The 72,089-nt window shown below is 36.6% G+C and overlaps 2 protein-coding genes across 2 annotated transcripts; one reads left to right on the forward strand and one right to left on the reverse strand.

Annotated features, from left to right (window-relative positions):
- Positions 1-11,037: 11,037 nt before the first annotated feature.
- On the forward strand, positions 11,038-29,481 carry LOC149166951 (toll/interleukin-1 receptor-like protein). The gene is made up of 2 exons (XM_089430308.1): positions 11,038-11,519; positions 29,397-29,481. Exons 1-2 carry the CDS (start codon positions 11,038-11,040, stop codon positions 29,479-29,481), a joined length of 567 nt encoding a protein of 188 aa, XP_089286434.1.
- Positions 29,482-30,922: 1,441 nt separating this feature from the next.
- On the reverse strand, positions 30,923-31,306 carry LOC149166952 (wall-associated receptor kinase-like 20). The gene has a single exon (XM_089430309.1). The coding sequence runs from the start codon at positions 31,304-31,306 to the stop codon at positions 30,923-30,925; it is 384 nt and encodes a 127-aa protein (XP_089286435.1).
- Between the last annotated feature and the right edge of the window lie 40,783 nt (positions 31,307-72,089).

Raw genomic sequence — 72,089 nt, forward strand, 5'->3', positions numbered from 1 at the left:
GCAGCTGTGCAACCATTTTACCCACCCCAAAGTGACCTGATATTAGAGAAGTGTGTGCTTCTCGAATTATCTTTACTCTTTCCATTTGTTGAATGCATAGCTTCCCACAATGATACAAGAGTCGGTCCTTAACATGGTAATCCTATTCTTCTACTCGTTTGCCTTGACTTCAAGTTGCATATACATCTTTGAAATCTATATCTTGAGCATATTGTTCAATGTAGCTCCCATGCAATACTGAATTATGCTTAAGTATAGTGGATGCATTTATAATAAGTCTAGATAACATATCTACAACTTTATTGTGTATGCCCTTTGTATATCTGATGACTAAATGAAACTGTTGTAGAAAACCCATCCATCTATAGTGTCTTGATTGCTGCAACCTAGTTTGGGAGTGTAGATATTGAAGTGGTTGATGATCAGTATGTATAAATGTCTCTTTGCCCATTAAGTAATGTTTCCACTTTTTCACGCTTTGTACTAATGCATACAATTCTTTATCATATGTGGGATAGTTAACTACTGCATAATTAAATGTCTCAGAATGATAACATATGGGTTTACCATGCTGTATCAACACTTCTCCCATGGCATAGTCACTGGCATATGTTTGGATCTCAAATGGTCTTTGAAGATCAGGTAGTGCTAGTACTACTGTTGTACTAATCTTTTCTTTCAAGGTGTCAAAGGCTTTCTGCTGTTTGCCTGCCCACTGAAACACCTTGTTCAATCCTGTCAAATCATGTAAGGGAGCTGCAATTAAGGAAAAGTTAGAAATGAACTTTCTCCAATATTGTGCTACTCCTAAGAAGATTCTCACTTCTGTAGAAAATTTGGGTTTAGGCCAATTTACAATGACTACCACCTTAGAGGGAACTATCTTAAATTCACCACCCCCTACTATATGTCCCAAATAATTCAAAGATATTTTGCCAAATTCAAATTTTGAGAGTTTAACATGAATTTTTTCTCTTTTCAAAACATCTAGGTTTGCTTAACATGCTTTAAATGTTCTTTCGATGTTTTGCTAAATGTAAGAATGTCATCCAAATATACAATAACAAAGTCATCAAGAAAAGGTCTGAGTACATCATTCATTATTCTCATGAAAGTAGTTGGAGCATTAGTTAAGCCAAAAGGCATAACTAGCCACTCATATAATCCCTGCTTTGTTTTGAAAGTAGTCTTCCATGAATCTTGCTTTGCAACTCTAACCTGATAATACCCACTATGCAAGTCTAACTTCGAAAAATAAATGGCTTCTTTCAATTCATCTAATAGATCATCTATGCGAGGAAGGGAATAATGATTTTTGATCGTTATCTTATTCAATGCTCGATAATCAATGCAGATTCTCCACGAGCCATATTTCTTTCTCACCAAAACGATTGGAGACCCACATGGTGATGTGCTAGGTCTGATGAACACATTCTCGAGCAACTCCTGCACCTTCTTCTTGATTTATGCATTCTCTAAAGAGGACAACTTGTACATTCCGATGTTAGGCAATGGAGCATCTTGCTGCAAATTAATATCATGCACTATTTCCTTTTTGGGTGGCAGACCTTTAGGTTCTTGAAACAAGATATCATATTCTGAAACAACTTTTTCTAAATCAACTTGTTGTTTAGCATCACAGCCCTCAAATACATTGGTTTTATTCGGTTTCCTTTCCTTTACAACCATCAGCAAAATTTGTTTGCATGAATTTACAATTCGTTTCATCTGCCCTGAGTTTATGAGAGTATAATTATTCTTCAGCTTATGAGCCCTTACAAAGTATTTGATTCCATCTTTAACGAGTAGTTACTTGTTTTCAGCTCTATAGAAAATAGCCTTTCTATCATACAAGTAAGGACTTCATAAAACAATTCCACATATATCCAAAGGAACTATTTCTAACTCAACCTCATCTACAAATGCTGACCCAAAAGAAAACTTAAGTTTACATTGTCTAGTCACTTGTAGTTGTGCTTTATCACTTAACCAACCTACTGGGTATGGTTTCTTGTGAGGTACAGTCAGTTATCCCAACTTATTTAAAATTGCTTCAGAAATCAAATTTACTTGTGAGCCACTATCAAACAAAGTATCAATCTTTTGATGCTTGGAAATAACTCGAATATGGAAAAGCTCATGTCTTTTTCTCTCATTTTCTTCATCATTAATAGATTGTGCAGAATTACTAGTAGATGCTTCAGAATCTTTACCTTTTATACCTGTGGCTACAACGGTTGCTTCATCTCCTAAGTCCAACCCCAAATCTTTTTGAATAGCTGCAGCAGTCTTCTTCTTCTTGCCCTCGAACTTCTTAGGTCTCAGCTCTAGATGCAGAATCCAACAGTGCTCATCATCATGCCCATCCTTCTTGCAGTGAGTGCATGAAGACTTGCTTTTCTGTGCAGTGTTGGCCTTCCTCTCCTTCCATTTCCATTTTATTTTCTCCTTATTCTTGCTTGCAATGGGCTTGGATGATCCTCTAACTTCTGGGTTCCCATTCTTTACTCTAGCTTCTAGATGCATAGCTTGAACAGATACTTGATCTATACTAGTGGGATTAAACATGAGGATAGTGTGCCTTATGTAGCTGTGTAGACAACCTATGTACTTCAACAGAGTCTCAGGTGAGTCTAATGAAATCCCTAGAATCAAAGCTCTCTTCCTAAATTCTTGGGTGTAACCCTCTACACTTTGCCCTTTCAATTGACGAAGGGTTTGCCAGCTCATCATGGCTTGTTGCATGTAAGCTATGGGATAGAATTGCTTTTTCATTACAGAAACAAATTCACTCTAGACAGAAAGAATATTACCACATTTCTTCATGTCATCTTGTGTCTTGCCTTCCCACCATACCAAGGCAGTGCCTCTAAGACGTAGGCTAGCTAGCTGAATCTTACTTTTGTCTAAGTCAATACTCTACACTCTGCAATAAACATCAATTTTTCTGATCCAATTATCCAGCTTCTCTGCATTAAACTCTCCATCATATATTGGTAAATCAAATTTAACATCTAGTTTAATCAAAGATGTCTTCTTTTTATGTTCAGGGCTATTAGGAGGTGTGAGAAAGATTTATTCTTTCCCTTCGCCTTTTGAGGGTCATGGAGGAGAGATTCTTCTTCTCCTTTTTCTTGTTTGGAGTCTGATGAATCTTCATCTTTATGTTTCCTGAAGTCCTTATACATTTCCTCTGCCATGGACCTCATGGCTAGGAAACTATCTATAAACTAGGGATCTAGTCGCAAGGGACTTTCTTCTGACATTTTCTTCTAAGGATAGATTCTTCCAATCTCTGGGTTAGTTTCGACCAGCTCTCCTTCTCCTAATTTAAGCTTAGATCTAGTTAGCATTCAACAACAAAATCCAGCACAAGCTTGTCTAACCTTAAACAACCTAGAGCTCTGATACCACTTGATCTGAAAATCACTCGTGAATGATCTCAGTTAATTAATGAAGGTATTACAGACCCATGTTCTAGGGATGTGCCTATGTTATTTTAAGAAACAGATTGATAAGATTGCGAAATACACAGGCACTTGAAATAGTAAGAGAAACACAGTAAGCAAATACAAAAACAAAACAAATTTAATAAGGAGTTCACCCAATCATCCTGGGCTACATCTCCTGGTCTAGCCTTCATTGGTGGCCTTTTTTATTATGTCTTAAAGCAAAGTTTTTACAATAAGGAGATCAATTTGAGTCTCACTTAACAGATGATGATCAGTAGGGTGGTACATGGATTCCCCAAGCCTCTAGAGTACACAGACTCCCCCTTACCGAGTCTTGACCTCAACTGGTCTCAGTGGTATGAGTCCAATTTGGTACTCAATACAAGACAGGGATACACAGAGGAGTTGCTTGAACCTCTCAATCCTTCTCTGGAGTTCACAGACTCTCGAACTGTCTCTGTTCTCTCTGCTCGATGTTGCCTTTGCTTTGTAGGTCAGCTCAGCTTCTCCATTCTCTACAATTCACTTCTTTCTCTACTTCTATTTCCTCTGCTCTTTGTCTATTCATGGCTTAAAGCCAATCTTCTCCTTGACTGTTCGTTTCTACTTCCCGACTCTCTGGATTGCCTGCCTCTGTCTGCTGGAATTCCCTTGCACTGCGTCATCGTCACTGTGTAACGCTTCACAGAGAGGTGGCCACCTGTTTCCTTGTGAACTAAGTGTCAGTTCTCTTTGAATGGTCGTTATTTCCATTGCTTCAGGATAGCCCGCGAAACTGATTCCTCTACCAACTCATCGTTCATGTCGGACATCAAATCTCATGTACCTCAGTCTATTTCCCTATCAAATCTGGTCTTCCATCGGGTTGATTCTCCGTTGTTTATTTGGAGCCTCCAAATCCTACGGTCTCCATCTATATCCCATGGGTAAGTTGCTCGATCGTTACTCACACGATGTAAGCAGTTTTCTCTCTCATCTGTTAGACGCGTGTCACCCGGTGTGTGGCATCGCGCTGAACTCGGCCAAACCTACTTTCGAAGTGCACATGATATCCTACCGGTTTTGGGCATGGGACACACCTTCTGACGTTTTCCACATGGTTTCCTATTTTCCTCATGACCGAGTGCTCGGGGCTTTCCCTCACTAAGAGTTTTTCCCTATGAAAGCGCATAATCGTGTATCAGAAACTGCCTCTGTTTTTGGATTTGGGCTTCCGATTGCCAATTTGCATCCATGTGTGGTCTCCATGGGCCAATGGTTATCGTGCTTTGACCGAGGGTCCTTGTTGTTCCATGCTGGCTACAAATTGCCATTGTCCAGAGGTCATTTCTGATAAGCTCGTTATTCATAAGATTTTGAAGCCTGACATAATTTGAAACAGTGATGGAAATGTTTAAGGATCCAATTCAGATCACTAAGGCTCCCTTCCCAACTTGTAACTCATCCCTAGCTTAGTCCCTGTACCAGAATGCCCCATCTTAAGCTAGGCCGTTTTCAGGCTAATGTCATCTCGTCCTGAGTAAATTGCAAAATTAGGAACCTGGCGGGATGATGGAGAAGAATATGAAGGAGGAAGACATGCAAAAGACATTTTTATAATTGATCATGCAACCTGATCTATCAAGGCAAAAGGAGACAAACTCACGACCACAACCCAAGAATTGAGATCATTGAATATTCTTGTCACCAAGCGATGAGGAGGTGGAAGACAAGAGTGTTCTCAAGCATACATCATTCACAATAGCAATAATGACTTGACATTGCCACATCACCAAGTAGTCGATGTTAGCAGTGTCATGTCATGTCATGTCATGAATGGTCAACATCACTATTATAGACAATGTACATCATATTCAAATGTATTTTAAAGTGGAAGTCTAAAGGACACACATGAATATGGAGAGTCATGTAAGTTGAAAAGTCATAGGAAGTCGAATAGTCATGAGGGTAGTCAAAGAGTCACAAAGGGGAAACATCACCCCTTGGTTATATATAACCCCTCATTGTATGAGGAAATGACTTTTCACCTTAGCTCCTCACGCAAGGCATTACAAAGATCAATTAGTTCCTTGAGGAGAAAGGAGTGGCTTCAATGTCCCACTATTGGGGCTAGTGATTTACATTGTAAGCATGTGTCTCAAAACTTTTTCTTAATAACAAAAACCTTTAAGGCCAACACATTCTTCATGCATGGACTATGAATGTTTGTAAGACTATTCTGTGGACATTTGTATTTCATTTTTGCTTTCACATGTACTAAGATAGTTCAACTATTTCGGTTATTTTAGTTCTTATCTTCTTTAGAATGTGTTGTTATGTTTGTTATTTTTGTCCCATCCTTATGGATTATTCCAAGGGATATTAGACATATCTTTCCCTGTTTGTTGGTTACAAAGATTTTCACATCCGATGTGGACTATTCTGCTGGATGTTAGGCAGATCCTTCTGGTCCATGGGTGTCTCTTCCTAGCTAGTTCTATTACCTCTCACTTGGAGGCTCACTTTTCTACCCCACTTTGCAATAGAAGAACCTTTACACAGTCACAACTGCACTCTCACCAAGCACACCTCCCTTGCTTTTCGAGGAAACCATTCCATCTCTCTCCCATGCTGACAGTTAGAGACAAGTCACATCTTTGAGATATATGGCAATCAGGTCGATATTTCGGATGGGGCCCCTACACAAAATGGTGTGAGGTCTAATTAGGACTTCACATCGAAGCGACCCCCATAATTGATGGATATCCAGCATTGTCGACAGGAACATTCGAGAGAAAATAATATTCGTCATTTTACCATAACGCTTTTGCATGTGTATACTAAATAAAATGTACATGTAAACCAAACTTTTCATGTCCTAAAATTTAATAATCCAAGACAATTCATTCAATATTGGATAATAAGTATTTAATTCACAAATGTGAGATCACAAATGCACAGAGTATTCGGGAACAATGAGCACAAGGATTTGATGTTTCTACTTTGATACAATTTTTAAACAATCAAAAGCCTTCAAACATATTTTTGAAAATTTCACATCGGATCATCGACAAAGTAATCCTGCCACAACTCCATTACATCTTGATATCAAATAAAGTGATCTCACAGCGACATAATTTGATATACACAAAAACCAAACTTTTCATGCCCCAAAGGGGAAATGTAAGAAAAAATGCAGAGGATTTCAAATCAAAGTTTGTTCCTTGTTCTACATAACCATTCTCATGCACAACACTTATTTATCACATGCATTAAAAGGATACTTCATTTAATATTGGATATTAAGTTTATGCTTAAAGTTGAAATAATTTCATGGCTATCAAAAAAAATTCCCTCCGCATTCTCGTTCTCACGTACATATCCCCTCTTCGGCATATCCTTTATTCTACACACACTAAAGAATCCATACATATGTTCTCCCACAAAACTTAATCTCTAGAATTTTAAAATCAAATGATGTTTAGAATTAAATAAGAGGCAAACACACTAGGAGTCCATGTGTTAGTGTTAATGTCATTGTCAACGTCCATGTTTCTCCTTTCGCACATATTCCCCACATTTCATTACAAAAAAAATATAAACTAGACCTTTCATGGTTGAAACTTTAATAAGCCAAAACCACTAATTAATTGATTAATATGCAGTGTTTTGCAGGAAGAAGTGTGCAGAGGGAAAATGTATGCGTAGTTACAAAAAATTCCAAGACAAAATTTATATTCATTGATTCACACATCTGTTTTCATGCACAACACTTCATTTAATATTTCATAGTAAGTATTTAGTTCAAACTTGTGAACTCACAAATTCATAGAGTATCTGGGAAGCATGGATGTCAATATTCAATGTTTCTACTTTGATACAATTTTTAAATGATCAAATCCTTCAAGCACGGTTTCCGTGTATATCTAGTTATGTCGGTTGGATTCATTTTAGTTGATATCAGGATGAAAATTTGTTGTTGATCTATGTTTCTTCTTTTGGACCTCCACACACATTCCACTCACAAAAATATTTTAATTAAATATATTAAATTTGTAATTTTGTCATCACTTACATTTCTGCACTTTGCAAAATCAAAGAGGTAGGTGTATGGCGGAAGTTTGTAGGAGGGAAAAAGTTTTTGTTCCTTGTTCTGCACACTATTCTCCTGCACAATGCTTTTATCTCATACTCATTTCAAAGGCACTTCTTTTAATATTGGATAATAACTATTTAATTAACAAATGTCAAATAAAAATTGCACTTAGTCACATACTGAACTTTCTTTTATGATTTCAATGAACATATGAACATCAGTTGTGAAGTTTTTAGCAAGATGAGTGGAAAAATGTTTCCTTGCATTTATATTTGGATTGAAATATATATTGGAAGAAGTTTGTTATGTGCTTGAACCTATCACGTATGAGGTATTTGTAAAACAATGTGTGTAAACCGTATAAAAGACAAACAATAACTTACTAGCAATGAAACATTCAAATAAATATAAACTTATGGTTTCCCTACCCTGATCAACATTCCCGTCTTTGAAATCTAATACTTATTGCATCCTTATTTGTGTGCTGAAATTATTGTAAATTGTGGCTCTATCACTTGAGCTCAACTCCTTCGACCTTTTCAAGTGGATACATATAACTATGATAATAGGTATTTAATCTAGCCTTATGAGCTATTTAAGTTGATAATATTCAATATTTTTATGCAAACTTCAATTGTATATATATTTAGTCTAACTATATAAATTAAATAGTTGATAAACATGGATAATCATCATCAAAACATTTATGTAGTCTATTTTGAAATAGAGTTTCCATAATGTTAGATTCATTATCAATAATTATTAGGTGGATGGTAGGGATATCTTTTAATAGTATACATAAATCAAAGGCTGAGACTTATTTCCAAAGTAATTTTTTGCGTTTTAATTGAATTCATTAATTAAGAAAATGTCACATGAATAAGCCCCATATGAAATGAGATATGGCTTTTTAGGTATATATTAGCAAGAATCCATGGTATTCGCAGATGATATTGTAACAAATTCTACTTACAAATTAGGAATCTCCATAATAAAATGGTGTGAATCTCCATGGAAGAATCTTTTTACATACTTCCTTAGAATGTATATATTTCTTACTTATATATTAATTCTTTTTGTCATTAATAATAATACTTTTAAATAATCTCTGCTTGAAAAAATTATAATTTAGTGAATTCATATGATTTTTAAATTTTAACAACTTGAGATGTAAAATAAAGTAAGTATTATTGATGTTTATTATGAAAAGTTGCCAATTAACATTTCCAACCATTTAATTTACATGGTATACAAATTTATATAATGTTAAAACTTTGTAAAATAGAAATAAAGTGGACATTTGAATAACATTATATAATCTTTTAAACGCAAAAAACAATTTGAAAATATTTAATCCATTAAATTATGTAAAAGAAAAAAACATTCTCAAATTATGACCATCCATACTTTTTTATTTAAAAAACAATAAAATTCCAAAATTCTCATTTCAAATTAGAGTACACATGCTTTTAATAACCATGGTCTGAATACAAAACGTTAACGTGGTGTTATATATATATAATTGAATTGTCTTTTCTAGTTTAATAAATATTAATACTTAATCTATTAAATCATCTTTGAATTGTCTGTGTTTCATTGTGTTATTAATAGTTTCAAACGAAAGAATTCTCATTTTCAAGAATCCGTTACACTATTTGAATGGTTGTACTTTATGATATTATGGAGGAGCTTTTGAGACTATAAAATTCCAATTTCAACCTGAATTTCTCGTAAAATTAGCTATAGTTTCAGTTTCAGTGGGTTTTTTAACACTATAGATATCCCATTTTCACGATGAATTTCTCAGCAAAAACATTTTAATTTCCGTAGGTTTTCCATGCTCCAGGAAAATTATGTTTTTAACGAAATTGTACTTCCGTTGTTCCTGTGAACGAATACACGAGCATATTTTCGTTGAACTTTCTTTGCCTGTGGAATACCATATTTTAATTACATCGCTCTTATGTTGTTGCACTCTACATCTGTCACTTGTTTGATTACTTCATAGGAGGGGTAAAAATGTTCATCTTTTATTTTAATCATACTGAAGAAGGAAGGGAGATAGAACTTGCAGGACCCTGTTCATCTCCCCATTTTGACTTGGTGATGGGGTTCTTGATTATTTCATCCTTCTTCTCCATATTCGATAACTGGTACGCCCAGCCAAACCAGAAAAAAACGTCTCCAACCGGAAATGTCGAGGCGGTGGTTTGAACTTTGATCACCACACGCAACGGCGGAAGGAGCTGCGTTCCTCTTTGTCTCCTTCAGTCTACCCTGCACAGGACTTTCCTACTCCTATGGCATTTAGGGTTCAAGCTGGCGAGGTGTCGTGCGATTTATCCGCTTTGGCAAGCTTGTCATTATATGACGTGAACTAGGTATAGTCCGGGTGGGCCTCTGTTTTTTTTCCTTTTATTTAGGGTTCACTGTATCAATAAGCTATGTCATATTTCTCCCCTTCCCCCAGTTTGTCATTATATGAAGTGAATTAGGTAAGATATAATGGTATTATTTTTTATTTTTTTTAAATAATTTATTATATCAATTTTGAATTAGTTATATCTATGAACAATATTTGATTTAGAGGAATAAGGTAGATATCAGTTTCACGGATAAACATATCATAGCAAAAAAATTCTATCTAAAAAGATAGAAAAGATAGAAAGACAACAGGTCATCCACACTATTATTTTATATTATATATAAAATCACAAGGTTGAATATTTTTTTATAAAGATGTTACCAAATATTTTATAGTTTGCATAGTAAAGCCAAAATTTTTAAAAATCTGTATCTTTCAAAAAATTAAAAAAACATCTTAATATTAGCCTAAATTTAATATTATAAAATTATTTTTAGCCTAAATTTAATATTATAAAATTATTTTATGCGATATATAAAATTATTAAAAAATTTAATATGTTTTTTATAAAGATATTACGAAATATTTTATGCTTGGTAAGTACTAGTAAAATTAACCAAAATTTCTAAAATTAAATTTCTGGCTTTCAAAGTTTCCATTGGCCAAAGGACGGATCAACTACGCAGGTAGTTGTCAAAATAAGATTTCATCCCAGCCATCGATCTTCAAATCTTTTGTTTACAGTAGGTTGATTTCATGTGGAGTTTGGGAAAGGAGGCCAACGTCCGAGAAATTGCAGTTAAGTGAGGATTCAAACTGGCAAGATTTGCAGATAACTGAGGGCTCCAATTTGGCTTTGTCTATTTTAAGCAGGACTTCATAAAGCATGAGGAACTTCCTGGACATTTCATCACCAGTTTCATGACATCACCTCACACTTTCCTCCATCTTTCGAAGATGGATCCGAACTCCCACTCACAAGCATAAGTCAACGGACACGCAACAAAACAATGGCGGTTCAACGATCGACGGCATCGGATCCGTAGACCCCTCTCTTCTCTAAAAATCCCCACGACCTACCTCTTCTCAAATAACGGATTCATCTCTAATAACGAAGTGGGGATTTAATCTCAGTCGCTTCTTCAATGGTAGTGGGATTGCAGAGAGCATGGCGATATGACGTATTTCTGAGCTTCAGAGGCTCAGATGTCAGGAAAGGCTTCGTAGATCATCTCTACAGAGCACTCACAGTTAACAAAGATATCCATGTTTTCCACGATGCCCATGAAATGAAAAAGGGTCAGAATATCCATCCAACTATAAGGCACGCCATTGAGTGCAGCCGGATTAGAATTCCTATTTTCTCCCCAGATTTTGCAACCTCCATATGGTGTCTGAACGAAGTGTCTGTCATTGCGAACCAGGTGCAGGGAACAGTCATCCCTCTCTTTTATAAAGTGACTCCTTCGCAGGTGCGTCACCCAGAGCGACCTTGCAGCCCATATGCCGAAGCATTCCAGCATTATCGCAGTAGCGGAATTCACAGTCCAGAAGAAATTGAAACATGGAAAAATTCGTTCCACACGTTGTCTAATCTTGCAGGCTGGACCCTCGACGACACAAATGGGTGAGTTAACTAAATTAGATTTAGAAAAAGATCGTATCTCAGTCCTTTGGTATTTGTTTGCTTTATTGTTGATATACCTAAGATATTAATATCCATCATGCCACTTATAAGAATGGAATCTAGTAGAACAAAAAAACTATTTATTTAATTGCCAGTATAAAATATGGAACACTGGCTCACCTCAACAGCTCCAGCTTGGTCAGAGCTTGCTCACCACAACAGCTCTCTGTTTTCTACATGCTATTTATTTTGTGCTTACATTTTGGGATAGTTCTCCAATTTCGGCTTAGTCAATTGCCAATGATAGTGGATATTTGGATATCCTTGATAGGCTCCTAGTTGTTTGTGTGAATTTGCACTACCTAGCTGCTTCTTACATATGCATTGTATCAATGAATGTTTTATGGTATGAATGTTCTGTTGTTGCCTCTGGCTCTCATATGCAACGCATTTGGATTAAATTATTTTCTCCTTTCTGTTGTTGTTGTTTAGACTTGGTTTAAATTATTTTCCCCTTTCTGTTGTTGTTTAGACTCCTTGGTATATTGTCTATGCCTGTTGTGAGTACTTTATTTCTCTTGTGCTGTGAGAAAAAGCCTATTCCTCTGCTTTAGGCTTTTGCTATCAAAGCCTTCCGGTAATGGATGGAACGGATGTAATCTTTATGTAATTTCTTATTTTTGTTTCAATGAATACCAATTGTTATGCTTCAAAGAAAATATGAACCCATTTGCATTTAAGTAAGGTGGACACATGAAGAAAAATATGGTGGATGATTCAATTAGTGTCTGGATCTCTCTATTTTGTGTTTAAGTAAGGTGGACACTTGAAGACAAACGTGGTGGATGATTCAATTAGTGTCTGGATCTCTCTATTTGGTTGTTTATGAGAAATATACATATCAACATCCTACATGCCACTTATAAGAAAGATGTTTGTTTGTTTAATTTTTAGTATAAGATATGGAAAGCAATTGTGTTTACAGAGGCTGGACACCTGAGGATAGACATGGCGGGTTGATTCAATTCGTTTTTAGCTATCTCTAATTGGTTGTTTATGAGGAATATAAACATATCGATATCTGTAATGTTGGGTGAAGAAGAAAGTTGCCTATTTAATTACTAATATAGAATATGGCAAGCAGCAGTGTGTTTACAGAGGGTGGACAGTTAAGGACAGACATGGTGGTATGATTCAATTAGTGTTGGGCTCTCTGTAATTGGTTGTTTGATCCATCCACGTTTTCTAACTGTGTGCAGATATGAAGCGGCGTTGGTTAAGCTTGTGGTCGAGGATGTGCGCGAACATTGCAAAGGGAAGTAGCGGAAGGATTGATAATTACAAATTAACAATAACTTTGATTCGTAATCTTGATTGACTTCGATAATGTACAGTCTAACATGGTAGGCTTTAGTATATATGTTTGTATAAGTTGACATCAAAGCGAGATGGTTAACCGTTTTAAACAAAAGGATGTGATATAAGTTTGCTTCTGCGATAGGAGAAGCTAAGATTGAGACTGGGATAAGCTTGATTTCTCGATGAAATGATGGAGAAAGCATGATGAAAGAAACCACTTATTATTTAATTATTTTTATCGGGCATACCGTTGGACTTTTCATGGTTAGTTTATCAAAATTTTATTAATTTTCTTAATGGAATAGATTTTAGTTAATTAAAATTTTGATATTTTTTGATAATTAATTTAGATTTACGATCTATTAAGTGTTATAAAAGATCAATTTTATTTTCATTTTAAAAGAGATTAATATTTGAAGAGATTTAGTTTTTATTTTTGATATTTGGTAAATCAAGAATTAAGACAAATTTAGACTGTTTTTATTACTAATTATAATTATAATTTTATATTTTATTTTTTATTCTATTCTATTTTTATTTTTAGCTTTACGTAATTTGACCAAATCAAAATGTTTTATTGATATTTTATTTATTTTTAATTAGATTTTATTTGATGGAGTCAAAATATTAAAAATGACACTACAACATCTTTTAAAATTTTATTATTTTTTAATTGAGTCGACATGTAAATATTTGCAAATATGTACACCACTACACATCTCCCCATATCTTTTTGCTTTTAGATATTATTTAAATAATGCTATAAAATAAAATGAAAATAAAATATTTCGATTTTCAAATTAGTTCTGGTTTTTGGGTAAGTGGTATTGATAAGCCATGTCATGGCCCATGGTATTGTAACAACACATATTTACAAGTTAATAATATCCAAGTTAATAATATCCATTCTAAAATGAGGTGAATACAAATGGTTAAAAATCTTGTTATATTTTTAGTTTATTGTTGTATTATGTTTTAATTTAAACAATGTTATAAAACTAAATTAAAGTAAAATGTTTATAAAATATTTTCATTTTGAAATAATTTATGGTTTTTGGGCACTTGGTATTGATAAGCCATGGTATTGGCCCGTCATATTGTAACAAATCATATTTAGAAGTTAATAATATTCATGGTAAAATGCAGTAAATATTCATGGTTAATAGTCTCGTAATATTGTAAGTATTAAATTTGTATGTGCTTATTAATTAAATTTAAATATAATTAAAGAATTATTTTAATTTATATGATAAAATTGATATTACTTTATAATTGGTATTTATGTATCATATTTTTTTTGTGATATGTATATTATGGTTTTCTTTTATCTAAAATTATTTGTAATTTTATTAATAAAAATAAAAATATAATATAAAGAAATTGAATTTAAAAAAGTTTAAATCCTAAACATCTCCCCTATACAGGATGTGCAATCAACCTAGATCCATTTTAATTCAAGATCTACCAAGCACCAATAGAGATAAAATTGATCCTCCTAAGATCTACCAAGCACCAATAGAAATCAAATTGATCATCTAGACTCTAAAGAATAAATGTGTTTTTTTTGCTTAAGATGGATACCTATAAAATACTCCGGTAGAAGAATTTTGGTTCCTTTGTTGAATTCCTTACGAGATGAAACATAAATTACTAGTTTTTTAGGTGAAAGACTAACATATATTTCTTTCAGTTTTATTATATTTTATATTTACATTTACATTTAAAATTCATTAATAGCTTAAATTTAAAAAAAATAAACATGTAATAAAAAGAATTATAAAGGTTTTAATAAAATTTAAAATAAAAACATTTGTTTTTATATATAGTCATGTGAAATTTATATAAATACGAATAATATTATTGATAATAATAATAATAATAGGATGGCGATGAACTCGGATTGCCCCCTGCTCTGCGGCCCTCTTGGTCTGCTGCCACTCTCTGTTTTGATAGGAAAGGTACTTCCCAATCTGGTAATAAAGATGAGCTAGTCTGGTCCTGTGGGAACACCAACCAGGCCGTGCGTGTCAAAGATATTTATGCATCTATCCCCTCATCTCTCCCGGTGTTGCCGGGCCCCCCCTTTCCCTTCAAATTATGGAAATCCTCTGTTCAGCTCAAAGCTGTTTTATTCTCTTGGTTGGTTTTCCATAACAGGAACCTGACTTGGGAGGTTCTCCAGAGAAAAGGTTGGACTGGCCCCGGAAGATGTTGCATGTGCTGCCAAGCGCCAGAGACAAACTGCCATATGTTCTTCCAATGCCCGGCTACGTCACAAATATGGCTCAATCTGTCCTCTTTATATGGTTTTCCCTTACAGGTTTTCTCATCGGTTCCGGATGCATTCAGGTGGTGGTCGGATCAGAGACCTACATGGAGATCCTTATTCATTTTCACTTGCTGGACCTTGTGGAAATGGCGGAACGCCTGCATCTTCCTGGATTGCAGGGCTCCTCTCTCCTCCACCCTGTCCCTTATTTCTGCTATGATTGATCCATCCTAAACTTGCTGTCCTTTTACATCCGCCGATGTGCCTGCCCTTTATCTCCTGGAATGCTTCTACATTATGGTTACAGACTATTCTTCGCTTCCTCTTAGTCCTTACTGGCTCGCCCTCTTTCATGCTGCCGTTTTGGACAACAGATGATGTATTGTATATCTTTTCACAGGGTGTAAACGGCTGGGCTTCCTTCATACTGCCGTCGAGTCATCAATTTCATATCCTTTTTTGGATGACAGAGCGTTTATGCTCGGGCTGGCGGATTACCATGGCGTCCCCAACTCTATCCTACAGTCAACACATGTGCAGAATTAGCATGGAGGCGGACAGTTTTTCCATTATAGGCATACAGGAGCTTATGGACGGTCTTCATGGATGATATATTTGCTCTTATGATTTTGTAACTCTGCATATATGTTGTTTCTATTTCACTCTTCCTCTATCTTTTTGTATTGATGCAGATGCCACAGGTTTGATGAGGATAGGACTCTGGGCAAACCTGTTCGGTTAGATTTGGATACTACATTGTAGATGTTCCTTGCGCTACAATCTAGTTTAGATGTTTTCTTATGATATATTCATATGAATGAAAATACTGTTTTTTTCTTCTGAAAAAAAAATAAGCATCAGTCTATTTCAATTCAATATCTATTAAAAGTTGAGAGAGATCAAATTTCTCAACAAATATTTGTATCTCAAAATATAATCTCTCTACACATTTAATAAATCCAAAATTAAAATAAATTTATGCTATATTATAATACATCTCCTCTCATTAAAATCACAAAAAAAAAATCAAGGACATTATTCTTTTACACTTTACTTTTTATTAAACTTACCGATTGAATTCTTTTTAACTCACACTTGGATAGATTGTTGTTTTTTTTGGTTTAGTCACAATGGAATACGACATTTCACAATTTTAGCTTTCCTATATCATCTACATATATCAGCTAAATGTAATTTTATTGCAAATTCTAAACCTTTTAAGAGTCTTATAAACATGTCTGTTAGGTTTCACATCACCTCTCAATTCCGTGAATTGTAATGTATTACGTTAAGCTGAAACCAAAACTCGGTGAGCGTCCGGTAATTTCTTAAAATTAGTGGGAAGACGAAGCGGACTTTTGGTCGTCTGAGATATAGACAGCTAAAGACGACCTTTTAGTGGGAAGACAAAGCGGACTTTTGGTCGTTTGAGATATAGACAGCTAAAGACGACCTTTTGAGCTGCAGACATATAGTGATGAATGAAAGTGAAATTTTCGAAAGTAAATTCCAAGTGGCCTTCCTTTAAGCCTTCCATAGGAGCGAACTTTTGATCGTTTGAGATGTACACAGATAGTGATGAATGAAAATGAGATTTTCTTTGTAAATTCGAAGTCGCTTTTCTTTAAGCTTTTTATGTGAAGGAATTTAAGAATTTCTTTTATTAAATTTAAGTTTTTAAATATTTTAAATTCTAATTTGAGATTTTAAAATGCAGACATGAAGTAGTATATATATGAATTGAGTTTTCATTTAAAAAATAATAATAATAAAAAAAACTTTAAAGTTGAATAAAAATATAATAAAAAAATAACGTTAAAGTAATTATTGATATTCTAAATAAAAAATAAAAGTATAATAATAATAAGAGTAACATTAAAATAATTATTGATATTCTAAATAAAAAATATCAATAGTTAAATATAAATTAAACCATATATATTTTTAATGGTTCCAATTGCACTAATATTGTAAGGCCTCCGAGCGATGGTGCGACGGGCGCCGGGCGAAGTCGTCGTGCACGAGGGCGCGGGCGGGCGCACAACCGACACGCGCCGAACGGACGTGCGACAATGTTGCGGAGGAAATGCGATGATCATACGATCTACATGCAACGAAAGAAGTGGACAATTTACGACACTTAGCAAATGCGTGGAGCGAATGGAGGATTTATACCTTGCGAACATGGGAGAGATGTGTGGTTAGGCCGACACATATATGGGCACGCGCAGGGGTGTATGGACAGTAGTTTGGGGGTCGGCTGGAGTGCCACCGCCCACCATAAAACTGTGTTGAAACGCATATAAATAAACATGCGTTGAGTCATTTGGAGATCATCAACTCACACTTGGAGCTTGCACAAGGAAGAGAGGAAAAGGAGTGCGCAGATTTAAGAGGTAGTACGCATACCTCATGCGCAAGTCTTGAAGGTGCACTTGGAGTGTCTCTTGAAGCTGGTTGTGGGTTGGGCAAGGTGTGCCCGGGTTAGTGCAGATGTGCAGATTGTGTGTAGGGCTTGGCAAGGGTATTTAGGTGGCTCGGGTGAGCACCGCCCTTTGTGCAAGAGGTGCACAAGATTGTAAAAGGCAGGGTTGCCTCTCTTTGTAATATTTGGTTAAGTGTGAGACTTGGTTTGGCCAAGACACACTTGTATTGTAAACTAATATTCTTAATATATTGTCGGGCAGACTCACATTACGGGGAGTTGCCCCTCCCCTTTATACTCGTTGCAATTGTTGATGTTGTTGTTATAATTGCTATGGATAATGAATGAGTATGGGCTTCATTAAGTATAAAGGATAATTGCATATTTACTTGGTTGCGAAACACAAGCTAAGTAATGTTAATGTGAAAGTAGGCGTAGTCCATGAATGTTAGTATTGGTGAAAAGAAAGCATTCGGTGGTACCGCACCTTGCTACAAGTTGGAAGACTACCGCAGGTGTAGGGGCGTGACAGGTGGTATCAGAGCAGCTGATTCCGGGTATTGAAGGGTGAAACTATTGGATGGTCGAGACTAGATCGCAAAGGAAGAAGAAGCTATTAGAGATGGCAGCTGGGTCTCATGTTGGGTCTAGCCATGAAACCGAGACTCTATCACTTATGGAGAAGATGTTGTTAAGAATAGAAGCCATGGAGTTTTCCTGGGATACGAAGGTGGATTTGCTCACTAAGGAGCAAGAGGCCAACTCGAAGCTGAGGGAAGAATTTGATGAGCTCCGAACATAGCATGAGTACACTGATCTTATGTGTACACAACTTGAGACAAAGGTCAAGGAGGTTGAAAAAGCAAGGGATCAGGGTCTTGCAGAGATCGTGAACTTGAAGAAATCTCTTGACAAAGCCAACAAATCTCTTGATGAAGCCAAGGATGAGATTGCGGTGTTGAAGAAGGTCGTGAGGCATAACTCAGGTGGAGGAGTGCCTGATGTGAAGGTCAAGGAACCAGAATCTTATGATGGCACATGGAATGCAAAAACTCTTGGCAACTTTTTATGGGACATGGAGCAGTACTTGGAACGGTTGAGTCTATCCGATGGTGAGACACAAGTCAAGGTGGCTGCTCAGTTCTTAACAAAGGATGCTAAGATGTGGTGGTGAAGGAGGGTGGACCAGATTGTCAATGCCAGTGCTGATGAGATCACTTCGTGGGATGGCATGAAGAAGGATTTGCAAACCCATTTCAGTCCTCAGGATGAAACGTGGGAAGCAAGGACGAAGATTAAGTACATAAAGCAGACCGGAAGCCTACAAGCATACCAGCGAGAGTTTGCAAGTGCAGCTCTGGAACTTCATTATTGGGTTGAAGCCTTGGGCATGCAATGAGGTGAAGAGGCAGAAGATTAGGACACTTGAGGAGGCTTTTGCTGCGGCTGATAGGTTGGTGGACCACTATGATGAGACTTCTGATGACAAGAAAAAGAAGTCCGATAAGTCGAAGGAAATAAAGGACGATGCTTCGAAATCGGATGATGGTTCGAAGACGAAGAAGCCCTTGAAATGTTGGATATGTGCAAGACCACACATGGTGAAGAATTGTCCCTCCAAATCGAAGGTGGCCGCTATTGCACAGTCTGATGGAAACAATGAAGATGCTTCTGTGGGGATGATGCAGATACTTGGTGCTTCTGCTACTACGGAAGTGGCCTCTAGAAGGGATCCTGAAAGGAACAAGTTGGAGTATGTTCGAATAAAGGTTGGAGGTGCTGATATGCTCACTATGGTGGATAGTGGGGCTTCTCACAACTTCATGGTTGAAACTGCGAGAAGAATTGGGCTGAGGTTTTTACCGGCAAAGGCACAAAAGAAGACAGTGAATTCTCCTCCTATTGAGATTCTTGGTATAGCTGAAAGGGTGGACACTACACTTGGTGAATGGACCGGGAAGGTGGACTTCACTATAGTGCGGATTGATGACTATGAGGCTGTATCGGGGATGGAGTTTATGAAACAATTTGATGCTATGATTGTTCCACATTTGAAGAAGCTCTACATTTATGATGGAAGGGAAGATGTACCCATTGGTGTGCCAACCATTGGGGCGACAAGACCTGATTGTAAATTGGGAGTGATGCAAATGGAGGATAAGGAGAAGGTGAACAAGTGGTTGTCTACTGTTGAGACAAAGCTTGCCGAGCAGTCATTGGTCATTAGATCACTTTCAGATAGCATCTTGGATTTGACAAGAAGGCTAGAGTTGGTGGAGGAGGATGATGAGGAGGAGGAGGTATATGTGAGGCCGGATGTCTAGAGGGAAGACTGGGTTGCTTATCTACAAAGGATGGAGACCGAGGATCCTGATAGGTGGATCAAGTTGATTAGTGAGGGAGAGCCTTCAGGCTCTACTCCCTCTACATCTTCTTAGATGGATGAAGAAGATGGGGCTCATTGTTAGCTGCTCATGGCAGTGAGTCCTTAAACATGTTTGAGCAGGTATGATTGATGGTGCAGGGATGGCTTGGCATCAAGCATCTTGACATGTTGCAGATGAGATGGATGGAGTTTCCATGGACCTGAGCATGGATTATGGAGGTAGATTCTTGATGAGTCAAGGATGTGGCAGATGTTTGAGGAACAGTTGATGATGGCATGAGGATGTTCACTCTCATGGATTGAGTGTGATGGTTGGATTAGCTACCCAACTAGTTCAGACATGGGGTCTGGAAGTGTACAGAGATATGTTAGCATCGTGCTGGAGTATCATGGCAGAGGTTCACATGGGGACACATGATGAGGACAACATGAGATGTTGCAATGGAGATTGTGACACGAGGTCAGTAATCATGGATCGAGATTACTTCTGATGGAGAGCATACCGTTGAGGTGCATACCTTAGTATGGTGAACTTGGTGGCAGTTGGTCACTAAGTCGAGGCATGATGGAGATGAGGCTCTACATATGTTGCAGGGATGTTTGCCTTATGTGGAGAGGTCGACATCATGGATGATGATGATCTTGGTGGATGGCTACCGAGATGGTATGTTGTCAAGGACGACAACGATTTCAGGTGGAGGAGGATGTAAAGCCTCCGAGCGATGGTGTGACGGGCGTCGGGTGAAGCCGTCGTGCACGAGGACGCGGGTGGGCGCGCGGACGCACGGGCGGGTGCGCGGGCTCACGACGGGCACGCACCGAACGGACATGCGACAATGTTGCAGAGGAAATGCGACGAAAGAAGTGGACAGTTTACGACACTTAGCAAATGCGTGGGGCGAATGGAGGATTTATACCTTGCGAACGTGGGAGAGATGTGTGGCTAGGCCGACACATATATGGGCACGCGCAGGGGTGTATGGACAGTAGTTTGGGGGTCGACTGGAGTGCCACCGCCCACCATAAAACTGTGTTGAAACACATATAAATAAACATGCGTTGAGTCATTTGGAGACCATCAACTCGCACTTGGAGCTCGCACAAGGAAGAGAGGAAAAGGAGTGCGCAGATTTAAGAGGTAGTGCGCATACCTCATGCACAAGTCTTGAAGGTGCACTTGGAGTGTCTCTTGAAGCCGGTTGTGGGTTGGACAAGGTGTGCCCGGGTTAGGGCGGATGTGCAGATTGTGTGTAGGGCTTGGCAAGGGTATCTAGGTGGCTCGGGTGAGCACCGCCCTTTGTGCAAGAGGTGCACAAGATTGTAAAAGGCAGGGTTGCCTCTCTTTGTAATATTTGGTTAAGCGTGAGACTTGGTTTAGCCAAGACACACTTGTATTGTAAACTGATATTCTTAATATATTGTCGGGCAGACTCACATTACGGGGAGTTGCCCCTCCCCTTTATACTTGTTGCAATTGTTGATGTTCTTGTTATAATTGCTATGGATAATGAATGAGTATGGGCTTCATTAAGTATAAAGGATAATTGCATATTTACTTGGTTGCGAAACACAAGCTAAGTAATGTTAATGTGAAAGTAGGCGTAGTCCATGAATGTTAGTATTGGCGAAAAGAAAGCATTCGGTGGTGTCGCACCTTGCTACAAGCGGTTGGAAGACCACTGCAGGTGTAGGGGCGTGACAAATATCCTTGCATAGTCACTTAAATATTTATTTTTAAATGCAATACCCTTGAAGAGTCACTTAAATATCTATTTTTAAATGTTATTTCTTTTGAAGAGGTTTTATAATTACAAGAGTAAATTGATAATATGAGGACAAATAATTTCATCAAATTGAAAGGCTTAACGAATTTTAATTAATATTGAGTTGACACTAATTTTAATTAAATATTCTTAGCTAGTAATTATTCTCTTTTATTTTACAAATCGTTACCTTCTCTAATAAGTTGGTCTTCTTTACTCTGGTTTTCCTTTAACAGAATATGCTTCGTTTGTCAAGTTCCCATGATTTACAAACCTAGTCATGTTCCTTTCGATACAGCTTTCCTATGCTTTTTATTTTCTCCATATGATGAAACATCATGCAACTTCTCGCTCCATAGGAAACTACTTTTTCAGCACACTTGGATGGTAAATAAAGATACCTATGACGTACCAACAGGGAAGATCATATTTGTATTAGTTATCTTGTACTTTACTCAATGTGTCCACTTGCTTTGAAAAGTATTAGGCCCGTCTTTTCATCTCATTACAGTGAAATCAAAGACGAAAAACGCAGGGACTCACGAGGACGCTGTTAAGATCTATTTTATTTCCGTGTGCAATGACTCTTCAACCCAGCGAGGAGACAAACAGGCGAAGAGGATCTGCAACGCAGAGGCGGTTTGTTTAACAAGAGGGCCCTCTTTTGTCTTCTTCTGACCGGTATTTCCTGCATAGAAATGGTGGAAGCCATATCTTATACCTAATCGTCTTTTGTCTCCTGTGTGGTTCCTCAACGAGTAATCCCTTATTGCGACGCGTGTCCAGGGGAGGGAGCACCCCTTACTCCTTATTGCGACGCGTGTGCAGGGGAAGGAGCACCCCTTCGCTTTACAAACTGGCTTCTTGGCAGTTGCGTATCTTTAAGCCCATTTGCCCACGATTTCCAACGTCATCACAGACGTAGCTGAACAAAAGGAATTGAAAAATGCAAAGTTTCTCTGTTCCAACTGTCCAATCTAATTAAAACACAACACAAGTCGCAAATTAGGGTTTGACTGACTCCTCCTTCCTTTGATATTTGTGGGCTGTTTTCAGAAATTGAAAGCTGTTTGTTTGATTGTTTTTTTCTTTAAATGGGAAAGTTTGATTGTTTGACTCAGCCATGTTTTCAAACTGTGTGCAGATTTGAGGTGGCGTTGGTTAAGTGTGTGGTTGACGACGTGGTTAACATTGGAAGGAGGTTGGTGGCAGAATCCTTATAAGGTGCCAGTCACATATCTTAAGCTATGTTTATGGTGTCTTGGTTAACTATCTTACACCCTATTGACATTTAGGTTTATACGTATTCTACATTTGGCAGTGACGTGTGGAGGTAATTGTTGAAGTGTTTGGTTTTGAATCAATATTTTACCCATTGTTTCTGAGTCTCGATGGGAGTCCTAGCATACGCATCGGTTTTCGTTTATTTATTCCGTTTTTTTGGGATATTTAGAATTATTAATATTGAATTGTATAAATTAATCAATGTATTTATATTATTATTATTATTATTATTATTATTATTATTATTATTATTAATTTTAAAGTCAGGGTTAAGTTGGATATTTAATTGGTGTATAAGACTTTCTTATTTGTGAGATAAGAGACCCATTTTCACACAATTATTTGAATGCCAAGCGGAAAAAGGTATACATACTTTACCCCTCTAGCTATTTGAATGCCAAGCGGAAGAAGGCATACATACTCTACCCCTCTAGGTTTGAACTTGTAACCTCTTAAGAGGAAACACATACTCTTAACCATATATATAATTGTGATTAAAAATCCAAAAAAACATTAGAAAAAATGTTAGTAATAAATTTTTAATTAGCATAATTTTTATAAATTTTTAATTAGCATAATTTTTTTTTCAAGTGTTATAATAATTTATAATTATTATCAATATAAACATTAACATTGTTTAATATGTTATTATGACTTAAATTAATAGTATTAAATAAAGTACATTAAATAATTAGTGTTAGAAAAAATAATATAAATTAATCAATATAATATAATAAATAAATGCAATAGAAAATATATGTAGAGTAATCTATATTTTAGAAAAAAAAATATAACATAGTCTTTCATGTGTTCCATCCCTTAGTCACTAATTTAAATAAAAATTATAGTAAAATAAAACTTGTATTTCTTTACTTTAATAATATTATTTTAATTAACTACATAAACAAAAAAAAATTGTTAAATTTTCATGTTATTTCTTTCAAAGTATTGTGGCTTCTTTTAAAGTTACACTAACCCAACCAGCCTTTTAGAGTTACAACCCAATGACCCTATGTGAAGTAAAGAGACTTCTCCTTCTTCATGGAGATGTCAAGATTACTATAATATTATGAAAATAAAAAATCTCTAATTTTTATTTGCACTATTTTTTTGTTAAATACATATATAATCATGACAAGAACCTAACAACCCCATATGAAGTAAACATCCTTCCACTATTTCTACTAAAAATCTCTAATCTCTATTTCCACTATTTTTTTTTTGTTAAATACATATATAATCATGAGGAGAACCTAACAACCCCATATGAAGTAAACATCCTTCTCCTTCTTCATCATAATGACAAAAGTACAATATTATTACCAAGATAAAATGAGAAATCTTGGATTTCCATCTCACCACCTTTTTATTAAATATATATAATCACTACTTTTTATTAAATATATATAATCATGACAATAGTTATTTAACCTAACATTAATTTTTATTGTAATAGTTTTTTTCCAAATACATATATAACTATGATGAGAATTATTATTGGAGAAAATTGACTTAAAAAATGATAAAATGTCATTCTAAATGAACACTTCATCACCAGAAACAGAAAGAACATAAAATACTTCACCCATCATCAACTATGAAATCGGGTGTCTTTGCTCTCCGAAGATAAAGCGATGAGTCCCTTCCTCGGGAAAGGATTTATTGGATAATTTCCTCTCTGTAGTGATAGGTGAAATATTCATCTCTTGTTAAAATAGTTTTCTCCATAAACTTTCATCTCAACATAAATTATAACTGTGAAAATATGCATTCTAAAAATATAACTATTTAATCTAACTCTGTGAAATCATAATAATAATCGATATTTTGAGAACAATAATTTATCCTATAAATATTAATTTTAACTATTTATATCTTATTTAAATATTTATAATTTATTATATTATTAATTACTTTCAAAATTATAAAGTCTCTTTTCGATAATTTATTAATATTTTAGCAGTCTGTATTTGAATCAGACGTTTGCATTTTAGGATATGAGTGAGGATCCTTTCAAACTATAGAATTTCGTTTTCAACATGATTTTCCCCTCTAAATCAATTATGATTTCCGTTGGCTAAAATTTCATCTTGAAGATAAATTCTCTGAAATATTTTACTTTCCGTAGGCTTTTAAAACTCTAAAATATTTTAGTTAATGTTGGCTTTGGGAAAACTATATTTTAGATTGTTTGTTCTTATGCTGTAGTCGTGAACCAACGCAGAAATATATATTTTGAGTGGGCTGGGACTTGCTTCCGGAAACTTATATTTCAATTAGCTTGTTCTTGTTGTCTTCACCTGCTGCGATCTGTCCTCTGGCAAGCCTCTTGTTTTTATTACACGTTACCGTGGAATAGGGGTACGGGAAGGGGCCGGGAGCCTTTTATGCGGAAGGAGGCTGGTAGCCAGCTCGGAGGAATCAAAATAATATTTCGTCGACGCCGTCGATTTTCAAATCTATTGTTTCCGGTATGTTGATTTCAGGAGGAGAGTGGGAGTGAAGAGGTTTTCTAGGATCCCCGGGTAGGAATTAGGACGGATTCCACAGAGGTGAAGTGATTTTTCGGATACCGTTTAGATTTAGTTCTGGGAATGGAACTGGGTCCAGCTGATCCAAGCTTAGCTTTGGTATTAAGAAGAATTGTGATTACATCAAAATCCAAAAAATATTAGTAAACTTTCCAAACAAATAACTAGAATCCTAAGTAAAAATTAGGAAATAACTAGAATCCTAAGTGGAAATTACGGAGGTGCCGTGATTCCTCCAACCGAGAGAGGAGGCCAATCTCCCGAGGAAGAAATTGCAATTGAGTGAGGATTCAAACCGGCAACATCTGCTCAAAAACTTCCTCGACATTTCGTCGCCAGTTTCGTAAGTTTCCCTCGCACTTCCTTGATCCTTCGACTCGTCTCCCTCTCTTTCTTCCTCAAATTAACTGACGCGGAAGATTGAACCCCCTCATACGAAAGGACCCCAGCCCACCACTTCTCAACCAATCTATTTTTAGTGGCCTTAACGATGTACTTGGTCATACGATCAAATTGAGAGGGTAGTAGATTATTACATTTTCATAGATTTTAAAAATCAAATTGTTGCAACAAGCTTAAATCTTTTATCTCACAAATAAATGAATCTTTTAAGATTATTATCTGTAAAAATATTATTTATATGGAGTGTAAATCAATATAAAACTAATTTGATCAGTAATTATATATTAACAACTTTTAAAACGATATTTAATAAATCAACAACATTAGGGATGAAATTAAGAACCACAATACAAATCACGATATACATATATATATATATATATAAATAAGATCCATTAAAAAGATTTATAATTATAATTTTTCTTTTATTAATCTTTACATAAATTTACTGGCACCCACTAATAAGAAGCACCTGCTCCCTTATAAAGTTTTGCTAGCATCAACTAGTAAAATGCACCAACTCCATTTACAATATTTTAATAGCACCCACCAATAAAAGACGAGTAAAAAACACCAACACCTTTTACAATATTTTGATAGCACAAGACACTGACTCTGACTCCCTCAATTTAGTACTGTTGACACTAACCAGCTGTAGGCACCGACTTCCAATTTAATGTGCACTTCCATTTCGTTCTTTTTGAAACTCGATCCAATCCCTTTAGCAATAACTTCGAAATCAACACCATATATCACATTTGCAGTCAATAGCTACACGCTTGTTCTGTCATTAGAAACATACTCAACAACAATATTTTTTTATGAAGATCGTGTTGCAACAACTGCACTCTTAACAGACCAATTTCAATTTAACAGAGAGAGAAGTCAAGTTGTGACCAACCCTATCAGAAATTCTTAATGATTAGGCCAATATTAATCCCTGTCATCAACAACACCTCAAAAACTAACTCCTAACAAGGCTTTATGCCAACATAAAATCATCCTTGTTCATATGAATGAGCAAGCATACTTTTAAAATAGCTTTTTCTTGGGCTTCAACTCTTCAACAACATACTAATTCTGAATGCAAATATTGTCAATCAAAATTGGTTTTCAACAACAAGCACTGGTTTCACTATATTTTCATAAACACACCAAACATCATACAACAACAAAAACTAGGGAAAACAAAACCAAACCTACATCAACCTATATGACATAACGAAGCTCTTACAACAAACCTGAACATACCCTAGACACCATGTAACAGTAGCACCTCATTAATTCACAACACATTTATTTAGCTCTGAAGCAAGAAACATATAATAACCTCTATGTATCTAGTATAAATTCTAAGTATACCAGAAAACATAAAGCAATGGTAACTACAACAAACAACCACTTGAATAAGAGACAGTCTAACAACTCATTGATTACTACAAACTTTTGTTACACTTCTGCAATCGTGACTTTATACCAACCATGTAACCTACAACACTCTGCAACACAAATACCTTCTATGTAGATTAATAATCAGCTAAATTTATTTACAGGAAAGGTAGGTTGCAGAGATTACATACCAAATCAAATATATCAGAGCTGGGAGCAGTTACACCTTACTAAGAACCAAATCGCTTTAGTCGCAGACCATTATGTACTTGACCTTGTAAATAACCATGAATCAACAACTCAAGCATAGATCCGCCAACCAAAAGAGGGGATAAGATACAAGTTTTTCAACCATGCTTGTCCAATGAATGTGCTCGCACTAACGACACTCTGATTTGGAAACATTCACTGCCGACTCACCAGGAAAAAATTAGATTAATGGTTGGATGGCATCAAACTCATGAAATTGTTTTGTAAAAACACTTTGCACTGGATTAGTGACAACAAGCATAATCCTTGATTTTTCACTAGATCATAGCCTCACAGAGTAAACACATCTAGATCACAGGCTCCACCCCTGATCTCACCAAAACAAAGAAGAAAAGAAAGCCATTACAACTAGTCATGCGGTTACACAAGAAAAAAAAACTCGCTTCTACACCATCATAATCGAACATGCTGCCAAACAATTGCATCAGAAGAGGCCTTGCTTCCACACCTGCGCCAGATTATAGGAGAGACACTGACTGTGATCAATATTTCCATATGAACCACCTTTGAATGCTAGATTATCAACTACACCGTTGGTCACTCAAATGTCAATAGGAATTTGTTTATATAGGCATCGATCCTCTTAGACCAAATCAAGCAGAAGAGAAAAGAAATTACCATGGGAACATCTATGGTAAAATGGGTCTACCATAAAAACCTTAGGAATTTACCATGGGTTTTAGCATTTGTTTATATAGGCATCGATCCTCTTAGACCAAATCAAACAGAAAAGAAAAGAAATTACCATGGGAACATCTACGGTAAAATGGGTCTACCATAAAAACCTTAGGAATTTACCATGGGTTTTACTATGGATAGAAGAAAAAATCAGTGTTCTAGTCGTGATTTTGATGCACCAGACGGAAGGAATATGTTTCAATGCATGCTAATAATGTAGTGTTCGACAGAGTGTAATTTATGCTATTTGTAAAAAACAACTCAACATTATTACGCAGACTGGACAAGACTAGCCAACATAAATGTTGTTATCAACAAAATCTTCGAAAACATCATTATGGCCTCTCTTTGATATTTTCCTTGTATCATCAGTATCAGACGAGAGTATTTCCTTGCATCATCAAGGGTCAGACAAGCCGCATCAAGGTCATTATTATTAATGCCAACCATTCAAACTATCAGATAAAAAAAGATCCATTAGAGAAGCATATTAAAACCCTGCAAAACACGGCATCATCAGTGAACTATTGTTGACATTAATGCCAACACAACACAAAATTTCTAGCATTATTAGTCCCTGCCATCTGGCAATGGCCAGGGACTATAGTAATCGGATTGACGATATTTAGCATTAATTCACGCGGTTTATACACTGAGTGTGCGGCTTATGCAACCAGTTGCGTATGTTAACTATATGGTAGTTTGTTTCATCATCTTATTTGGCCTCTTCCCGAGGAGAAGAGGCCAAAAGCATATGTTATTTTCGACTTGCGTTGTTTTCATTATTTGGGAAGTGGAGATTAATGCTAGCATTAAAGGACTATTACAATCGAATTGCATTGAGATCTGAGGCGTATGTATACCCAACAAGAAATTTAACCAAAGTTTTCTGTACACCTTCATCCTGGTTTCCACTGCCACCGCCTTGTAACTGCCACCTACACCTTTCAAGACGGTGACACAAACACTACAACTACACGTTGCATGGTGGTGCCACGAATACTGCAATGGAAATAGGAAGTATGGCTTATAAAAAGCACTATCTCTGCTAAAAATTGCAACGCTTTGTAGTCGACTTTTCTGCAATTTCACCTTGTGCCCTGATTGCTTCTGTGTTGCAGATCACAGGCGTGCTGGCCGTGGATCCAGACGCTCCAGATATCGCCGTCTCCTGCTGTCGATGAGATGCAGACCATCCATGATTAGCGTTATTGTAATGTAGTAAATTGAATACCAAATTTTCACATCATTTTTTCTATATCCTTTTTCTCTGGTTATTCATAGCAGTAACAAACTCTACAACAGAGGCCTGACTGTTCTTTCCCTTTCGCTTGTTGTTTATATATCTGAATTGAAAGAACTATCTATTTGTCTCAGAAACCTATTAAGTAGGATAAGGAGTTAACAATTTTAGTCCACTTTGTTTTTATTGTGTTCATATATCTGATTTACAGAACAATTTCACCTTGTGCCCTGATTGCTTCTGTGTTGCAGATCACAGGCATGCTGGCCGTGGATCCAGACGCTCCAGATATCGTCGTCTCCTGCTGTCGATGAGATGCAGACCATCCATGATTAGCGGCTTCATTGAGAAGTTCGAAGAGCATCATGTCGTCCGAATCGTTTTCCTTCAGAGACAACACTGAAATTTCAGGATTCCACCAGCAGATTCCTTCGTTGGCATCATGAATAGCTAGTTCAATCATATACAATTATGTTTAGAGTCTATTTTCAGACTACTGTAATGTAGTAAATTGAATACCAAATTTTCACATCATTTTTTCTATATCCTTTTTCTCTGGTTATTCATAGTAGTAACAAACTCTACAACAGAGGCCTGACTGTTCTTTCCCTTTCGCTTGTTGTTTATATATCTGAATTGAAAGAACTATCTATTTGTCTCAGAAACCTATTAAGTAGGATAAGGAGTTAACAATTTTAGTCCACTTTGTTTTTATTGTGTTCATATATCTGATTTACAGAACCATTTAATTGACTCAGAGAATGCATATTTATTAGAAATTAGAGAGCACAGTTTTTATTGGAAAGGAAATTATATATTTTTATGGAAATGTAAATTTGAGGAATACAGATTGCACAATTTTAAAATGTGAAGATAGTGAAAAGGTTGATTTCATTAGTATAATCAAATTAAATAGTTTCAGTAAAATTTAAAAAATTAAATTTCAGTAAAGTCAATATCAAATTAGATAAGTAAAATTTAAAATATTCTGGCAGTTGTGGTTTAATTAGGTGAAATCAAGACCATATACATCTGCAAGCTACTTTAGCTGATTAGGCGAATTTATCTCTTCATGGTTCAGTTTTTTAAACCTGTATATTTACATTTTTCCCTCATGCTTTTGATTGGGATTCTGAATTTAGAGATAAAGACCCATACCTTCGTGAGCAAGATCTAGATCTATCTCGAGAGCTTGAAGCAGAGCCTGTTGAAGCACACGTTTATCCAGGACCAGTAGCTTCAGTCTCCATTCTGACCTTAGTCTTAGACATTGAAGCTAGAAAACTCGACATCCTCAAGTTCATTCGTGTTAACAGAATTTGTGAAACTGAGAATGGGCGAGCAAGCAGAGTTCTGGTCACAATCTGCCTGACTTTTACAAGAAGGCTCCAACGGTGCAGCCCACTATATCTCTACTCCATAGTTCCATTGCCTCGCAGGCACCGCCGGGTTGAAATTTAGGACACTCGTGTAAGCCCTGCAACCACCGGAGTGTACCCCTATTGTCTGAGAAGCAGTAAAACCTCCCGCTATAAATGTGCAACAGACACCATATTTCCTGCACGCCATGGATGCCTCGGCTTCATTAATATATGTATGACACGAACTGCTTGAACTACAATTCAATGGCGATGCCAGTATTATAGGATCGCAGTTCAACAACATAACCGTGTTCGTACTTGTAAGATTGAAAGGCAGGCTCTGATTCAATTGCAGTCCCTGGTTATTCATGTCTCGAGTCTCGCAAGAATCGTTAAGCAGAGGTGAAGGTTGAATAACTAGCCTCATGGTGGCTGGATTGATACTAATGCCACAGAGAATGAGTCCCTCACCTCCCTGCTGCCTCAGAGCATTGATCTGCTGTCTCAGGTTTCGCTATGACGCCTGCATTACCCAACATATGTTTTACACAGGCCAACACATGTAATGTATGCGGCGAGTCTAGAGTGTATGATAATGGCACACACAAGCACATGGCTTGCATGCAATGCACGTGGTAAGGGAGAGAGAAAGTGGCTGGTCCTCATAAGTTGTCCAATACTAACGGACTTTTATAATGACTTTAATAAGTTTGGTTCCGTTTATGACTGTCCAGCATTCGAAGTAATGCTCTATCTCTCCCTCGAAGTGTTGTTAGGATATTATATTGTATAACGCATTAGATATTTTTTTTACTCATTGCTATATTGCCATATTAAGCTGCGGAGCATCTCTTTGGCGTTCTATATATTATGAAGAAAATAATTGTTTTATAAATTTTTATTTTGATATTAAACATGAATCTTAAACTTCTAATAAATAATAATAATTAGTGTCTTAGCTTAATGTCTCACTTGACATTGCTGAATTTGCAAATGAAAATTAATTAACTAGAAAAGCAACGTCTTGATTTCTATGGTTTTATCTTTAATCAAAATTCGCTACAGACTTACAAGTTAAGATCAACAGTCGTCTCATTTCGTTTCATCGACTTGGAATTCACTAAATATGTGTTGATTTTAGGTAGAGGCAGATCAAATACACATTGTGAAGCGCACTGCGTTAAGAAATGGACTTTTCCTCTCTTTGTCAGGCGAGTGCAGTTTAAGTTACCAACTCTCCTCTGCGTAAAAAGAGCAGAAAGAAGACATGGACAAGTATAAATTTATACATAAACTCGGGGAGGGAACATACGGGAATGTCGTCAAGGTGAATGTGAGGGAAACTGGTCAGATTGTGGCTATCAAGAAAAGTCGTGCAGATATTACGGAGGAAGGATTTCCTACCAGTTCTTTCAGAGAAATCACAACTCTCAATATGCTCTCTCGTTGTAAACACATTATCAAGTATGAATATATTTCTAATTTTCACAGGGCAGTTCATATTGCTGTTTTTCTAATTTATCAGACTACAACAGATGATGCGCTAAAATGCTGAAAGAACTCTCTGCTCCGCTCTTTTATTTTTTTATATATGTCATAGTTTGCTGGCTGTGGAGACTTGCTCTGAGGGATTACTTTACCAAACTAAGGGCCCTTAGTTCTCATTGAGCTAAATATTTGGTCAATGTTACTTGGCAGCATCTGAATGTAGAACCAAAGGAAGAGAACAAATCCTACATAACATTTATCATTCCTCGTCAAAAAGAGGAACAGTTCTATCAACCCAGAAATGGAGGCTGAACTTAATGTATTGATAAAGCATAACTCATACACCAGCCCAAGAGCTAGAAGCTGCGTTGCCACTTGTTCTGTTTCTATTCATGCTGCTCTGTTTCTATTCATATTTATGTTCTTCTGTTCTATCAACCCAGAAATGCAGGCTGAACTTAATGCAGGGACTTGCTGCCTCGCAACCTCCCTTGTTATTATATTACTAACAAATGATATTCTTATTATTATTGTGGAATATTTTTTAAATATTTACTTCTAAGCTATAAAACTATATCTATAAAGGAATTACATAACTCATTTTAAAAATAAATTTTTAAATAAATTTATATTTCTTAATTAAATTAATTTCTAGCCAATAAAACTGAATAAATTAAATTAATATTATAACATAAACTAAATTTATTTTCTTGAGTGCAAGCTTGTGTGGTTCATAACATTTATAGTTTTTTTTTTATAAATCAACACGTTTAGAATTACAAAATGTGGTTCATCATTAGAACTAAGATGGAAACACTGATCTAAGAATGTAAACAAATCATGCAAAAATGTAATGGTTAAATTCCAACAAATATAAAATAAATAATTTAATAATATTTCAACTTAAAATTAAAATCATTATTTAATCAAATAAATTATTGAGAATCTATGAAATATTAAAGATATTGAAAAGATTAGTTAGGGAATAACATTAAAGGAAAAAATAAAAATAAAAATAATGAATTGAATTTCAAACAAAAATAAGAAAAAGAATAAAAAGTAAATAAAAATATTAATAAATAAAGTAACATGTGTGTGTATATATAGGAGTAAAAACAAGAATTATATATATATAGATAGTCAAACATGATTATTCTAAAAAATTACATAAAATTTATAATGGAGACTTTTCTCTCTGGAATCGATTTTTTTAGTGAGGAGAGATCAACCAAGATAAAAGAAAATTTGTCAAAACTTAAAGCATGTCCATATCCCAAGAGCACATAAACTCCAAAAAAAATTGATAATACTAACAAAACAAGCAGAAATCAGACCTTACGAGGAAGAGGGAGGGCTTACCCGACATTTAGAGGATCACAGGGCCATAGTCCCTCATTTGTGTGGTGCTCCAACTAGTCAATTCTTCCTTCTATCCCATCTAGCCTCTCCATTATGCATCTCTCGCTCCTTTAGACCAGATCCAATTTATCTAGAATCACCCACTGGTTGTGATATAAATCATTCATGAAGGAAATCACTTCATTTCAATCATCGTGTCACTACTACCATAACTCTGTCAGTATCATCATGATGTTTTGGAACTACCTAGCAAGAACTTGATTAAAGGAGGGTAGTTGTTGGACCAGGCATTGCCATATGCTCTTAAGACAACTTACTATCAGAGGCCCCTTCACCCCTCCTCCCACAAGCCTCCCTCTATACCCGTCATACCATCATGCTCCCAAGCCTCTCCACAAGGAGCCCTAGCCCCCCTGACATGGTACCTCTGCCTAAGCATAACGGGCCTTAAAATTAACCACTAAAGTTCAAGCAAATTTCCTATTTGAGAGGAATAAATAAACCAAACAATTTCCCCATAAGTATAAATATCACCATCTACCCTCAATTCAACAAGGTAAGACTTCAAAGTTAATGAGAATATCCCTCCCAAGAACCAGATCTTCCACCCTTGACCTAGACTAACTCTCCATGGCACCAAAAGCTAGGGAAAACAAAATGAGACATCGTGTGAAAAAAGAACCGTCCACTACCATTCTTGGATTAGAAATAACATCTACCACACAAAATGTGTTTGGATTTCAAGGTGTAATTACCACCCCTTACTATCAAAAAACAAAACTCTAAAGGAAACCACCACCCGAAACATAGTATCGCCACGGTAAACGTGTAAAAAGCCTCACGGAGAGATAGAAAGAACTCTAGCACTTACCAACTCCACAAACACGATCTTCCCAACCCAATGCACTTCTGTTGTGGCTTTGCACCATGAAGACCCACTCCACCCCTTGCCTAACCAAACACCAAATAATTTACCGCAACGACTCTTGTTGAGGTCCCAAAGCTAACCCATCAACACCTTGACCACCTCTAGGCTGCCACCATTCCATCTAGCAAATTAAACGCAACAAACAATACTTTCAAGAACATGCATGCAGAGGCTAATGGCTTGTGCATATTTGGAAACTAGTTTTTCACCCTCTAATGCTCCCATAACCAAAAAGAAAAATGTGGCAAGGGGTCCTCTACCTAGCCTTTAACTCCCTCTTGTTTCTTGATTTGTCAAAGTGACCAAATCCATTGCTCCCACTTGTCCTTAAGTGTCATCATTTCTTGTTAGTATTGTCCTTGGGGAATTCACCTCCCAGCCTCCATCACTAATTACACCTTATTTAGTCACCCCCACCAAGGTAACACACACACAAACACATTAATAAATACACATTTATTTCAGATTTTCTAGCAGTTTCCTTCTCCAACCATGCATTTCACAAATCCAAGAGACAAGCCTCGAACTTAACCTCTGATACTGCGCAATGCACAATCACTGGCTTGCCCAACTATGCATTGCATAGTCACTCACTTGCCCAACTGCGCATTGCATAGTCACAATCCTTGGCCCTAGCCACTGGGACTACATAATGCATAGTTCCTTCCCTCACTCTGCCCAACTAGGATTGTGCATTGCATAGTCTCAAGCCTCTAACTACCTCCTTGACTACTGAGACTACACAATGTATAGTTCATGAGGCGAGTCTCTGATCTTTAGCCTAGGAATTATGCTATATTTCCTTTCAATATGTGAGTTACTACATTGATCTTGCGAAATAGATTTATTTTCTTGAGCTAATTTGTGTTTACCATAAGCGCATTTTTTCATACTAGTACTGCAACTTTTGAGGTTATCTTTCTCCATCATTTTTTATCATCATGTCAACCAAGAGATCTTCCTCAAAGGACACCACATAAAGAAACACCGGTGAGATAGTTGAGAGTGTTCCTGCCACTATCCCAATGCTTTCAAATACTCAACTATTTATTAAGAAAAACTCAGACATTACATGGCACATAGTGAAAGATATTTACACAACAAGTAGTTTCAAAGCAGATCTTGAATAGAGGGAGACTTACATCAATGTCCAAAGGACATGATTACACAAGATTGGATGTAGGTATCCAACCTTTCCTTATGAAGACATTTTCAACTGGATTCTATCACATATAGATACAAATACCATGACTCCTAGTAGTGCCAGTGGACAAGGGTTTGCCTCTTTTATGGCACATGATTTTCAGAGCGTGTATCATTTACCATTACAAAAACCTTACATGGATTCCCACTTCTATGCAGTCACCAACTACTTGAGCATGAAGGATGTCATCAAAGGCTAGGTGAAAGAGCCATCCAAGTTCAGCTAGACACATAGCAACACCTAGAAGACCAAATATCTCAGGAAGGAATTTCAATACTTGATAGTTTTATGTCGCTAGATCTATGGTCAAAAGAGTATTGAGACCTTTCCTGAAGGCTGGGCATTTTTACCATATCAGATTGTGCATTTTTACCATTTTTACCCACAAGTCTCACCCAGAATTTCTAGACTTGATGGCTTATCAAATTAGGACCCATGTAGCTTATGCCAAGAACCTCATAATGGTAAGCAAGCTAGTTTCTACATGTATTCTTAGTTTCTGGATGCAATCTGTGCTCATAAATCCTTTCCTGGAATGGGTTGGACATGGTCACCAAAGGAACCTGTTGTACATAGTTATTTCCAAATGCTTTCATACTGGAGCTACAAGGGAGTCATGGAGAATATAACAAATCACTTCGTCATTCCATTGTATAAGATGATCTTGTAGTAATATCCACCTTGCATGTCACGTGAGGTGATGGAAGTAATGTTAGAATTGGCGGATTGGTTTGTTTCACTAGATGACACTTACCTCAGAGTGTTTGGTGGTCAGAAGTCTCCACATCTTCTACTGAGGTATGCAACTGACAAGTTGGTAATGCAAGAAGTTACTTATTATCTTGTCACGAGGTTATCAAGAGTGTTGCTAAGGAAGAAGAAATCACCTTGCTCCACTCTTCCTTTGCAAATTGGATTGTACTAGATCAAGAATCTGAAGGTATTTTCATTTGGTCAAATGGATTACAATACGTATGATCCTAGGAATGTTCTCAAAGAACATTGTGCAAAGATACATCAGTTGGCTGAGTGGGACTTATTTTAGGACTGAGGAGGAAAGGATAAATAATTGTTACAATGCATCTAAGCCCCACCAACCAATCAGATTTGCAGGTACATTGTAGGTTACTCCTTAGCTAGAAGAAGAAATATTAGTGATTCGCAACCTAGTGTGTAAAAAGGGGAAGAAGAAGGTTCTGCACATTCTAGGAAAAGAATAAAGCCACAAATGGAAATCATAACACATTATCTTGAAAGCATCCATAGCAACAAAAATAAAGAGAAAATAGAGGAAGCATGAAGAATAATAATAATAGAAGGAATGAGAAGAAAGGAAAACGAAAGAAGAAGAATAAGAAGCACTAAAGCAAGTTGAGGAAGAGGATCAGAATCAGATACTTGAAGAAAAGGGAAAGCAGTTGGAGGATAAGGAACTTGCTCAAGAAATTAAAGATCTGATAGTAATTTAGGGTATGGAGGTGAAAAAAGAGCATCAAAACCAAGATGTTGATCTTATGCTGAGCATGCAACAGATCACTACTAAGTCTCCCCCTCCTCTGACAACAAAGCAAGCTCCAAGCGAAGAAGAGGAAATTGTTCCTCTTGATGATGGTCTGGTCATGGATACGTACAATCTAACTTATGATGAGCTTCAAAAGAATATTGTACAAGTGATAAAGAAACACTTTCTAGAATACATCACATCTCCTGCATTCATTAGAGAAAGGGTGATTGTGACGGATACCAGTAGGAATCCGTAATCCATTGTTGTAGTTAACTTGGCCTTCACAGGTGCTTCCAAGTCTAACATGGAGTATCTCATGGCCTAGAATAGACAGATCGTGAAGAAACTATAGGCTGCAAGGAAACAAGTGGAATGAGTCCAAGCAGAGGTCCAGAAAGCACCTCTTGCACAGGTGTATCTAGAAGAAATTAAGGCAACCATGCTTGGTGAAGTATCGGCATTGGGAGAGACCATGAGAAACCTCTACGAGGAGCTTATCACCATGCACAAAAAAATTTTCCACTTGCATGAAATGCCCCATAAGTGTCAAGATAATGCTAAATCTCTCAAGGTTGTTCATAAAACTATCACTACCATGCATGAGTGGGAAATGTAGTACAAAGGGGCAGTTCCCGAGTTGGTGAAGAAGACAAGGCAACAAGCTGAGTTAGAGAAATCACAGGTTCAAAGTCTTATCTAGAGTAATAATAACCTCAGCTCATTCACCGCCAAAATTCAAGCATTGTATGCACGGTTGTACAACCATGAGGATTTCATGGTGAAGTCACACAAGATCCTTTCAGTTGGGTCACTCACCGAAGCCAAAGGTAGGAATAAAATAAAAAAGGAGGTTGAAGAATACTTGGACCAGTAAAGGAAGATTTCTACCAAGGAAGATATAGAGGTGAACATGCATAATATGTAGAAGTACATTGGTGGGCCTATCTAGATCAATACCATGTTTCTCATGCTGAAGAAGGAAACTCAAACTGGTTTGAAGGCAGTGTACCCAGATGAAATGGAGGCTAGAGTCTGCTTCTAGCCAAATTCCATCTCAAATTTTGGGGAATTCATTGTGCAGTACAAACCTTGAGATCACTATGTAACCAAAAAGCTACAAGTTGAAGTGGCTAAGCTAGAGTTTCCCCGAACTTAGGCTTGAAATGGTATTTGTCTTATTATGCTATCTAGTTGACTCTACCCAATTTTGTCTTATATGGGTACATGTTATTTTGTATTTAAACATTTTGTAAGTGGAAGTCCAAGTGCATGTGTTGGAATATGAAGAGTCATTATGTAAAGAAAAAAGGTCGTGAGGGAAGTTGAAGAGTCACAAAGGGAAATGAATAGTCATCCCATTTGTTATAATATACCCTCATTATTCATGTAAAGGGCTTTTAGCTGGGCTTTTGGCTTATGATGAAAAGCTTGTGAGTTTCATTGAAAACCTTGGCATCTCCTTAACATAGAGGGAGTATATTTCTTTGGAGGAGCAAGTGTTGGCTTCATGTTACACTATTGGGACTAGTGGTATGGAAATTGTACATGTATGTTGTGAACATGATAGGAATACTCTTGTTATGTTTGCAATATATGGTATTTCATTTATGTTAATGGTTATGAACTATTTTGTTCACATTAGTATGAATATTGTTGAATGCATGTTGTTATCTATGTCAATCATGGTTATCTTGTGAATTGTTTTGCAAGCTAACTTATGATTCCTTTTATGCCTGTGTGTTCATTTCAAGTTGCATACTATTACAAGCTTCTAAGGGGCTCACTTATTTTCCCTTTATTGTGTTAGAACCTTTCATGCATTGCATTTGAGTCTTCACAAATTCATACACTTGTTTCACTAAAGTCATGAATACATCATTCTATGTGTTATCACAGCCAAGGCATACCACTAAAACCCACTATTTCGGCAACTGGGCCATATCCTGATGGGGATCCTACTCCAAACGGTATGAGGTGTGATTGGGACTTCATAACGGGGGGACCCCCTAAATGTTGGTGGTCCAACACCGTCAATAGACCCCAAATCTAGAAAAGCTGAAAAGGTGAAAACAAATCAAACTGGTGAGGTAGAACTTTTGATGAGGGTAACAAAACAACTCAAGTGATATTTTTTGAACCATGCTCCCAATTCGTTTTTCAGCATTCATTTTGAAAGTTTTACATGTAGCGCTGAAAAATATTTTGTCAGCACTAGTTTGTTTTATTTTGCACTGACAATTATTTTTTCACCTCTCATTTTGTTTTGTTTTGGCAGCACCCTGTAGGACTACCTTCCGATACATATTTCCATTTATTTTGTCAGTGACCAAAAAAGGTTGTGTTTTGAGGCAATGGTAAAGAGTTTTGGAGCATATAAGATATATGAAAGGTGGATTAACACTCCAAGTGACAATTTGATGTTCCACACAATAATATGAGGTGATTTTGTTGTTTTATTAGAGGCACAACAAATTTTGTGGGATAAGATAGAGGATATCCATATTTCACTGCAAGATATCAGCAAGGTATTTTTGTCCTCAGTGTCAGCCAAATTTTAGCTACAACTCAACTTTCAATTTCAACGACTAATTTTGTTTATGACTAAAAAAAATAAGTACATTAGGAAAATCTATATGCAATGTATTTGATTCTAGTTAGACATTTACGTAGATATTTGAGACTTTGTAACTCAAATTTTATAAAAACATGGTCATAATTGTGCATGTTTTATAATGTCAATTGTCAAGGAGAACCAACAATTGGGATTTTTTGAAGAAAAGATAGACCTTTCATATACACTTGATATAAATATAATTTTCTATAAGCAGTGTTACATGTGCAATTTCTAGAGATTCATGTGTGAATGTTTTCCTACCCATTTTTATACTGTGCTTCTTTCCTCCTTAGTAAAAAAATTGATCATTAAATCTACAATGATTGAATAAATCTTCATGAATTGGAATTCTTACTGAATGCTCAATTTCATGTTCTTCAAAATACTTATATGTTTTTCATCTTAGATATCATTTGTAGAAATCATACTTCTTTGTATGTGGTATTTATTTTCTACATTGTTTTACCATACCTTGATGATGATTTGTCTAAGAAACCATAATTTATATTTCCTTTGTTAGATTTGTTCATATAACATGTGGCTATCAACTGTTTTTTGTCAAAGACTCCATGCGCAATGGTCTCTTTTCCTTCCTTCTCAAACCAAAATCATTTGATACAAACTAAAATCTGGCCAATTATTGACCTGTTGCTAGAGCGACCTTGAGTGGTAGAGTTAAGGACAAATCTCTCTCCAGATTGAAAGGTCGACTTTCAATCCCAAAGCAGAATAAAGGTTTCTTCGGTGAGTCTCCTTCCACAACCAAGGAAAACTTTTGTGCGATAACACACCCCACACCCCCTCCCCCAAGAGTGCGACTTTTGGGCGAAGAAATAGTTTTGAAGGAATATGAAACTACCAATGTGTGTTAGAATCAGTACCTGTAAAAATAATCTAGCCATTTGTGAAGGCTAGTCAACATTGGAAATCAATGTAAATGTAAATAATTTAAAATGAGAAATAAAAAGGAATTAATGAAAAAAAACAGTGAGAAAGGGAAGATGAAAGGTTATGTCTATTAACATTATTCTTGACACGACTCTTTCTATTTATTCCTTCATCTTAATTTTCATTGGGCTTTCTGCTAGACGAAAGAAGAACAAGCATGAAAAAGTATAGAATTAGAGCCATGAGCTTGATGGTAAACAAGAGGTTGTTGGAATAAGAACATAAAATCAAAATTTAAAGTTACTTTTTCCATTTAGGTTTTCAAAATAAATTTACTGCATATTTTATGGGCATGCTTGATGTTATCTATTATGGCTTAAGAAAATTATAATTGCTTAGAGTGAGGATTTTATTAGATGTTCTTAAAAATTCATATCTAATTAATTCACAATGAAGTCCAATTTTGTATTACATTTCATTAATGGAAATTATAATATGTGGCTCAAGGTGAGAGATGTTGAGTCTCTGCATCCATATGCATTTGCATCAACCAATCCATTCCTCCCTCTTTGAAATCAATGGCAGGATGCACGTTTTTTGGAGAATTGTTATGATAATTCATTTTTCTTTCCATCTGAAACTCTCAAAAATGGGGAGTCTACTCCTTGAGCCGATATCATATAATGCCATATACTTAATTGGATTTGAAATTCGGTCTTTTTGGTTTCACCCAACAAGATTTATCATCAAACCACATATCACTAAATGAATTGTTATGATAACTTATAGATTATAAGATCTTATTTTTACGAGAGTATGTCCCTATTCATCATTTTGCTACTTCAATATATAGACAAATCCCTTCATCTTTCCATTTCATGGGTATTTTATTAGACATTCCGAGTAAATGGGTATTTTCTTTGACTGGTTTTAAGTTGCATAGAGTGAATTCCTTCAATGCCTGAGTCCATTTTCCTCACCTACTCATCGTACATCCTCTCCTTAGTTTATTTTGTCTCCATACTGGTTGATTCAATTCATTATCCATATAATTTTTATTTGTTCGATTTTTTCTCACACCTAGAAGGCCATATACCATTGGGGGATGAATCTAATGCTTTGGCTATTTTCTCACTAATTGAGTTTCTTTACTCATATACTTAGTCGATTTGGTTGCATGAGTTGAACTCTATATGGGCTTATTTTTTATGTCTTTAAGGACTTACTGTTGTGGGTAATTTCTAGTCTCCCCTCGACCAACCAATATTTTCCAAGAAAATAAACACATGGGAGCTAAAAAACCACATTCTGGAAGATGTTGTTATCTATATAGAAGTTATTTGAGGAATCATATTTCCATACTAGTTGTTTGATGAACATCACCATTTTATGAAAATGAGTGAGATTGACTCTAGAAGATCATTGTAAGTTTCACACAATTCTATTGAACACCTATCAGTTGGAAAAGTAACCTTTTGTGAATACTCTAGGTGAATTTGGGTACATGGAAGATCTCTGGCCACTCGATCCTGAACATATTTTTGAATTCTAATGGATGCAGTAAGCTCTCAAGCATGTTTATGGAAAGGTAAACACATTTTCTAACCAATGAAGATTGAATGAGAAACATTATTGAATAATGGTTGCAAAGAGAAGGATGCTCCATTAACTAAAATTGGCTTTGACACCTTAGCAATAGAACCAAGCTTTGAAGCCAACATACAATCCTTGTAACAACCCTAGTGAAAATTCCATGTAATAAAAGTTAATAACAATAAGCATGATTGATGGGACACTAATTCCAAGCCAAATGTTGGGCAGGATATCCTAGGGGTGTTCATTTGGTTGTTTTTGGCTAAGGAAAATGGAAAAGGCAATGGCTGAGGCTTTGGAAAGGAAAAATGGAATTTTTGGCACAAATATTTATGAAAATAATGGAAATTAGGAGAAAAGGGAGGTGAAATGTCACATGTTGCATTTGAGGAGGAAATTGAAGGAAAATAATGGAAAATGAAGAAAATAGAGTCTTCATTTATAAAAGGGCTCCTAAGGATCAATTGGTAACCTTTTTCCATTTGGGTTTTGGATCTCCCTCATTATTCTCTCTCACTCTTGGACACTTAGAATTTTCTTGGAGCACTTTGGCCTTGGAGAAAGAAAGGAAAATAAGTCAAGTGGAAGCAAAGATTAAGCAGGGAAAGGCAGGATCAAGTAGCTATAACAGGCTTCATTGTAGGTATCGACATGCATGTGTATTTCCTTTCTAAATTTTGCATGCATGACATTGCATGTGGTTATTTTCTATCATGGCATGGTTTTCTCCAGGTGTAACAATGTTTTTCAACCTAGCCTTGCAATTTCTAGATAGCCATCATGTGATGAGGTTCTCATGTTTTGGTTGAACTCGATTGACATATTGATTCAAAGCTGAGTGGGGTGGATTTATGAATGATAGAGCACATGGCCTAATGGTCCTTGAAATGGACTGTGGATCATGGTAAACCCACTGGCCTAGTGAACCCTCAACCAAAGTATGGGTTGTAGTAAAGCCAATATTGTGTTGCCTTGGTGGGCCTAGGAATCCTTAACAGTGAATGAAAGGATATATAGTAAAGCCAAGACATGGTTTTCACTTTGTTGGGCCTAGTAATATCGGGTTTGTGATATGGGGTAAAGCTTTGAGAGTGGGTCTGGTTTCGGGTCTAATGATCTGTGCTTGGATTATGGTAAAGCCTGAGAGAATAGGAGACAGGAAAATTCCACACGTGTAGGTGGAGAAATCTAGTGGCATCCATAATTTTCTGGCCTAGTGATCGAGTGGAGATCATCGTTAAGCCTATTATGATGTGTTCATTATGTTTGCCTAGTGATCCAGGATGGATTATGGTAAATCCATGTTTCTATTGATGAGGGTGAGGTGGTTTAGCCTCAGTATGCCCTAGTTGGTTCTTTTGGTTTGAGTCCCACATTCATGCTTAGAATATGGCATGGGGGTGAATGGCTAAAGAGAGATTTTTCTCATCCATTCTATGGTCGGGTGGAACGTGGTAGTCCCATCTCCAGTTGGTTTATTGCATTCATTAATGAGAAATTCATTCCCTTGATTTTCATGTGTAAATGTATTGATGTATATGTGGATTTTATGGCTGATATGCTTATGATATTTTTGTCCCTGTTATGTTGGTTATATGCATGATTTATGACAGCGTCTATGTATGGATCTCAACATGTTTTTACTTGTAAATGAATGGATAATGTATGTATGGCCTAATAGATGATAATTCATCAAATTTCATGAGGGAGCACTGGTTCATAACGATTCTCAGATATTTATGAGATCCCTACACTTAATTTTGTTTTTTACACATGTAGGTTTCATGTTGATGATATGTTTGAAAAAATGCCTGGCATGGCTAGTAGGGGTCTGGATAAGGTCTTGTTCAACTTATTTCTTTTGCATCATTGTTTCCTTGTATTTTTTTTATTCTAAGCTATCACTTAATTCTGGATAGTGGCCTAGGCTTTAGTCTTGAAAAGGTGGCTTAAATTCCATGACCGTTGACACATCACTGGCAGTTTTGATCTTTGGTTGCTGGCAGGAAAGCCTGTGAGAACGACTTTGGGTTTCTAGTTGCTCCCTTTCTCATAGCATGAGAGTGACTGTGGCTTAAGATATCCAGAACAACAGTGGGAACCAAGTACACATTGTCTGAGTGGCTGACATGTCTCTTGAGGATCCTGAAGCTGATGTTTGATGATTGTGTGTGATGTTTCCATCAATTCTACTTCCTTGAGGTCACATAGGTGGTGAAATCCGATTGTAGTAGCCTCTTGTCTCGTGTTTAGCCCGATTGGCATGGTTACTTGGGTGGATGTGGGAGGAGGGTGTTACAGAGTGGTATCAGAGCATGGTTCACCCCTAGGACTAGATGGGCGGTGTGTGTTGGTCATGCATGCATGTAAGTTACATGTGTGTATCTTACACTTACATTCCATGTGTTGGTTTTATTTTCTTGATGACTGATTATGATTGTGGTATGGTTTCTATGGATAATTTGATGTTGTGAAATGCATTTGTCATGAGTATGTGACTGATTGCATATGGACTATATGTCACTTACATGTTGATTTTATGTCGCCTACTTACATCCTTTTATGTTAGGCACATTTTTCAATATTTTGATTACATGTATCAGTCTTGTAAGTTGATTATAAGAATTGATCACTTATGCTCGACTAGATGTGCTTATGCATATGTGTATTTGATTAGGCATTTCTTATGCATGTTGTTGTTCATGTGGAAATGTGTACAATGGAGTAGTGATTGTTGTCATGCATGAGGTAATAGCATGTGTTGTTGATATGGCCTTCCATTGATGATTGGACCCTAACTAGAGTGATGTTTATGTGTTAATACATGCATTTGTGTATGTCTACATGCTATTATGATTATCTTATACATGTATCACATTGATTTGGTGATATTGCAGACACGGTATCCTCCCCCTATACTAAGGTACATTGATTTATTGTGATTTGGTTTATATGACATATTATGCATTGCAGGAAAGAGACCAAATGGCTAGCAAGGTGGTAGACTGCATAGAATCTCCTTATGCATCAGATGAGCAATGTGGTGTGGGGCATACTTCTAATTATCTGATACATTGAGAAGTTTGAAGGAAGAGATAAGGAGTTGTGAGGCAAATAATGAACAGATCATATAGGCACAAGAGAAGAAAGTAGAGGTTAATGATATACTTCTTTAGAGTTTGTCAAACTTGCAGCGACAAGGGCCGCTTCAGATCAACCATGGAAATCAGGATAGAACTAATAGGGCATATGGAAGTAGGTCTCCTGGTAGACATAGGTTAGATAGATCTGATACAATGAGAGATGGAAGGTTGTTGGACACTACGGATAGGATGGGTGATGAGTACAGGTACTATTCTAGTTTTGGTTCTGATAGAAATCATGATTGTCATCGTTATCATCCTTATATGAGGAATGATAAGGGATACCTGCTGGAAGAATTCAGGAAAGAAAAACCACCTACTTTTCATGGAGATGTAAAGTAGTCAAAAGATGCAGAAGCTTGGATACTTTGGATAAAAAAATTCCTTGAGTTGCATGAGTACACAGATAACATTAAGGCCAAAGTAGTTATCCTTAGCTTGAAAGGTAAAGCATATATTTGGTGGGAAGATGTGAAGCGGGTCAGAGACATCAAGACATATGAATTTAGTTGGCAAGAGTTCAAGAGGATTTTCAAGAAGAAGTACTTGTCGGAGAGGTACTACGACAATAAGGCTAAATAATTATATGAGCTAAAGATGGGATAAATGACAAATGAAGAGTACATGACCAAGTTTCTGAAGCTATTGAGGTATGTACCGTATCTTACTGATGAGAAGGATAAATTTTAGCAATTTTTCAGTGGTTTTCCATTAGCATTTAGAGATCAAATTGAGTATGATGAGCCTCGGTCTCTTGAGGAAGTTATTGGGAAATTGAAGCACTATTATGAAAAATCAAAGCATAAGAATGAATCCCAACAAGGATGGAAGGGAAAAGACAAAGGTAAAGGTAAATGGAAGCCTAAGAGGGAAAGACCTCAACGTGCAAATGAGAAAAAGAATGTGGCACTACAAAAGAAGTTAATGCATCTACATAGGGACACAAGTCGCAACAAAAACATACAGTTGTTGGTACTGGTTGGTTGGAGTGTTGGACATGTGGCAAGAAACACCTTAAGAGAGATTGTCTATAGAATCAGGGTGGTAGGCCTTAGATATACAATGCATAGGAGGCACAAAATATTGGGGATGTTGGTAAGAGTATTCCACGTATCTATGCAATAGTGGACAACAGAAAGGAAAAACAACATGCATCTATCATTGAGATGGAAGGTAAGCTTTGTGATCAAGTTATTTCTATTTTGATTGACCCTGGGTCTAATTATAGTTATGTTAGTGCTGACTTGGTGGATAAGTGTGGTTTGAATAAAGAGTTCCATGCAACGTCTTGGTTAGTGCATTTGGTTACAGGTACAAAGAAGCGAGTTCATCATTGGGTAAGAGCTTGTGCATTTGATTTGAATGGTATGCCCACTGCAACAGATCTAAATGTACTACAATTGGGATCATACATTATGTTGTTGGGCATGGATTGGTTGTATCTTCATAGAACCAAGGTAGAGCTTCATGACAAATCCATTAAGTGTGTTGATCACAACGGGGAACCAAGAGTCTTGCAGGTTAAGAAGAAAACCACATTAGTTAAATGGTGACAACTATGAAAACAAAGCATAGCCGTAGGGAAGGGTGTATGTGATTTGCAATAAACATTTCTATTGATAAGGGTGAGGCAGTTGTGGCTGCATATGTGTTGAGAAGGTACCCAGTTTTGCAGCAGTTTCATGATGTATTTCTTGAGGACATTACTAAGTTGTCGCCTCACAGGGAGGTAGAATTATTGACTTAGTTAGTGCTAGGGGCAGCTCCAACATCAAAATCACCTTACAGGATGAGCACACATAAGTTAGCTGAGCTAAAGTTGTAGTTGAAGGAAATGTTTGACAAAGGGTACATTAAGACAAGTTTCTCACCTTGGGGAGCACCGGTAATGTTCGCGAAGAAGAAAGATGGTACTCCTATATTATGCATTGACTACAGGCAATTGAACAAAGTGACTATCAAGAACATGCAGCCTTTGTCAAGGATTAATGACTTGTTTGATCAGCTGAAGGGAGCAGTAGTGTTCTCCAAGATCGTCTTGAGATCCAGATACTATCAGGTTTGCATCAAAGAGGAGGACATTTACAATTCTGCATTCCAGACCAAGTATGGGCATTATGAGTTTGTTGTTGTTCCATTTCACTTAACTAATGCTCCAGCTACATTCATGTTCTTGACAAATATTGTGTTGCATCCATATTTGGATAAGTTTGTTATTGTGTTCATTGATGATATACTGGTATATTCTAAAAATGAGGAATAATATGTCGAGCATTTAGCAGTAGTATTGAGGTTGTTGAGGGAGCATTAGTTGTATGCTAAGCTCAACAAGTGTAGTTTCTTTCAAAATGAGGTACATTACTTGGTGCATGTGTCTCCAAGGAGGGAATGGCAGTAGCTCTAGAGAAGATAAAAGCCATCATGGAGTGGGTATCTCCTAAGAGTGTGGATGAGGTGAGATCCTTCATGGGTTTGGCGTGATATTATCGAAGGTTCATCAGGAAATTCTTGCAAATTTCTTATCCTATCACATCATTTCAAAGGAAATATAAGAAGTTTGAATGGATAGAAGAGTTGGAGGCTAGCTTTGAGAAGCTTAAGCAGTTGTTGACACATGCTCTAGTGCTACAAATTGTAGATCTGGAAAAAAATGTTTGTGGTATGCACATATTCTTGCAAGAGAGGGCTTGGTGGAGTGCTTATGTAGGATGGACAGATGGTATGGTTTGAGTCTCGATAACCAAATGATCATGAGAAGAACTACCTGACACATGATCTTGAGTTAGCAATGATCATACATGCATTGAAGATGTGGAGGCAGTATCTTCCTGGGAGGAGGTTTGTTCTTTTGAGTGGAGGGTTGAGGTATTTGTTTGATGAGCCAAATTTGAATGCTAGGCAGGCTACATGGTTGGCCATGATCAACAATTTTGATTTTGAGATCAGGTACATCAAAGGTAAAGAGAATAGGGTGGAAGATGCTCTCAGCAGATGGGTACCGGTAACTCACTCGGTAGCTATGAGCTCCTATGGGACAGACTTACAAGATAGAATCTTGTAGGAAATTCAGCATGATGTCAAGTATGTGGAGATTATGCACAGGTTGCAGTAGGGTTTTGGTATAGGTGCAAATGATATTACAGGTACAGGTACATGTGGTATAGGAAAAGGTGAAGGTATAGGTAGTAGTACAGGCAGTAGTATAGGTATAGGTATAGGTGTAGGTGCATAGGGTATGGATTATTGTCTTACATTGAATGGAAGTCAGATTCAGAGACATGTAATATGTGTCAGATAGCAGTGAGCTCAATGTTAGTGCCTAGATTTACCTCAGGCTGAAAAGGTAGGATCTAGGGCCAACATCAAACCACACTCAGTCTGGTAGCTAGCCCTACCAGGTCGGGAGAGGGCTCTCTCCGGGTCAATCTCAGCAAATGATGATCTATGGGGCTTGAGATGACTAAAATATCTTCTGATTTTAGGCTAGGTATGAAGTGCAAGGATTTGATTTTATTTTTTGGGGGTTTTGTTGGAATCAATCGAAAGGCAAATTTGGGTCCGGGGATGAAGGCCAATTTTGCAGAGTTCTGATTGGGGCAAGAAAGGTAATCGTTTTAATGCTTTGATTTGTAAAGATGGAGGGTTCAGATTGGTGAGAAGCTGAAGAGGGCAAGATGGTATCAAGAATCCTCTTCAAACTAAGGAAAACATTGAAAATTAAACAAAACTAAAATGCAGAGCACAGCACGCTAATGAATTCTGCCTTTGTCACTCATTTGTTTAATTTCATAAGCAAAAGAGAAAGGAAATGGTACACATAAATATCAGTGAACTTACAAAATACATAGAGAAGAACAACATCAGAACACAGATTCACAAGGATCCCAAAAAGTTTGCAAACCTTGGTCTTTCCTTTGCCAAAAATGCAGAAATCAAATGTACAATGGAGTGCCAAGCAATCCCAAGTGTCCAACCTTGAAAATGACTGAGAAATTACATGATATAGACAAGCCTAGCTCCTTCCCATGCCTCTAGGGGTCGAGCTCATCATTATAGGAGCTATTTCAACCATATCTAAACAAGGAACTGAAAAATAGGCAATGAAACAACTTGCCTCTATATAAAAGGAAATTGATTCATTCACTATCTTTTCACTTTTTAGTGAATGAATCTACATGGATGAGTAACAATGTGCCAAAATTACATCAAAGTCATGAATTTACATCAAGATAAATCAAGAGTTACATGGAAAAGTGAAACTAGTCAAAACTAGGCGAAATTCTGAGCTGTTGAGTGAAAAATAGGCCAAATTTCCCTATGCGTCGCGCCTAAAACTTGTATGCGTAACACAAATTTGAGGGTAATTTTAAGGACCTTCCCGTAGTCCAAATTGAGCTCATGATAGCTCGTTGGAAAGCCCTGCCTGTCCACTTTCTAACCCAAGTGGAATTTCTAGATTTGGTGTTCATTTGTCCCTCCAAAAATCCAATCTCCCAACACTGCTTCTTGTGGGTGCCAAAGGTGGCAGAAAGGTCATTTTTAGTGTGTTTTTTACCCTTTAGGCAACCCGGAACTTGATGAAATCCTTAGGTAATTCATGAGCATGCATAAATTTTCATAACAAATCCAGAAATACAAATTTTTCCTCCAGAGGATCTCCCAATTATAAGCGCGTGCCAAGTGGCGCTACACGTTGGGTAGGAAAATCTATTTTGAAGCCAAAAAATTCAAAATTGACAAAATTTTCTTCAATTTGCTGAAATTTGGACTAAAGGTCCATCATCAAGTATCATGCTCAGCCAAAGAAGCTTCAGCCAAGATTTTGAGCCTATCATGCCTTTTGCGTTGTTTTAGTGCCCTCCTTAGTCTTGCCTTCAGGATTTTGATCCTCGCTTTGCAAACATGAATTCGTGCCCAATAATGGTTTTTCATGTGCCTGAGCATGTCCTTGTCCTTGTTTTCCTTCACCAATAGCTTCTCAAGATGAATGTTGACCCTCTCAAGCCAAAACTCCCAAAGCTTGCTAACGTGTGAGTTTTCTTGATGAGATTTATGGTGATTAGGTTTTTGATGCCAAAGGTATGTTTGTATGAGGGGCTGTGGAGGGAATGTGGAAGAACTGTTTATGAGAGGTTGGGTAGATTGCTTGTAGGGATTTTGAGGGAATGAGGGGGTTTTAGGGAATGATATTTGGAGTTTGGGAAAGCAATTAGGGTTTAGGGATTTTGTGGTTTGGGAAAAATAGGATTGGGGATAGGGATATATGATTTTGTTTTGGGATTATGGGAATTAGGTAATAGGGGAAGAAACTAGGAAAATGAGTGAGGGAGTGGAAAGGTAAGGGAATGACTTGGCAGCCAAACAATAGTGCAAACCCTAGGTACTGTTTCCTTTGAGAGATACAAGAGGTATGGTTTGATTTTTCTTTACATGATCACCATAAACCTTAAAGAAAACTCCTCCACTAGCAATGAAGAGATGGTGACTTACTTGCACATTCGAAGATTTAAGAAATTTTGGCAACTTGAGAGAGTTTAGGATAAAATTGGGCTTGGCAACTCTATGTGTTGCGCTTCAAACCCAATGCATCGTGCCTTCTCTATGTGCTGCGCCAGTGTATTTTTACACTGGAAATTGCAGCCCAATGCGCCGCACCACCTGCCCAATGCGTCGTGCTTTTTCCAGGAGGATTTTGGAGGCCTTTCCGGTGTCCAAATTGAGCATAGGATAGCTTGTTGGAAAGCTCTTTGAGTATAATTTCCAACCCAACTATAATTCTTCAATTTTGAGTTCATTTGCCCTATCAAAAATCAAATCTCCCAAGACTGGTCAAAATGTGCAAAATGAGGCTTCCTAAAGGCAGAGTGCTGTTGCAATCAACTTTTGAAGGGCTTCCTCAACTCCAAATTGAGCTCATGATAGCTCATTGAAAAGATATTTGTGTCTAGTTATCATTTGACTCACCAAGAAAGTCATTTGGCCAACCAAGCTAGGATAAAACTTGATCTTTCCAAGGTCACTCCAGAGGTGCATCAATTCTCCTGAGGCAACTATATTTTTGACATTTCTCTAAAACCATGACACCTGTGTAAAAAGTGAAGGAGGTTTTTCTTCCTTGGCCTATTTTGGACAAAAAATATTCTAAGCTCTCCCAAATTCATCTTTTCTTTCTCAGAAACATCATTTGAGTAAAACCTACCCTGATGTGTGGAACAAGGGATTTGTTGAAATGAAGTGAAATGAAGGGGATAAGGGGCTTCTAAATTCTTGAGAAAATTTTGGCAAGTAGGGAAGGATGTTAGGAAGTATGGGAAAGTGGAATTTCAGAGATTGAGTGAGGGGAAGGGGTCCTAAAGGGCAAAACACAAGCCTAGTCTAGAAAATTGTCAAGTTGTAGCAAGAAACTAGGGTTTGTACAAAAATGAAGAATTCGGGGGATCTCAGTGATGGGAAGTGTTTAATAAGGTACATTAAAGATAGGGGAAGGTGTATGAACATCATGATGCAAGTTTTTCTGATGACTTGATCATCCAAGAGAAATTGCCTTCAAAACCCTAGGAGAGGGAAATGAACCTTACCTAGGCGCAACTGAAGCATGAACAAGGTGTAAAATGACCCAATGGAACTTGACATAATGATGAAAACCCTTTGAATGATGGTACACTCAGCTGAATGGTGACATGGACCAACATTTGGACAACTTTGGAAGGAGTAAAAGCAAACCCTAGACCTAATACCTAGTGACCAAATTTTGCTTGAAGACTCACTGAAATGACAAAATTTGACCTTGACACCTTACAATCACTTTGTAAGAAGATGTTTAATCACTGGAGGAAGGCTGAAAAGACTGAAACTAACACTCAAGAAGGTTATCATGAGAGAGTTTCATGCGAGACCTTATTCAAGTCACCTAGGTTATCAGAAGACATTAACTACAATGAAGAGATATTATTATTGACCGAATATGAAGAGGGATGTAGCAGAGTTTGTGGATAGGTGTTTTGATTTTCAGTGAGTGACGGAAGAGTGAAAACATCCAAGTGGAATGCTACTGTGGATTGCAATTCCAGAATGGAAATGGGAGGTTATTTCCATGGACTTCATCAAAGGGTTGTCGAAGAGGGTGAGACATCATGATTCCATCATGGTTGTTGTGGACATGTTAACAAAGGTTTCACATTTCATTTCAGTGAAGTCTACATTCTCAGCTAGTGATGTAGCACAGTTATTCATTAGAGATGTGATCAGGTAGCATGGTGTTCCAAATAATATTGTGTCAGACAGGGATGCGAAGTTCACTTCCATGTTTTGGAAGGACCTTTTTGTAGGTTTGGACATAGAGTTGGCCTTCAACAAAAATTATCATTTGAAGACAGATGGATAGACAGAAAGGGTCAATAGGATATTGGAGGACATGTTGAGGATCTGTATGATGCATCAACAACAAAAGTGGGAAGAGTATCTCCCTCTGGTAGAGTTCCGATACAACAATGGTTATCAGGAGTCGTTGAGGATGAGTCCTTTCGAGGCATTGTATGGGTGGAGTTGTAACACTCCTATCAGTTGGAGTGATCCAGTTAGTAGGGTGTTGATTGGACCAGAGATGTTGGAAAACATGGAATAGGAAATGTAGGTGATCAAGAAGAATCTAAAGGCAGCACAGGATAGGCATAAAAGTTATGTAGATAGGAACAAGTTGTTCAAGGAGTTCCAGGTTGGGGAATAGGTATATTTGCACATCAAACTGAAGAAGAGATCCTCTTCTGTATTTGATCTTGTGCCAAGATGGCACCACGATTTTGTGGACCCTTCAGTATCATTGAGAGGATTGGGTCAGTAGCCTGTCGACTTGCACTGCCTCCGATAGTGAAAGTCCTTGATGTTTTCCATGTATCTTTTCTTAAGAGCTATGTTAAGGATGTTGATTATGTGATTGACTGGTCTGTATTAGAGGTGGAGCTAGATGGAGAATTCCAGTCAGAGCCTCATTGTATATTGCAAAAAAAGGTGCTCATTCTCACGAACTGAACAATCAAGCATGTTAAAGTGCAGTGGAAACACTTTGGGCTAGATGAAGCTACATGGGAGATGGTGGATCAAATGTCGGCTATGTATCCTTCCTTGTTTGTAAGTTGAGGCAAAGCATCTTTGATATGGTGTTTTGGTATATGCTTTGATAGTGTTTTGCTATATTCTTTCATATGGTGTTTTGGTATATGTTTTGATATATGTTTTGGTATATGATTTGGTATATATTTTGGTGATGTTTCTATATGTACATATGTATATGGATGTAAATACAGCCATGAGATATGTTATAAAGTTCCACTGAGAGGTATGGGTGTCATGTCATTATGATTATGTTGTCATGTTACTATGCTATCATGTGGTTAGGTTATGGTGATGCTATAATGTCATGTGGGTTAGAACTCAACAGGATGATCATTGTAAATATTTTAAGGAGCTATGTTATAAATCTCGAGTATGGGGTATGTTGTCATTATGTTTTGTTTTGAGCAAGTCCTTCATTGTAAATACTACATCGAGGTATGTTACAAAGCTCCATGAGTGGTATGTATTCTTTCAACTGGTTGCTGAGGTATATGTGTGATTGAACACTGAGGATGGTGTCGCCTAAGGGGAGGGTTCTGTAACATCCCTCGTGAAAATTCCATGTAATAAAAGTTAAAAACAATAACCATAATTGATGGGAAACTTATTCCAAGTTGAATGTTGGGTAGGACATCCTAGGGGGTGTTCATTTGGTTATTTATGCCTCGGGAAAATAGCAAAGGAAATGGTTAAAGCTTTGGGAACGCAAAATGGCATTTTTGGCACAATTATTTATGAAAATAATGGAAATGAAGAGAAAAGGAGGTGAAAGGTCATAGGTTGCATCTGAGGAGGAAATTGAAGGAAAATAATGGAAAATGATGAAACTAGATGCCTCATTCATAAAAAGGCTTCTGAGGATCAGTTGGTAACCTTTTGTCGGTTGAGTTTTAGAGCTCTCTCATTATTCTCTCTCACTGTTGGACACTTAAATTTTTCTTGGAGCACTTTAGCATTGGAGCAAGAAATGCAAAGAAGGCAAGAGGAAGAAAAGATCAAGCAGGGAAAGGCATGATCACGAAGCTACAATAGGCTTCATCGCAAGTATCAAGTTCTCAAGCATGTTTATGGAAAGGAAAAACAGTTTCTAATCAATGAATATTGAATTAGAAACGTTATTGAATAATGGTTGCAAAGAGAAGGATGCTCCATTAAATGGAATTGGCTTTGACACCTTAGCGATAAAACCAAGCTTTGAAGCCAACATACAATCCTTGTAGCAACCCTAGTGGAAATTCCATGTAATAAAATTTTAAAACAATAAGCATGACTGGTGGGATACTAATTCCATGCCAAATGTTGGGCAGGACATCCTAGGGGGGTGTTCATTTGGTTCTTTCTGGCAAAGGAAAATGGAAAAGGCAATGGCTAAGGCTTTGGAAAGGAAAAATGGAATTTTTGGCACAATTATTTATGAAAATAATGGAAATTAGGAGAAAAGGGAGGTGAAACGTCACATGTTGCATTTGAGGAGGAAATTGAAGGAAAGTAATGGAAAATGAAGAAAATAGAGGCCTCATTTATAAAAGGGCTCCTAAGGATCAGTTGGTAACTTTTCCATTTGAGTTTTGGATCTCTCTCATTATTCTCTCTCACTCTTGGACACTTAGAATTTTCCTGGAGCACTTTGGCATTAGAGCAAGAAGGGAAAATAAGTCAAGAGGAAGCAAAGATTAAGCAGGGAAAGGCAGGATCATATAGCTATAACAGGCTTCATTGCAGGTATCGACGTGCATGTGTATTTTGATTTCTAAATTTTGCATGCATGACATTGCATGTGGTTATTTTCTATCATGGCATGGGTTTTTCCAGGTGTAACAATGTTTTTTAGCCTAGCCTTCCAATTTCCAGATAGCCTTGGTGTGATGAGGTTCTCATGTTTTGGTTGAACTCCATTGATGGATCAATTCGAAGCTGAGTGGGGTGAATCTATGAATGATAGAGTGCATGGCCTAATGTTCCTTGAAATGGACTGTGGATCATGGTAAACCCATTGGCCTAGTGACCCCTCAGCTAGAGTATGGGTTGCAGTAAAGCCAATATTGTGTTGCCTTGGTGGGCCTAGGAATCCTTAACAGTGAATGACAGGATATACAATAAATCCAAAATGTGGTTTTCTCTTTGTTGCGCCTAGTAATCCCATGTTTGGGATATGTGGTAAAGCTTGGAGAGTGGGTCTTGCTTTAGGGTCTAATGATCTGTGCTTGGATTGTGGTAAAGCCTGAGAGAATAGGAGACAAGAAAATTCCACATGTGTAGGTGGAGAAATCTAGTGGCATCCATAATTTTCTGGCCTAGTGATTGAGTGGAGATCATGGTTCAGCCTGTTATGATGTGTTCATTGTGTTGGCCTAGTGATCCAGGATGGATTAGGGTAAATCCTAGTTTCTATTGATGAGGGTGAGGTGGTTTAGCCTCAGCATGCCCTAGTTGGTTCTTTTGGTTTGATTCCCACATTCATGCTTAGAATATGGCATGGGGGTGAATGGCTAAAGAGAGATTTGGTTCATCCATTCTATGGTCGGGTGGAACGTCGTAGTCCCATCTCTGTTTGGTATATTGCATTCATTAATGAGAAATTCATTTCCTTGATTTTCATGTGTAAATGTATTGATGTATATGTGGATTTTATGGCTGATATGCTTATGATATTTTTGTCCCTATTATGTTGGTTATATGCATGATTTATGACAACATGTCTGCATGGATCTCAAAAAAAATTTACTTGTAAATGAATGGATAATGTATGTATGGCCTAATAGATGATAATTCATCAAATTACAAGAGGAAACATTGGTTCATAGCGATTCTCAGATAATTATGAGATCCCTACACTTAATTCTGTTGTTAGCACATGTAGGTTACATGTTGATGATATGTTTGAAAAAATGCTTGGCATGGCTTGTAGGGGTCTGGATAAGGTCTTGTTCAACTTATTTATTTTGCATCATTGTTTACCTGTATTTTTTTTATTCTAAGCTATCACTCAATTCTAGGTAGTGGCCTAGGCTCTAGGCTTGAAAAAGTGGCTTAAATTCCACGGTCGCTGACACATAACTGACAATTTTGATCTTTGGTCACTGGCAAGAAATCCCATGAGAACAACTTTGGGTTTCTCGTTGCTCCCTTTCTCACAGCATGAGAGTGACTATGGCTTAAGATATCTAGAATAGCAGTGGGACCTAGGCACACACTGTCTGAGTGGCTCACATGTCTCTTGAGGATCCTGAAGCTGATGTTGGATGATTTTCTGTGATGTTTCCATCAATTCTACTTCCTTAAGGTCACGTAGGAGGTCAAATCTGATTGTAGTAGCATCTTGTCTCATGTTAACTACTATTGGCATGGTTACTAGGGTGGATGTGGGAGGAGGGTGTTATAGAGTGGTAACATAGCATGGTTCACCCCTAAGACTGGATGGGCGGTGTGTGTTGGTCATGCATGCATGTCAGTTGCATGTGTGTATCTTACACTTACATTCCATGAGCTGTTTTTATTTTCATAATGGTTGAGTATGTTTGTGGTATGGTTTTTTTGGAGAATTTGAGGTTGTGGAATGCATTTGTCATGAGTATGTGACTGATTGCATATGGATTATATGTCGCTTACATGTTGATTTTATGTCGCCTACTTACATCCTTGTATGTCAAGCACATTTTTCAATATTTTGATTACATGTATTAGTTTTGTAGGTTGATTACAAGAATTGATCACTTATGCTCGACTACATGTGTCTATGCGTATGTGTAGTTGATTAGACATTTCCTATGCATGTTGTTGGTTTCATGTGGAAATGTGTATAATGGAGTAATGATTGTTGTCATGCATGAGGTCATAGCATGTGTTGTTGATATGGCCTTCCATTGATGATTGGACCCTAACTAGAGTGATTTTTATGTGTTAATACATTCATTTGTGTATGTCTATATGCTATTATGATTATCTTATACATGTATCACATTGATTTGGTGATATTGCAGATGAGGTATCCTCCCCCTATACTAAGGTACATTGATTTACTGTGATTTGGTTTATATGACATATTATGCATTGCAGGAAAGAGAGCAAATGGCTAGCAAGGTGGTAGACTACATAGAATCTCCCTATGCATCATATGAGTAGCATTGTGCAGGGTATACTTCTGATTATATGATACATTGAGAAGTTTGAAGGAGGAGATAAGGAGTTGTGAGGCAGATAATGACCAGATCATATAGGCACAAGAGAAGAAAGTAGAGGTTAATTCTGTACTTCTTCAAATTTTGTCAGACTTGCAGCGACAAGGGACGCTTCAAATCAACCATGGAAACAAGGATAGAATTAATGGGGCATATGGAAGTAGGTCTCCTAGCAGACATAGGTAAGATAGATCTGATACAGTGAGAGATGGTAGGTTGTTGGACAATTCGGATAGAAAGGGTGATGAGTACTAGTACTATTCTAGTTTTGGTTCTGATAGACATCATGATTTTCATCGCTATCATCCTTACAGGAGGAATGATAAGGGATACCTGTTGGAAGAATTCAAGGAAGAAAAACCACCTACTTTTGATGGAGATGTGAAGTAGCCAAAAGATGCAGAAGCTTGGATACTTTGGATGAACAAATTCGTTGAGTTGCATGAGTACACATATAACATCAAGGCCAAAGTAGTTATCTTTAGCTTGAAAGGTAAAGTAGATATTTTGTGGGAAGATGTGAAGCAGGTCAGAGACATCAAGACATATGAATTGAGTTGGCAGGAGTTCAAGAGGATTTTCAATAAGAAGTACTTGTGAGAGACGTACTACGACAGTAACGCTAAATAATTATATGAGCTAAACATGGGATCAATGATAGATGAAGAGTACATGACCAAGTTTCTGAAGCTATTGAGGTATGTACCGTATCTTACTGATGAGAAAGATAAAGTTTAGCAATTTGTTAGTGGTTTTCCATTAGCATTTAGAGATCGGATTTAGTATGATGAGGCTGAGTCACTTGAGGAAGTTATTGGGAAATTGAAACACTGTTATGAACAATGAAAGCGTAACAATGAATGTCAGCAAGGATGGAAGGGAAAAGACAAATGTAAAGGTAAATGGAAGCCTAAGAGGGAAAGACCTCAACATGCAGATGAGAAAGAGAATGTGGCACTACAAAAGAAGTTTAATGCATCTAAATAGGGACAAGAGTCGCAACAACAATATACAGGTGTTGGTACTGGTTGGTTAGAGTGTTGGACATGTGGCAAGGAACACCTTAAGAGAGATTGTCTACAAAATCAGGGTGGTAGGCTTCAGATATAAAATGCATAGGAGGCGCAGACTATTGGGGATGTTGGTAAGAGTATTACACATATCTATGCATAATTAGTGGACAACAGAAAGGAAAAACACCAGGCATCTATCATTGAGATGGAAGGTAAGATTTGTGATCAAGTTATTTCTATTTTGATTGACTCTGGGTCTAATTATAGCTATGTTAGTCCTGACTTGGTGGAAAAGTGTGGTTTGAGTAAAGAGTTTCATGCAAAGTTTTGGTTAGTGCAGTTGGCTACATGTACAAAGAAGCAAGTTCATCATTGGGTAAGAGCTTGTGCATTTGATTTGAATGGTATGCCTACCACAACACATCTAAATGTACTACCATTGGGATCATACATTATATTTTTGGGCATGGATTGGTTGTATCTTGATAGAACCAAGGTAGAGTGTCATGACAAATCCATTAAGTGTGTTGATCACAATGGGGAACCAAGAGTCTTGCAGGTTAAGAAGAAATCCTCATTAGTTCAGATGGTGACAACTATGCAAACAAAGCATAGTTGTAGGGAAGGGTGTATGTTATTTACAATACACATATCTAGTGATAAGGGTAAGGTGGTTGAGGATGTAAATGTGTTGAGAAGGTACCCAGTTTTGCAGCAGTTTCATGATGTATTTCTTGAGGACATCACTGAGTTGTTGCCTCACAGGGAGGTAGAATTATTGACTGAGTTAGTGCTAGGAGCAGCTCCAACATCAAAATCGCCTTACAGGATGAGCACACCTAATTTGGTTGAGCTAAAGTTGTAGTTGAAGGAAATGTTTGACAAGGGGTACATTAGGACAACTATCTCACCTTGGGGTGCACCCGTAATTTTCATGAATAAGAAAGATGGTACTCTCAGATTATGCATTGACTACAGGTAGTTGAACAAAGTGACTATCAAGAACATGCATCCTTTGTCAAGGATTTATGACTTGTTTGATCAGCTGAAGGGAGCAGTAGTGTTCTCCAAGTTCATCTTGAAATCCAGATACTATTAGGTTTGCATCAAAGAGGAGGACATTTACAAGTCTGTGTTCCAGACTAGGTATGGGTAGTATGAGTTTTTTGTTGTTCAATTTGGCTTAACTAATGCTCTAACTACATTCATGTTCTTGATGAATATTGTGTTGCATCCATATTTGGATAAGTTTGTTATTGTGTTCATTGATGATATACTGGTATATTCTAAAAATGAGGAATAATATGCCGAGCATTTAGCAGCAATATTGAGGTTGTTGAGGGAGCATCAATTGTATGATAAGCTCAACAAGTGTATTTTCTTTCGAAATGAGGTACATTACTTGGTGCATGTTGTCTCCAAGGAGGGAATTATAGTAGATCTAGAGGAGATAAGAGTCATCATGGAGTGGGTATCTCCTAAGAGTGTGGATGAGGTGAGATCCTTCATGGGTTTGGCAAGATATTATCGAAGGTTCATCAGGAACTTCTCAAAAATTTATTATCCTATCGCATCATTTCAAAGGAAATGTAAGAAGTTAGAATGGATAGAAGAGAGTGAGGCTAGCTTTGAGAAGCTTAAGAAGTTGTTGACAAATGCACCAGTGCTACAAATTGCAGATCTAGAAAAAATGTTTGTGGTATGCATAGATGCTTGCAAGAGAGGGCTTGGTAGAGTGCTTATGTAGGATGGACAAATGGTATGGTTTGAGTCTCGAAAACTAAACGAGCACGAGAATAACTACCTGACACATGATCTTGAGTTAGAAACCATCATACATGCATTGAAGATGTGGAGGCAATATCTTCTTGGGAGGAATTGTGTTCTTTTGAGTGATGATATTGGGTTGAGGTATTTGTCTAATGAGACAAATTTGAATGTTAGGCAGGCTAGATGGTTGGCCATGATCAATGATTTTGATTTTGAGATCAGGTACATCAAAAGTAAAGAGAATAGGGTGGAAGATGCTCTCAACAAATGGGTACCGATAAATCGCTTGGTAGCTATGAGCTCCTATGGGATAGACTTACAGGATAGAATCTTGTAGGCAATTCAACATGATGTTAGGTATGCGGAGATTGTGCACAGGTTGCAGCAGGGTGTTGGTACAGGTGTTATGAGCCTATAATGTACCTTTTTTCTCATATTTTTTGCTACCATTACATCCTTTTCCCACTCATGTTTAAGCCTACATTATCACCTTAATCTATTTTTCCAAAGGTATATAATTTTTCTTCTCTTTGCTATATGTTTAATTTGTTTTACATATAATTTTACATTACTTTCATACTTAGCCATTAATCAGAAATATATAGTTGCTAAAACAGTTTGAAGACTGCAGTTAATATATTGTTGCTGCTTGAAGACCACGTTGCTGAAATAATTAAACAGTATGCAAATCCTGTTGCTGAAATAGTCTATGATTTGCGATGCTGAAACAGTCCGTGATTTGTGATGCTGAAATCGTCTGTGATTTACGATGTTGAAATAGTATTTCATATACAACAGTAACAAGAAAATATAATTAAAGGAGCTGTTACACTGGCAGCAATAACTGTACCTCAAAGCCAACACCATTACAACCACTGTAACAGCATTTTTCTACGGAAGATCAGAATATCCTATTCCAGCATAGAAGATTAGATCAAACTAAGAATAGGATTTGTATGTACACATGTAATCATATGCTTAATTGTATTAAGAGGATTCTCCTCTTTAAATAAGGAGGGAAATCAGCATTAGGGGGATTACGACAAAATACGAAAGGCTTAGCTAGAAGAGAATTACAGAGAAGGAGCGTGTCTACTTTGATATTGTAACATATTACATTGGATAGATGAATAAAAGATCATTTTGAGCACTTCTTCTTAGTTCCCGTTCATTTCTGGGGAATCTTGTGAGAAGGACAAGGCCCACCTTCCTCACAAGATTCACCAATTAGTTTTTGTAGTGTGTTAATTATTGTTTTCATTCATGCCTTGTTAAAACTCTGTTTTGCTGAAACTCTGTTATGCATTTCTTAGGCATATTATAACTCTGCTATCTATTGCTGAAACTCTGTTTCAATTGATTGTTGCATCGTTTTCATATAATTTATTCCTAGGTAATTGTTGATCATTTCGATTGGTAATTTTGTTTGAAGAATGAGTTTATGAAAGTGTGATATTCAGAGACAGGTGCTAAAGGTTCGTACTTTGGGGAATAGGGTCTTGTTCTCTGTTACAACATAGTTAGTCTTTTCTTTTGCATATTGCTGAAAGGTTCCTTTTTCCTAGGTTGTTGTTTCTTAATATAATCTAGGATTCTTCTGATGATTGTTTTTCTTTGAATCTTGAATTCTGCAATAGAAAGATTGCTTTTACTGTAATTCAAAGTAGAGCTTCAATCTGTTGAAAGAAAGGTGTGATTAGTGTAACTTTTACTACAACTTTGGATTGCTTTTGAGATTGAGCATATATAGTGTGTGATTGCCTTTGAAATAAAAAAACTTCCTTGGGTTGACAATTTATGTAACACTTGATTGTTTTAATTAATAAACAATTATAGTGACCAACAACAGGTACATGTAGTGGTATAGGTACAGGTGAAGGTACAGGTAGCAGTACAAACACTAGTATAGGTACAGGTATAGGTGCAGGTGCATAGGGTATGGATTATTGTCTTACATCAAATGGATTGGTCAGATTCAGAGACATGTAATATGTTTCAGATAGCAGTGAGCTCAAGAAGGTGATCTTGAGAGAGTTTCATACGAGACCTTATTCAAGTCACCTAGGTTATCAGAAGACATTGAATACAATGAAGAGATATTATTATTGACCAAATATGAAGACGGATGTAGCAGAGTTTGTGGATAGGTGTTTTGATTGTCAGTGAGTCACAGAAGAGTGCAAACATCCAGGTGGAATGCTACAGTGGATTGCGATTCCAGAAAGGAAATGGGAGGTTATTTCCATGGACTTCAACGCAGGGTTGCCAAAGACAGTGAGACATCATGATTCCATCATGGTTGTTGTGGACATCTTAACAAAAGTTTCAAATTTCATTTCGGTGAAGTCTACATTCTCAGCTAGTGATGTAGCACAGGTATTCATTAGAGATGTGACCAGGTTGCATGGTGTTCCAAAGAATATTGCGTCGTATAGGGATGCAAATTTCACATCCAAGTTTTGGAAGGACTTATTTGTTGGCTTGGACATAGAGTTGGCCTTCAACACAACTTATCATTTGTAGACAGATGGATAGACAGAAATGGTCAATAGGATATTGGAGGACATGTTGAGGATCTATATGATGCATCAATAGTAAAAGTGGGAAGAGTATCTCCATCTGGTAGAGTTCTGATACAACAACGATTATCAGGAGTCATTGAGGATGAGTCCTCTTGAGGCATTGTATGGGTGGAGTTGTAACACTCCTATCAGTTGGAGTGATCTGGTTAGAAGGGAATTGATTGGACCAGAGATATTGGCAAACATGGAATAGGAAATGCAAGTGATCTGGTTAGCAGGGTGTTGATTGTACTAGATATGTTGCCATTTCCGGATAGCCATGGTGTGATGGGGTTCTCATGTTTTGGTTGAGTTGGATTGCTGGATTGATTCGAAGCTAGGTGGGCTGGATCTCCCAATAATAGAGCACATGGCCTAGTTGTCCCTGAACCGGACTGTGGCCTAGTGACCCCTAAGCTAGACTGTGGGTTGTGGTAATACTAGAATTGTGTTGCCTCGGTGGGACTAGGAACCCTTGCTGGATGGCATGATATACGGTAAAGCCAAGAGATGGTTTTCTCTCTATTGGGCCTAGTAATCCAGGGTTGGGATATGTGGTAAAGCCTATAGAGTGGATCTCATTTTAGTGCCTAGTGATCCAAGTTTGGATTGCAATAAAGACTGAGAGACTAGGAGACAAAAAAATTCCTCGCAGTGTAGGTGGAGAGATCTCGTGGCATCCATGTTTGTTTTTCCTAGAGATCGATTAAAGATCACAGTAAAGCCTGCTATGATGTGTTCATTGTGTTGGAATAGTAATCTGAGGTGGATTATGGTAAAGCCTGGTTTCTATTGATAAGGGTGAGGTGGTTTAGCCTTGGTATGCCCTAGTTGGTTCTTTGGGTTTGAGTCCCACATTCATGCTTGGAATATGGCACAGGGGGTGACTGGTTGAAGAGATATTTGGCTTAGACATTCTATGGTCAAGTGGAACGTGGTAGTCCCATCTTCGGTTGGTTTATTGCATTCATTAATGAGAAATTCATTCCCTTGATTTTCATGTGTAAATGTACTGATGTATATGTGGATTTTATGTCTAATATGTTTATGATAGTTTTGTCCCTATTATGTTGGTTATATGTATGATTTATGACAACAACTATATATGGATCTCAACATGTTTTTACTTGTAAATGAATGGATAATATATCTATGGCCTAATAGCTGATAATGCAACAAATGACATTAGGGAACAATGGTTCATAACGATTCTGAGATAAGTATGAGATCCCTACACTTAATTCTGTTGTTTCATGGCTATTAGGGGTTTGGATAAGGTCTTGTTCAACTTATTGCTTATGTATCATTGTTTCCCTGTATTTTTACCAATTCTAAGCTATCACTCCGTTATAGGTCGTGGCCTGGGCTCTTGGCCTAAAAAAGTGGCTTAAATACTGGGGTCACTGGCACAAAACTGGAAACTTTGGTCTTTGGTCACTGGCAGGCAAGCCTGTGAGAGCGAATTTGGGTTTCTAGTCACTCCCTTGCCCATAGCATGAGAGTGATTGTGGCTTAAGAGATCTAGAATAACAATGGGACCTAGAGAGAGATTGTCTGAGTGGATGACATGTCTCTTGAGGATCCTGAAGCTAATGTTGGATGACTGTGTGTGGGATTTCCATCGATTCTGCTTCCTTAAGGTCACATAGGAGGTCGAATATGATGATAGTAGCCTCTTGTCTCATGTTTTTCTTAGTTGGCATGGTTACCTGGGTGGATGTGAGAGGAGGGTGTTACAATCCTCATGTTCCTACCAATAATATGGCTTAGAGGGAGTAGTAGTTGGTTGTTTTCATTGAGAACAATAGATAAACGTTAAAGACTTTTGTGGAATACTGTACAATAGGTTATTTAGAGTTTGAGACATAACAAAGTATTTTTTACTCACTTGTGAATCACTGATAGTTTATAATTACTTGTTATATGGTTTTATTTTGTGTAAGAAAGTATGAAAATAGAGGGTTAATGGAGACCCTACAACTAGTAGAAGATATAAATCTTTGTAGTATGTTCATGGAAGAGAAATAAAGACCTAGAATCTTCGTTGGGGACAAAGCACTCTATACAAGGCTGACATAAACAAAAAATACGTCCGTAAAGGGTATTAGTTAGTGCAAAGAGTGTGGTATAAGATCTCATTTTTAGATCATTTTTAAGATCCGTGTTATTTTTGGAGAGATAATGTCAAGATGAATTTAACAAATTGACATTAATAAAAAGGAGATAGAGTAACCAAGGGAACCAAGACAATGGATAGTGATTTTGGAAATGATTAAAAGATGGTAGAAATCTGTAGTGATAAATTACATAATACAAAACGATAATGAATATTCCATTGAAATTACAAAATGGGTGATAGATAGAAATTCATAAAAAATGAAATCAGTTAAATGATTGGAATTGCTGAAGTCTTAGAACAGATTCTTTAGAAAAGAAAGTAGACAAAATATGCAAGTTTTCTGAAATATTTGATGAAGACAACGAAGGAAAAATTAAATGTTTTAGAAAAGTACTCACGGTAGAAGAAGCTTGTGGATGTGGCTTGTGAAAAGAAAGAAGAGTTAGGAGATGTGTCTATAGAGAAGAAATAGAAGAATTTGACAGACCTCTCGAGGATTGTTTGGCGATAAAATATTTTCTTGAAGAGAAAATTGATGATAAAAATGTACAAAAGAAACCACGTGACATGATCAAAGGAGATTCAATAGTAGAAATTCTTTTAATGGATCAAGATTTTGTTGAATTATGTAATGATATTGTTGTTTCTAGATGAGCAAAAGAAAATATTGGAGAAGATGGCCATGAAGATTTTACAAACTCTGAAAATTACGGAAGAATTAACCAAGTGAATAATGAAGACGCTAGGGATGATACTTAAAATGATAGCCTGAAGGGTTATGATGTCGATAATGGAATGGAAATAATCACTTTCCAAGAGTGAAAAAGTGAAGACATTGATCAATTTTTTTTAAAAACAAAAAAAATCCCGAGAAGATCATACTTTGTAGCAAGTTAATGAAGAAATATGACAGGTGTGAGTGGATTGCACCAAAAAGACATGATTGGAAGTAAGTGGGATTGTGAAGTAAACTGAATGGAATAAAGATCACTTAAAACAATTAAAAGTTTTCGAAAATGTTAATGGGATAAAGCAACAATAATGTGAATGCAACTTCATAACAAGAGTTCGAGAAAAGGTTAAATTAGAGGAAAACAAAGATGTCGTGGATGAAGATTAAGATTCGTAGCAGCAATGGAAGATAAAATAAAATAATGGAAAGTTGTTCTATTCAAAAGGAAAAAAGAATTATGAAAGGTGGATGCATGGTGTAGGCAAATTTCCACTTCAAATTCTTATAAGAACTGTGAAATCTTGAAGAACATTGTTGATGAAGGGGCATCAAAAAAAGGTTTGGTTGAGTTACTTGATGCAACGCATATGGTACATTGTTCATGATAAATTAATGCAATTTGGAGGTGAATTTCAATCATATGGTGCTCTTTTCATGTTAAATGAATGCAAGTTGGACATGAAATTCAAGAAATAAAATGCAAAATTAATGGGTCAGGGGAAGGAAGAAGTGAAGATGGAAAGTTGTGGAAGCATTTTAGCTTGTGCTAGAAGTGCATAGATTCAGAATATAATTGATAGTAACGAAAAATATAGAATATTTATTGTAGTTAGTATTAATAAACATGATTCAACAATAAAATTAGTGAGATTCCAAAGAAAAAATGTATTTCCTCGAAGGAAGGAGTGAAGAATTCATGATGTTTTGCTTAAAAGACTTTGGGCTTTATTGGTAGCTTAAGGGAGTTTACAAATGTTGCAATTTGGGAAAGAAGAGTCCAATAAATGCAATACACCTGAAGAGATTGAAAATGCAAATCAATGTTCTTTCCAAATTATAGTAATGAATAAGAATCCAAGAAATTGTACTAGATGAGTATAATGAGTATAAATTTTAGCTATATTACGAACAAGAGTCTAGGCCTTGTAGAATATGGGCATAACGAGTATAAGTTTGAGACCATTGTAGGGTAAAATAAAGGGGATGTTGAAGTGGTAATATTTTTCATAAATATTTTCAAAGAAAATAAACTTTTGGTAGGATTTCCAAATCCCTATAATTTTACTATTGGTTTATTTGCAGGTAAGTGGAAGTGGGAAACAACTAAAGAAACTAAAGAAATTAAACTATAGGATAATATGGGATAAGTGGAGGTGTGAAAAAACTAAAAAAATTAAACTATAAGATAATATGAGGTGAATGATATTCTATTAAAGAACATTTAATTGATTGAAACCCTAAAATAAAACCAAATAGGGGACCATACACCTCTTTGATTTCATTCTCTACAATGTCGAGACTTTGCAAACCCTAAGAAGGATCTTGAACTCGTTTTGTAAATTGTAAAAATGTGCAGGAAAAGACGTTGGAGACAATGATGAGAGTGCTCTTGGTTGAACAATGGGTGTACACAGGGAGACATCCAATCTTCATATAAGCCCAAAAATTTACTTCCTTCATTACCTTTTACCCTTATTTCCCTAATGGAAAATGCATTTAGACGATGGCCAATGATGGTAGCCATTTAATGAAAATATTTGTAATTGTTTCCAATTAATGAATCCATGTGTCGAGAGTTCATTAATTTTTATTTTGTGTTAATTTTTAAGTTAAAACAAATAAAATAGTCTTAATTTTTAATTTAATATAATAAAAATACTAATTTAAGTGTTTAAGATCAAATGTTAATTTAAAAAATGTCTTAAACTTCCCTCTTATGGAGTAGTGATTTGCATTCTCATTTGGGTCAGAAATGATCATGTTTATTCAATTTTGGAGAAGATTGAAGATAGTCTCTCCTTGGGCATGAACACCATACAAATGAACAAAGTTGAAAGGTTTTGAAACCTAGACTTTGCTAGAGATAAAATTATTGGATTTGGAGTTAATAATGTGTAAATAAAATAAAATAATAATAATATAATACCAAGATTATGGTCAAATCTAACATAGTGTATGAAACTCCTTTATTTATGAGACAAGAGAATCACCTCCACAAAACATTTTGATTGCAAGTTTATTAAGGCATGCATACTCTTGTTGTTGTAGATCTGAAGTTATGACTTCAAGTCGAAGATGCCACATAAGTTGATTGATTTGAAACCTACATGCACCATCTAATATATTTGTGGAAAATTTGAAGCAAAAATCTAGGAGATATATAGTTTTGGTAACTTTTATGGTACAACTAATTTTTCCAATCACATTCACTATATTCCTAGCTAGGAAATTTCATGATTCATGAAAAGTTTTTTAAGAATTTAATATACTAGAAAGCCATAAAAATTAAATGGTTGGTAAACACCAAAAAAACATCAATCCATAATACGTAGCCAAACACTTACTATACCTATTGGACCTATATTTCTACATCTCATTAGGAGAGTATGAGGGTTATGTGTGATTCCATTAGTATTCAACATAGACTTGACACATATCCCTAAAATAAATAAAAACTATAAAAAAGTAAAACATAATAATTTGATTCAATTTAATTTGTTATATTGTAATTTTATTTTTATTAATAAAAAATAACAAATTTAATTAATAAAAACACATATATAAAAATCCGTTGAAGAACATACTTATAACCCCATATATATATATATATATATATATATATATATATATATATAATTAAAAAAATTAATATTTATAGTGAACTCTCTATATTATTAATGCTATGCATATCAAATTAACCATTTAGCTAAACCATTTGAGATGATCTTTATTTTGTCTATATACTAATTTATATAAATTTTGAAAGATTAAAATATATTTCTTTCATTGTTATTATATTTTATACTTATATTTAAATTCATTAATAGGTGAAATAATATATATATATATATATAATAGTAAGAATTATCAAGGTTTTCATAAAATTAAAAATAAAAATATTTTTTTCTATATATAGTTAATTGAAATTTATATAAATATAAATAATATTATTGATAATAAGCATAAGCTTATCTCAATTCCATATTTGTCAAAATTGAAAGATCTAATTTCCCAACAAATATTTGTATCTCAGAATTTGATTTCTCTAAACATTTAATAGATCCAAAGTTAAAATAAATTTATATTGTATTATAATATTCATATTGTTAAAACTAAAAAATTATAAAAATTCACTAAATTTTTTTATATCAGGTTATTCTTCTCCACTTTAATTTTTATTACACTAAACTTATCTTATTGATTGATTGATTTTTTTAACTCACAATTGGATTGATTTTTTTTAACTCACAATTGGATAGATTGATGTTTTCATTTGTTTACTCACAATGGAATACGAGATTTTACAATTTTAGCTTTCTTATATCACCTACATATATAACCTCAATTTAATTTTATTGCAAATTCTAAAAACATTTAAGAGTGATAAACATCACCTCTCGATTCCGTGAATTCTAATTTATGACTACGAGACGTTAAGCTGAAACCAAAATGCACATGCAAGATCGAGGGAATCACTGTGTCATCACACATAGTACACGTGAACACCGTTTTATAAGCTCCTGTCGACCTGTGCTTTTTATATTTATATTCACTTTTCCAATTCGATATGTAGGAACTGTGCATTTAAAATTTCAGTGCAATTACTAAGAAAATGGTAAGGGCTTTTACATTTATATTCGATCTTTCAATCTTATACGTCTTGGTCATATATTTAAAATTGCAGTAGTCTACCTAGGCGGTAAAATGGCCCGTTTTCCGGCACCGGCCGGAAAATCGCCCGGCTCCGGCCACCGGGAATGTTTCCGCCCTCCGCCACCCTCCCGGAGCTCCGCCATCCTCCTTCTCCGCTTCTCCGCCACCCTCCTTCTCCGCTTCTCCGCCACCCTCCACTGGCAATCTTGACATTCCCTGCCACGGCCTGACAAAAAATCGGATTCGGATGGCAGGGAATGGGGCCTGACATCCCCTGACAGACTACTCCGTTCGGGGACGAGCAGCCGCGGTGTATTGTTCCGAGGAGCTCCTTCTTTCGACTGAGTTCAGACAGTCTCAGAATCCTCTGGTTCTTTGTGTTGAAATGAAAGGAAAAGAAGAAGACGTTAAGCTCGGGGCGAACAAGTATTCCGAGAGGCAGCCGCTGGGGACTGCGGCACAGACGAGGGAAAAGGATTACAAGGAGCCGGATCCCGCGCCACTGTTCGAACCCGGGGAGTTGGCGTCATGGTCCTTCTGGAGGGTGGGTATTGCAGAGTTCATGGGCCAAAAATAAAACTCCAAAATCAGGGATCTGCGATTCCAAAATAATTATTTTCAACTTCTTGTTCTCTGTGAAAAATACCAGTAATAAAGAATGATGGAAGAGAAAGGAAAATGAGTTCGATGGAATGAGGACCAGGGTCTCATAGGGGACGATATCCAGCTATCTGAAAGAGGAATTATACGATGGGCTGTTGAAGATTTAACCCTGTTTCTCAGCTGTTGTAAGACAAATTCTCCTTCACCGTTAATTATTGGGCCAGTCTGCTTATGAATTAAATATAAAGAAGCATGCTTAGTGATTTCTGCGAGGGATTTTCAGAAGTCAACCCAAATGGAAAAGAGGAGTTATTACTGATGTTTTATGGAGGCCCATCTTGCCTCCATAAAACCTGGGGATTAGGTTTTTTAATATTTTGTCAATACCCATCTTTGTTTTCTGTGATAGGTTTATGATAAATTGCCCATTTCTCTATTACCTTATCTCAGGGAAATTGGTTTCATTGCATGAAAGTTGAGCTCTATATGATTTGTTTTTGAGAAGCATACAGATCTGAATGTGATGCAAATTGTATTTTTCTTACTGGGCCTGCGATGAACCAGCCCAATTCTTGTGCAAGTTAGTAAGAAAATTTATATATTTTCTGACCTATGTGTCATTCCATGTAAACATTGTTGAAGCCCAAGGGAACTACTGTCTTTTAGGTGTTTCTGTCCATACCCATCTTGCTTTTTCCTACAACTGGAGTTCAAGGGGAATCCTATTGATTCATATTGAGTCGATATAGTTTAACCACGACTGAGCAAAATATGCATTCCAAATGTTGTCAACCTAAGAAATTGACACTGTGCCTGCTTTTTCTGATCTCGGCATTGGCTCTGCTCAGTTCTCTGGCTTTTCTTCAAATTTCAAGTCAGCCTCTTGGGCCTGGCTGGGCAAAACCCCTTGAAAAGGAGAAGCCCTGAAGCACTGTCGTGGCGGAAAAAGTCGTTTGTGCGGACACAACTGACCTCCCTAGGAGTCTAAACTCTCTAGCGACAAACAAGACAAAATGGAACAATCTTTCTCTAAATACATCTTTTAAATTATGAAAACTACAAGTGTTTAGGCTTACCTTATTCCAAAACGCTGTTGTTGTAGTCCGTCCTTGCCGATCCGGATGAGCTCCTCCTTCACATCAATTCCTGCAACCACAAACAATCAAACAATTACCAAGCACTTGCATCTCATATAATAAAACATATATTCAACATGCAGACCAAGGAACACATGAAATAACTCATTAACACAAGCTATTGAGAAAAATGAACCAGTTTGTATTAATAACGAAACAAAGAAACTCTTACAACCTGGCCTTGGTGTTGTGCAAGTTCCTCCCAGGGTCCATCAAGGGTTTTCCTCTACTTTGACAAAGCTCACCCACTTCCAAGTAGAATCAAGCAAAGACAATCTCTCCTCACAAGGTTCTAAATGGGAGTCCTAATTCCTGCAGCATTTACCCAAAGAAAATGTATAGCTTCAACCTCCCCTCCCTCTGGCTCAATGCCTTTATTTATAGTGCTGTA

This window comes from Pinus tabuliformis, chromosome 5_1 (genome assembly GCF_031772625.1).
Source record: "Pinus tabuliformis cultivar Carrire ecotype Pingquan chromosome 5_1, CPIR1, whole genome shotgun sequence".
NCBI classification, from domain to species: Eukaryota; Viridiplantae; Streptophyta; class Pinopsida; order Pinales; family Pinaceae; genus Pinus; species Pinus tabuliformis.

Bases quoted from the DNA above. Each gene is read 5' to 3' on its own strand.
- LOC149166951 (XM_089430308.1), top strand. From the start codon at position 11,038: ATGGTAGTGGGATTGCAGAGAGCATGGCGATATGACGTATTTCTGAGC. The intron at 11,520-29,396 runs GTGAGTTAACTA...TCTGTGTTGCAG, and splicing joins ACCCTCGACGACACAAATGG to ATCACAGGCGTGCTGGCCGT.
- LOC149166952 (XM_089430309.1), bottom strand. From the start codon at position 31,306: ATGAGGCTAGTTATTCAACCTTCACCTCTGCTTAACGATTCTTGCGAG.